A 70,286-nucleotide genomic window follows, 5' to 3' on the forward strand; every position below is an offset into this window, starting at 1 on the left:
CCGATAAAGCGCACCCAAAAAGGCAGAAATATGCACATGCGATATCCTATACTGCGAAAAAAGGTGCATCATTTTTTAACGTCGCCGACAAATTGTAATTACCCTAAGCTCAGGCAGATGTATGATAGAAAATCCCCCAAGTTAAATACACTACGGCGGAAATAAAATACCCTACGGCGGAGCTCGGTTGCAATTTGTAAATACGCAGCCGAGCCCCCGCTGACCTTGGACGGGATTGGCCGGACGACATACTAGAATCTTCGTCGTCCGAGAGACATCGAACGCGGGGTTCAGGGTATACAGGGTGCGGACAAAGTTCTGTCATATTTCCGCATTTCCACAAACAAGTGCAACCTGAGCAGCTATATTTTATAAAACCACCAAACACTGGTTTGCCACATCTTACCGAATGCTTTCACTCCCCCCTCACTCAATATAACCCCCTTCAGCGGCTATAACCTTCTCCACACGGGGGCGGAAAGACTGGCATGTTTTGAAGATGTAGGCGGGGTCCATCGCCTCCCACGTCTTCACGATGTGCGCCTTGAAAGCCTCTACATTGGGATGAGACACTCCCTGGACCTCCTCCTGCAATACGCTCCAGATGCCGTAGTCGAGTGAGTTCAGGTCGGGTGACTGAGGGGGCCACATCTCCTTGCGCCAGAGATGGGCCGCTCTCCGAGCTCTTCCGTCAGCTTCTGCTGGGTGGAATTTGCAGTGTGCACAGGCTGTTTTGCCAGCAGTGTGTCCTGCTGGGACACAAAATTGCCATCTGGATAGGTCTCCAGGATCCATGGGATGACGTCATTGTCCAGTTGACGTTCGTACACCGCCCTCTTCACCTTCTCATTGGCGTCAATGAGGCTCATTTGGCATTTCTTGCCGTCCGAACCCACCACGCCGAGCACCATCACCTTGTGTGGATGTTTATTCACCGGATTGAATCGAACCATCGGATCGACAGTCTCCCCTGCTCGTATTTGGGCTTTAATGCGCAATGTCCGTGAACTTAGCGACGTATACGTATACGTATTCAGCGACGAATTCCAAATCACTTCAGATTCATGGCATGGGTTAAGTTGACCATGCTGAACACGAATATGACATTTATTTTAACTTTTGAGCTGATCTTCATGGTTAAAATCCGGCTTAAATGACGGGGAACCGCATAACGTCGCGAAAATAAAAACCCACGAATTCCAAAGTATGTGCAAAATGTAGAGCTCACCCAGATCTAACGTCCGTGGAAGAATCCAAGCTCGTGGCTCAACGCCTTCATGGTTAAAATCCGGTTTAAATGACGGGGAACCGCATAACGTCGCGAAAATAAAAACCCACGAATTCCAAAATATGTGCAAAATGTAGAGCTCATCCAGATCTAACGTCCGTGGAAGAATCCAAGCTCGTGGCTCTTTAACTTCATGGTTAATATCTGGTTTAAATGACGGGGAACTGCATAACGTTGCGAAAATAAGAACCCACGAATTCCAAAGTATGTGCAAAATGTAGAGCTCATCCAGATCTAACGTCCGTGGAAGAATCCAAGCTCGTGGCTCAACGCCTTCATGGTTAAAATCCGGTTTAAATGACGGGGAACCGCATAACGTCGCGAAAATAAGAACCCACCAATTCCAAAGTATGTGCAAAATGTAGAGCTCATCCAGATCTAACGTCCGTGGCAAAATCCAAGCTCGTGGCTCTTTAACTTCATGGTTAATATCTGGTTTAAATGACGGGGAACCGCATAACATCGCGAAAATAAAAACCCACGAATTCCAAAGTATGTGCAAAATGTAGAGCTCATCCAGATCTAACGTCCGTGGCAGAATCCAAGCTCGTGGCTCTTTAACTTCATGGTTAATATCTGGTTTAAATGACGGGGAACCGCATAACATCGCGAAAATAAAAACCCACCAATTCCAAAGTATGTGCAAAATGTAAAGCTCATCCAGATCTAACGTCCGTGGAAGAATCCAAGTTCGTGGCTCTTTAACTTCATGGTTAATATCTGGTTTAAATGACGGGGAACCGCATAACGTCGCGAAAATAAGAACCCACGAATTCCAAAGTATGCGCAAAATGTAGAGCTCATCCAGATCTAACGACCGTGGAAGAGTTCAAGCTCGTGGCTTAACGCCGTCATGGTTCAAATCCGGTTTAAATGACGGGGAACCGCATAACGTCGCGAAAATAAAAACCCACAAATTCCAAAGTATGTGCAAAATGTAGAGCTCATCCAGATCTAACGTCCGTGGAAGAATCCAAGCTCGTGGCTTAACGCCTTCATGGTTAAAATCCGGTTTAAATGACGGGGAACCGCATAACGTCGCGAAAATAAAAACCCGCGAATTCCAAAGTATGTGCTAAATGTAGAGCTCATCCAGATCTAACGTCCGTGGAAGAATCCAAGCTCGTGGCTCAACGCCGTCATGGTTAAAATCCGGTTTAAATGACGGGGAACCGCATAACGTCGCGAAAATAAAAACCCACGAATTCCAAAGTATGTGCAAAATGTAGTGCTCATCCAGATCTAACGTCCGTGGAAGAATCCAAGTTCGTGGCTCTTTAACTTCATGGTTAATATCTGGTTTAAATGACGGGGAACCGCATAACGTCGCGAAAATAAAAACCCACGAATTCCAAAGTATGTGCAAAATGTAGAGCTCATCCAGATCTAACGTCCGTGGAAGAATCCAAGTTCGTGGCTCTTTAACTTCATAGTTAATATCTGGTTTAAATGACGGGGAACCACATAACGTCGCGAAAATAAGAACCCACGAATTCTAAAATATGTGCAAAATGTAGAACTCATCCAGATCTAACGTCCGTGGAAGAATCGAAGTTCGTGGCTCTTTAACTTCATGGTTAATATCTGGTTTAAATGACGGGGAACCGCATAACGTCGCGAAAATAAAAACCCACAAATTCCAAAGTATGTGCAAAATGTAGAGCTCATCCAGATCTAACGTCCGTGGAGGAATCCAAGCTCGTGGCTCAACGCCTTCATGGTTAAAATCCGGTTTAAATGACGGGGAACCGCATAACGTCGCGAAAATAAAAACCCGCGAATTCCAAAGTATGTGCAAAATGTAGAGCTCATCCAGATCTAACGTCCGTGGAAGAATCCAAGCTCGTGGCTCAACGCCGTCATGGTTAAAATCCGGTTTAAATGATGGGGAACCGCATAACGTCGCGAAAATAAAAACCCACGAATTCCAAAGTATGTGCACAATGTAGTGCTCATTCAAATCTAACGTCCGTGGAAGAATCCAAGTTCGTGGCTCTTTAAGTTCATGGTTAATATCTGGTTTAAATGACGGGGAACCGCATAACGTCGCGAAAATAAAAACCCACCAATTCCAAAGTGTGTGCAAAATGTAGAGCTCATCCAGATCTAACGTCCGTGGAAGAATCCAAGCTCATGGCTCAACGCCGTCATGGTTAAAATCCGGTTTAAATGACGGGGAACCGCATAACGTCGCGAAAATAAAAACCCACGAATTCCAAAGTATGTGCAAAATGTAGAGCTCATCCAGATCTAACGTCCGTGGAAGAATCCAAGTTCGTGGCTCTTTAACTTCATGGTTAATATCTGGTTTAAATGACGGGGAACCGCATAACTTCGCAAAAATAAGAACCCGCGAATTCCAAAGTATGTGCAAAATGTAGAGCTCATCCAGATCTAACGTCCGTGGAAGAATCCAAGCTCGTGGCTTAACGCCGTCATGGTTAAAATCCGGTTTAAATGACGGGGAACCGCATAACGTCGCGAAAATAAAAACCCACGAATTCCAAAGTATGTGCAAAATGTAGTGCTCATCCAGATCTAACGTCCGTGCAAGAATCCAAGTTCGTGGCTCTTTAACTTCATGGTTAATATCTGGTTTAAATGACGGGGAACCGCATAACGTCGCGAAAATAAAACCCACGAATTCCAAAGTATGTGCAAAATGTAGAGCTCATCCAGATCTAACGTCCGTGGAAGAATCCAAGTTCGTGGCTCTTAAACTTCATAGTTAATATCTGGTTTAAATGAAGGGGAACCGCATAACGTCGCGAAAATAAGAACCCACGAATTCCAAAATATGTGCAAAATGTAGAACTCATCCAGATCTAACGTCCGTGGAAGAATCCAAGTTCGTGGCTCTTTAACTTCATGGTTAATATCTGGTTTAAATGACGGGGAACCGCAAAACGTCGCTAAAATAAAAGCCCACGAATTCTAAAGTATGTGTAAAATGTAGAACTCATCCAGGTCTAACGTCCGTGGAAGAATCCAAGCTCGTGGCTCAACGCCTTCATGGTTAAAATCCGGTTTAAATGACGGAGAACGCATAACGTCGCGAAAATAAAAACTCACGAATTCCAAAGCATGTGCAAAATGTAGAGCTCATCCATGCACATACTTTGAAATTGGTGGGTTTTTATTTTCGCGACGTTTAGCGGTTCCCCGTCATTTAAACCGGATTTTAACCATGAAGGCATTGAGCCACGAGCTTGGATTCTTCCACGGACGTTAGATCTGGATGAGCTCTTTATTTTGCACATACTTTGGAACTCGTGGGTTTTTATTTTCGCGACGTTATGCGGTTCCCCGTCATTTAAACCAGATATTAACCATGAAGTTAAAGAGCCACGAACTTGGATTCTTCCACGGACGTTAGATCTGGATGAGCACTACATTTTGCACATACTTTGGAATTCGTGGGTTTTTATTTTCGCGACGTTTTGCGGTTCCCCGTCATTTAAACCGGATTTGAACCATGACGGCGTTAAGCCACGAGCTTGATTTCTTCCACGGACGTTAGATCTGGATGAGCTCTACATTTTGCACATACTTTGGAATTCGTGGGTTCTTATTTTCGCGACGTTATGCGGTTCCCCGTCATTTAAACCAGATATTAACCATGAAGTTAAAGAGCCACGAGCTTGGATTCTGCCACGGACGTTAGATCTGAATGAGCTCTACATTTTGCACATACTTTGGAATTCGTGGGTTTTTATTTTCGCGATGTTATGCGGTTCCCCGTCATTTAAACCAGATATTAACCATGAAGTTAAAGAGCCACGAGCTTGGATTCTGCCACGGACGTTAGATCTGGATGAGCTCTACATTTTGCACATGCTTTGGAATTCGTGGGTTCTTATTTTCGCGACGTTATGCGGTTCCCCGTCATTTAAACCGGATTTTAACCATGACGGCGTTGAGCCACGAGCTTGGATTCTTCCACGGACGTTAGATCTGGATGAGCTCTACATTTTGCACATACTTTGGAATTCGTGGGTTCTTATTTTCGCAACGTTATGCGGTTCCCCGTCATTTAAACCAGATATTAACCATGAAGTTAAAGAGCCAGGAGCTTGGATTCTTCCACGGACGTTAGATCTGGATGAGCTCTACATTTTGCACATATTTCGGAATTCGTGGGTTTTTATTTTCGCGACGTTATGCGGTTCCCCGTCATTTAAACCGGATTTTAACCATGAAGGCGTTGAGCCACGAGCTTGGATTCTTCCACGGACGTTAGATCTGGATGAGCTCTACATTTTGCACATACTTTGGAATTCGTGGGTTTTTATTTTCGCGACGTTATGCGGTTCCCCGTCATTTAAACCGGATTTTAACCATGACGGCGTTGAGCCACGAGCTTGGATTCTTCCACGGACGTTAGATCTGGATGTGCTCTACATTTTGCACATACTTTGGAATTCGTGGGTTCTTATTTTCGCGACGTTATGCGGTTCCCCGTCATTTAAACCAGATATTAACCATGAAGTTAAAGAGCCACGAACTTGGATTCTTCCACGGACGTTAGATCTGGATGAGCTCTACATTTTGCACGTACTTTGGAATTCGTGGGTTTTTATTTTCGCGACGTTATGCGGTTCCCCGTCATTTAAACCGGATTTTAACCATGACGGCGTTGAGCCACGAGCTTGGATTCTTCCACGAACGTTAGATCTGGATGAGCTCTACATATTGCACATACTTTGGAATTCGTGGGTTTTTATTTTCGCGACGTTATGCGGTTCCCCGTCATTTAAACCGGATTTTAACCATGACGGCGTTGAGCCACGAGCTTGGATTCTTCCACGGACGTTAGATCTGGATGAGATCTACATTTTGCACATACTTTGGAATTCGTGGGTTCTTAATTTCGTGACGTTATGCGGTTCCCCGTCATTTAAACCAGATATTAACCATGAAGTTAAAGAGCCACGAACTTGGATTCTTCCACGGACGTTAGATCTGCATGAGCTCTACATTTTGCACATATTTTGGAATTCGTGGGTTTTTATTTTCGCGACGTTATGCGGTTCCCCGTCATTTAAACCGGATTTTAACCATGACGGCGTTGAGCCACGAGCTTGGATTCTTCCACGGACGTTAGATCTGGATGAGCTCTACATTTTGCACATACTTTGGAATTCGTGGGTTTTTATTTTCGCGACGTTATGCGGTTCCCCGTCATTTAAACCGGATTTTAACCATGAAGATCAGCTCAAAAGTTAAAATAAATGTCATATTCGTGTTCAGCATGGTCAACTTAACTCATGCCATGAATCTGAAGTGATTTGGAATTCGTCGCTGAATACGTATACGTATACGTCGCTAAGTTCACGGACATTAATGCGCATGACTGTTCGCCAGGTGACTCCACATTTTGCCGCAACCCGCTTATCGGTCATGCCCGATCCGGCCGCCGCGCGCAGGCACCCAGCGACGAGGCAACGTTTAGCCTGCCTATTCATGACTGACCGTGAATGGCTGGTAGTTTCTGCCCTCCAGCCAGGTGGCTAGGTCACCGAAGGTTACGCCTGCGGCTATTCGCTGCCCAGAACTCAACCGCAGCGCGCGTAGGCGAGCTTACCATGCATATGACAGAACTTTTTCCGCACCCTGTATAGAACGGGGGACCATCAAAGCGTCCAAAACCGCAGCATCCAAAGTACGCAACATCCAAAACCGCAGCGTCCAAAGTACGCAACGTCCAAAATACGTCCAAAATCGGGTATATAGGGAGCATTCACAACGTCCAAAACCGATACATCCAAAACCGCAACATCCAAAACGTATCATCCAAAAACGCAACATCCAAGGACGCATCATCCAAAGTACGCAACATCCAAAGTACGCAACATCCAAAGTACGCAACATCCAAAACCGTTAGGTTAGGTTAGGTTAGGCTAGGTTAGGTTAGGTTAGGTTTCCTTATGCCCGGTAGGCATAAATCAGTAGGTTAGGTTAGGTTGGGTTGGGTTGGGTTAGGTTAGGTTAGGTTAGGTTAGGTTAGGTTAGGTTAGGTTAGGTTAGGTTAGGTTAGGTTAGGTTAGGTTAGGTTAGGTTAGGTTAGGTTAGGTTTCTTTATCCCCGGTAGGCAAAAATCAGTAGGTTAGGTTAGGTTAGGTTGGGTTAGGGATAGGCAAAAATCAGTAGGTTAGGTTAGGTTCGGTTAGGTTAGGTTAGGTTAGGTTAGGTTAGGTTAGGTTGGTTTTGGATGTTGCGTGCCTTGGATGTCGTGGTCTTGGACGTTGTGGTTTTGGAGGTTACGTACTTTGGATGTTGCGTCTTTGGATGTTGCGTTTTTTGGATGATACGTTTTTGGACGGTGCGGTTTTGGATGTTTCGGTTTTGGACTTTGTGCGGGGTTAGTCGTTCCCAAAATAACGTCACGGCAGTCCTATACTAGAAATTCATCCCTGTTAGAACTAATCACTTATTTTCAAATTCCGATTATTCAAAAAAAGAAAGTATAGACTAAGACAAATAATCTATGCTAAGACATCATAGAAATAATTGGTATAATCTGCAGAGTAAGGAATGGTCTTGGAAATGACTCATTTTCCTACTGAAATTTGAGAATGGGTATGGTAGAAAAGTTAGAAAAGATCCGTGTTCTGGATGTTTTTCGTGACCATCAGAAGCCCATCAATTTACCCCGTAAAGCTTTTCGGTACCTTTTTTCTTGTACCTTAATTTATTTTGTCACTGGTTTTTGATGCAAGGTCCTAAAGTTTGTTATCATTATCAGGATCTATATCAATATACCGGAAAAACAGGTTTTCATTTTTGATGAAATTTAAGGCCCTTTATGTACCGATGACATTTTTGTGTGTGGTGGGTAGATCAGTAGGGCTAGTTCAAGTTACTTACTTTGTTATAGGCCGTGGGTTTGTTGAAAACCAAACATACGCATTGGGTTTGGTTTTGTTCTTGGTTTTGGTTTTGTTGAAGAAGTAGATCTTATTTCACAGAAGGTACCTAACATTCGTGATTTCAGGTTGCGTTCAGAAGCATTCAACTGCAATGATAACCACAATTTATCTGCATTTATGTATATCTGTCATTTCCCTATCGGTCAATGGTACCTACCTTGATCTGTTTCATCAGCATCCAAAGAGTGGGCATTCAAAGTCCAATTCATCTTGCTATTGCTGGGGTCGTGAAATATGCCGGTAATTGTCAAGTTTAAGTCTTAAGCAGATTTCATTGATAAATTTTTCATATTTTTACATTATTTGACATCCTGAATCCAAAAATGATACTCATATGTCTAGCAAACAAGATATCTTGGCTCGCTCCGCGTCGCTTTGGCCATAAAGAGATTCGGGAGAAAATTTGGGATCGAATGGTGTTTTTCCGGTGACGATTGGACGTCTAGAAGCTTCGATATTGGCGAAAAACTTGCTGAACTTGCAAAAGTACTTGGTACTTGCTTGGTACTTGCCAAAGTACTCGGTACTTGCCAAAGTACTTGGTACTTGCTTGGTATTTGCATAAGTACTCGGTATTTGCCAAAGTACTTGGTACTTGCTTGGTATTTCCATAAGTACTTGGTACTTGCTTGGTACTGCGAAAGTACTTGGTACTTGCACTCGCCCCCCGTTCCCCCGACTCTACTCCCACACCTACCCCCTCGGGATAATTCCGGGTTCGTCGGGTAGGAAAACTTGCCACTCTACTCCCCCCCCCCCCCCACACACACACACAGAGCCATTTGGTATCGATCGGTGTTTATCCCGTGTCAATCGGTCGTCAATAAGCCGAGATATGCACGGCGAATTATTTCAATCGGCGTCGATCAGAATCTTCAGAACGGAGGGACCCACACTCATTTCTGGCCGTATCTCACTTTTCCGAGATTTACGTCAAACTACGTATTTAAAACTACATATTCTACAGCCGAATCTTCAAACTGGGGGTACCTCAGACCGTGGGAACGACTCGGCTCAGCACTGCCGCACGCGCATTCAGCGGCGGCTTGTCGATTTTTCGAGTGTCGGCTGCCGATCTCCCGAGAGCCGGCCACCTGTCAGCCGCCGCTCGGCTCTGTGTTAAGCATATGGGGACGGCGAATTTCTCCCGGAGGGAAGCACCTCGCTCACAAAAGCACGTGAATCAGCCGCATTCCTGTGAGGCGCGCAATGTTGAAGAGATATGTGTGCACGCAGCTATCTCGCAAGCCCTAAGAGAAAAAGCTCGCTGCAAAAACTCAACGTTTCAAAAAACCCGCAATCCTACTCAAATGAATAACTAAAAAATCCTACTCAAATGAATAACTAAATAAAAGAAAAAACAATCAAACCTGACCTAACCTTACCTACTTACCTATAACCTACCTACCAACCTACAACCTACAAACCTACAACCTAACAACCTAACAACCTAAAACCTACAAACCTACCTACAACCTAAAACCTACAAACCTACAACCTAACCTAACCTAAAACCTAAAATTTTTGCTGTTACATATTCGTATCAACAGCGTCACAATTGTAGTTAGGACCTAAACTTGACATATACCAATATGCCCAGAGGGTACCTCGACCTCTCATGAACGGCCACCAGTTTGTTGAGTTACTTTGCAATTCATGACTGTAGATTGTGTAGAATGTGGATGGGCTTGCCTACAGTTGACAGTTTGCATTTTTATGCAGCTTTTAAAAAGCAAGATCCTGTACCTATGGCATCTTACTGCCGGTTTCACAGGTCATTTGTACCATACATTCTGATTTTGCTGAGCTGAGCAACATTTAAGATGATAGTCTTGCCATCATTGGACCCTGGATGCCTTATAACATCGAATGTGATCACCATAGGAGCTAGGAACAATTAAGGTGGAATAAGCCATCCATATCAATTTGTTATGTCCCATTAAATCAGTCATCAATACAATACTTGTCCAACAATTGACATTATGGCAAGGTTGATATGTTAGATAAAGAATTGATATCATTGATGCATTTTGTATTGCAGATGTCACTTTGAGTCTTGCTGGTCTGTATGCACTAAGCAGCATGTTTGGATCACATCCTTTTCAATTAACTCATATTCATTTTTTTATTTTCAGGATTGCACTGTTTGTTAAACCATGTCTCACCAAACTGGAATAACAGCTAATGATGAATTGGTGACATTCTTTGGCAACTGCCGCAATGGAAGTGTACGAGCTGTCAAAATTTCCATTGAAAATGGTAAGTATGCGTTTACTTTCTTTAACCTTTCTGCCGTGACAACCAAGAAAAGCGTAACTCGCATTTTTTCGATTTTGAGATTTTGATACCATTAGATAGAGAATAGCAATCTCCATCTTTCTGCAAAACCGTTTTTCGAAATTCGTATTATTTTTCGAGTTATATCAAATTTTCTTTTTCGAGAAAAGCGTAAATTTTTTTCATCCTCCCTGACCGCAAGCAAAAAAAGCGTAACTACAAACGCAGCTATTAAAAAAGCGTATCTGCAGCGGTCAGGACGATGTGATAGGCAAGAAAAGCGCAACTACGTAGTTGCGCTTTTCTTGCTTATCACCGCGCTGACTTTTACGCACTTGCGCTTTTTTGCCTTTCAGGTGAATGCATAACACTTGGTAGAAGTTTAATTTTGCCAAGGAAATTTGCATTAAAAATGTATTAAGCCCTTCTTGCTTGCGTTTGCCGCCTTTCTATGTTTCACCAATATCTTCTAGTAGGTATCCGGGCGTTTGAATGGAGGAAAACTGTAAGATAAAAGCAACCAAAGTTCAAAACCACCAACTTGAAATAGTAGGTATAGGTATGGGGTGCCATGCCATACCCTGGACCAAGGCCACACGAGCGATATCAAATAGTTTACTTTATTTATTGTGGTGCATGCTCGCTGTGAACTCTTATCAGAAGCGTGTGCAAATTGCGGTTTAGGAGCAGACTTGGTCTCTGAAGAGGTTTAGAACTAAGCGATAAAAAAAACGGAACAAAGGTCCACGTGCAGCTAAAGGAAAATGTGAAATCAGGAGTAGAGTCGAGCGAGTTCTGGTGAAATAGGACGATCAGGGGCGGGATCTTCCCACCTGCATTTCGACATCCCAGCATTAAGAGAGGCGACCCAACCCCACATGGCCGCCCGGCCAGCCAGCACCGGCAGAGCTGACCATATGGCCGCCCGGCTTGCCCGGTCTGCCAGCCCCGACAGGGCCCCCCCCCAGGCCTGACCTGCCAGCACCGACAGGGGCGACCCCAAGGCCGCCCGACCTGCCAGCACCGGCATAGGCGACCCAACGGCCCCACGCCCGCCCGGCCTGCCAGCACCGGCAAAGACGACCCCACGGCCGCCTGACCCGCCAGCATCGGCAGAGGTGACCCCACGGCCGCCCGGCTTGCCCGACCTGCCAGCACCAGAAGAGGCGATACAAAGGCCGCCAGGCTTCCCGACCTCCCAGCACCAACGGGGGCGACAGCCGACAACGTGGCCGCCCGGCCTGCCCGACCTCCCAGCACCGACAGGGGCGACCCCAAGGGAGCCTGACCTGCCAGCACCGAAGGAGGCGACCCCACGGCCGCTTGGCCTTGCAGCACCGGCAGAGGTGACCCCACGGCCGCCCGGCTTGCCCGACCCGCCAGCACCGACAGAGGCGAGCCCACGGCTGCCCGGCCTGCCAGCAACGGCAGAGGCTACCCCAAGGCCGCCAGGCCTGCCAGCACCGGCAGAGGCGACAACGTGGCCGCCCGGCCTGCCCGACCTGCCAGCACCGGCAGAGGCGACAACGTGGCCGCCCGGCCTGCCAGCACCGGCAGAGGCGACCCCACGGCTGCCCCCTTTCCAGCACCGGCAGAGGCGACCCCACGGCTGCCCCCCTTCCAGCACCGGCAGAGGCGACAACGTGGCCGCCCGGCCTGCCCCGCCTGCCAGCACCGGCAGAGGCGAGACCCCACGGCTGCCCGGCCTGCCAGCAACAGCAGAGGCTGCCCAAAGGCCGTCTGGCCTGTTCGGCCTGCCAGCACAGACAGATGAAACCCCGCGACTGCGCGGACTGTCAGAACTGACAGGGACGAAAACATGGCCGCCCGGTCTGCCAGCACGAAACAAAGCGACCCCACGGCCGCTTGGTCTTGCAGCACCGGCAGAGGTGACCCCACGGCCGCCCGGCTTGCCCGACCCGCCAGCACCGACAGAGGTGACCCCACGGCCGCCCGGCTTACCCGACCTGCCAGCACCGGCAGAGGCGACCCCACGGCTGCCCGGCCTGCCAGCAACGGCAGAGGCGACAACGTGGCCGCCCGGCCTGCCAGCACCGGTGGAGGCGACCCGACGGCCGCCCGACCCGCCAGCACCGGCAGAGCTGACCATACGGCCGCCCGGCTTGCCCGACCTCCCAGCACCAACAAGGGCGACCCCAAGGCCGCCCGACCTGCCAGCACCGGCATAGGCGACCCAACGGCACCACGGCCGCCCGGCCTGCCAGCCAGCACCGGCATAGGCGACCCAACGGCACCACGGCCGCCCGGCCTGCCAGCACAGACAGATGAAACCCCGCGGCCGCTCGGACTGTCAGAACTGACAGAGGGGAAAACGTGGCCACCCGGCCTGCCAGCACGAAATGAGGCGACCCCACGGCCGCCCGACCTGCCAGCACCGGCAGAGTTGAGCCCACGCCCTCCCGGCCTGCCAGCACCGGCAAAGACGACCCCACGGCCGCCTGACCCGCCAGCATCGGCAGAGGTGACCCCACGGCCGCCCGACCTGCCAGCACCAGAAGAGGCGACCCAAAGGCCGCCAGGCTTCCCAACCTCCCAGCACCGACAGGGGCAACCCCAAGGAAGCCCGACCTGCCAGCACCCAAGGAGGCGACCCCACGGCCACTTGGCCTTGCAGCACCGGCGGAGGCGACCCCACGGCTGCCCGGCCTGCCAGCAACGGCAGAGGCTACCACAAGGCCGCCAGGCCTGCCAGCACCGGCAGAGGCGACAACGTGGCCGCCCAGCCTGCCCGACCTGCCAGCACCGGCAGAGGCGACCCCACGGCTGCCCGGCCTGCCAGCACCGGCAGAGGCGACCCCACGGCTGTCCGGCCTGCCAGCAACAGCAGAGGCTACCCCAAGGCCGTCCGGCCTGTTCGGCCTGCCAGCACAGACAGATGAAACCCCGCGACTGCGCGGACTGTCAGAACTGACAGGGACGAAAACATGGCCGCCCGGTCTGCCAGCACGAAACAAAGCGACCCCACGGCCACCCGACCCGCCAGCACCGGCAGAGGTGACCCCCACGACCGCCCGGCTTGCCCGACCTGCCAGAACCAGAAGAGGCGACCCAAAGGCCGCTAGGCTTCTCGACCTCCCAGCACCAACATGGGCGACAGCCGACAACGTGGCCGCCCGGCCTGCCCGACCTCCCAGCACCGACAGGGGCAACCCCAAGGAAGCCTGACCTGCCAGCACCGAAGGAGGCGACCCCACGGCCACCCGGCCTGCCAGCACGAAATGAGGCGACCCCACGGCCGCCCGACTTGCCAGCACCGGCAGAGTTGAGCCCACGCCCTCCCGGCCTGCCAGAACCGGCAAAGACGACCCCACGGCCGCCTGACCCGCCAGCATCGGCAGAGGTGACCCCACGGCCGCCCGACCTGCCAGCACCAGAAGAGGCGACCCAAAGGCCGCCAGGCTTCCCGACCTCCCAGCACCAACATGGGCGACAGCCGACAACGTGGCCGCCCGGCCTGCCCGACCTCCCAGCACCGACAGGGGCAACCCCAAGGAAGCCTGACCTGCCAGCACCCAAGGAGGCGACCCCACGGCCACTTGGCCTTGTGGCACCGGCGGAGGCGACCCCACGGCCGCCCGAATTGCCCGACCTGCCAGCACCGGCAGAGGCGACCCCACGGCTGCCCGGCCTGCCAGCAACGGCAGAGGCTACCCCAAGGCCGCCAGGCCTGCCAGCACCGGCAGAGACGACAACGTGGCCGCCCGGCCTGCCCGACCTGCCAGTACCGGCAGAGACGACCCCACGGCTGCTCGGCCTGCCAGCACCGGCAGAGGCGACCCCACGGCTGCCCGGCCTGCCAGCAACAGCAGAGGCTACCCCAAGACCGTCCGGCCTGTTCGGCCTGCCAGCACAGACAGATGAAACCCCGCGACTGCGCGGACTGTCAGAACTGACAGTGACGAAAACATGGCCGCCCGGCCTGCCAGCACAAAACAAAGCGACCCCACGGCCACCCGACCCGCCAGCACCGGCAGAGGTGACCCCCACGACCGCCCGGCTTGCCCGACCTGCCAGAACCAGAAGAGGCGACCCAAAGGCCGCTAGGCTTCCCGACCTCCCAGCACCAACGGGGGCGACAGCCGACAACGTGGCCGCCCGGCCTGCCCGACCTCCCAGCACCGAAGGAGGCGACCCCACGGCCACTTGGCCTTGCAGCACCGGCGGAGGCGACCCCACGGCCGCCCGACCCGCCAGCACCGGCAGAGCTGACCATACGGCCGCCCAGCTTGCCCGATCTGCCAGCACCGAAGGAGGAGGCCGCTCGACCTGCCCTACTTGCCAGCACCGACAGGGGCGACCCCACGGCCGTCCGGCCTGCTAGCACCGGTATAGGCGACCCCACGGCCGTCCAGCCTGTCCGACCTGCCAGCACCGAAGGGTGCGACCTGACGGCCGCGATTGCTAAGCATGAAGCATGAAGTCTTAGCATGAAAAGTCGTGAGCTATTTCGAAAGGCATCTAGGCATCCGAAATGGAGAAAAGACGTTTTCGTCCTGGCGTATTTGAAACACCGCATATTCGCCGATACCATAAGATCTCGCAAGCAAAAGAAGCGTAACTACGTAGTTACGCTTCTTTTGCATTTCGCTATGGAGCCGCGCGCTGCACATACTGGACCGGCCGGACTGGAGTGAATGTAGTTACGCTTTTCTTCCCTACATGCCTCGCTGCAATTTGAGCATCGAGTGAAAAGCAAAAACACCTTACACCATTTTCTAGCAATATCTTATATGCCACGTAAAAAATATTTACACTGTTAGGTTCAGTGCAGTATTGCGAACAGTTTGACACCAAGTTTTCTTTGATTGTTTAAGAACCGACGATAATACAAGGTAAAACAGAAAAATCGCTCTCCTGAAAAATCGTCAAAAGCGAGTTACGCTTGTTTTCCTTTTCACGGCAGCTTTGCTGTACCAAATTTTCTGCATTTGTTTAAATCGTTGGGGATAGGTAGTAGGGTGGCACTTAAAAATCAATTTTTGATTTTTAATGCGTGCGGGTGGTTTTCCGGTTCCATTCCCGTAAAAAATAAGGGAGGCAAATTTTTATGGGAAAATATTGATGTTTAGAGGTCGCGAATCAAGGTAAAAATTGAGATTTTGGTAGCATATTTCAATATCATTAAAATCGCTTCTGAGTTTCCTATTACGCTATAATCGGATGATAATAAGGCATTTCTTAGTCATTTTCATATTGTTTATTGATATTCCATGCAGCTTCGGCCACGCCAGAACGCTGGTATATGTACTCCACTACTCCAGTTCCTCCTCTTTAGTAGATTATTGGCGCCTCATTGGAGGGAGGGGTATCATGGGCAACGGGCACCCAGACTACAGGTGACTTTGTGTGTAGCCTGGTTAGCAATTGCAGTCGATCTTCGGGTGTCAGGTTAGCGTTTTCTGTGATCTTTTCAACGACATGGAGGAAGAACTGGCGCTAATCTTTGTCTTCCATGAGTGCCAGTCCTACATCAGCGCCATACCGCGCCTGGTGAAGTCATTCACCACCCGCAGCTCCCGGACTACACGAGCTGCGGTTTGGTAGCCGCTGTCCTCCCAGTGGCCTTGGTCATTGATGATGAGCCCCGCGTCCAGGTCGTGTATCCTTGAGAGCTTTTTGAACGATGGTGTGAGGAAGCTCGCCAACGTCTCGGTCGCGAGAGCGGCGTTCATAGTGTCCACTAAGGACTTACGGGGCGGGTCCCCTCTCCTACAACTCTATTGCCCGCACCATGTCTTGATTGAGCCCGAGGGTCGGGGTCTAAAAGCTCCAGAGTCACCAGCCGATCACTCAATTACTACAGGTGACGGCCGAAGACCGGGACTGTCGCCTTCGACAGCTCCTTGTCGGGGTAGGTGCAGAACGAGTTCACGAAGGTCAGGTCCAGAGCCGGCGCAGTGGCAGTAGAGTCCCAGACCAGGCGGCGGCGGCGGCGGCGAACTTGCAGGCAACGAACAGCGCACAGCGTCTGATGACCTGGGCCTCGGCCGCCGTCAGCCGGAGCCGCTCCCTGCCGAGGAAGGCATCCACGGTACGGATGGTCTTTGCCATCCACCTAACTCAGTGGAGTACTCTGAGGCGGAGAAACGGGTGCCGTGCTTGGAACTCCACCGAGAGCAGTTACGCAGAGCTCCAGAAGTTTTCGGTAGTCTTCCCGGAGCTAGGCATAGTCCAGCGATGGAAGCGATGGAAGCTTACCAGCAGCTTGTCCCACTCCGGAACGTCGTCGACGGCGAACGCCACCGGTGTGATCCTGTCAATGATGCATGAACTCCCATCCGCCTTTGAACCTCTTAAACAGCCGGATGTAGAGGCCGCTCGAGATTCTACGGCAGGTGGAGAAGGCCTTCTCTAGGACCAGCTCTTACACGTGGTGCCGGCAGGCCAGCTGGAGGACGGGCCGATCCAGCTTCTGCTCGATAAGGGCAAGGCCCTAAATGATAAGGGCTAAAGTACCGTTCACCAGCATGCTGTTCGCCGTCGTGGCGTCGAAGCAAAAGGCCGCAGTTCCGCTTCTCCAGTTCCTAGCCTCCCAGCGCTGTGAGCATGGCCTCCTGTGCTTGGATGGAGGGGAGTTTGGGAACGGCGAGGAGCTTGGCCACCCTAATCCCCCCCCCCATCACCAGGACCTAGAATCGGTCGACGCTCCTTCTCTCGCGGTTCAGGATTCGCGGTTCAGCCGGAGTCGTATCAGAAGTTCCGTGCCGCAGTTCATAACAGGCTCACGTGTTCTTCACACATTACGGTTGGGCAGTTTGGCCCGGTCGAGGCCAGTTCACTGTTGGGGACGTCCGCTCGCCCGCATGCGCTTGGGAGTGTGAGTCGACGTTTCTCTCTCATGGTCGCCATCGTCAAAGACGTTCCCTCCGTGTGCGCGCCGCAACGGCCGGGTAAGTCTGTTGCTGGCACTGGCACTATGTAGAGTCGGAAGAAGCGCCCACGGAAGAACATCCCGAAAGCACAATAAACCAGCGCAGCTCAATGCCCACTCTCGCCTCTGCTTTCCCCCGCCGGCGATAGGCTGGCTCCAACTTCTTCACATTCTCTTTGACAGAAAAGGAGCATGTCTCAAGAACCGATAGAACTGTGGGGCTCGTCCTCCCTTTGGAACAGGAGAGACCGTTCACTCCTCACACTCATAAGAGGATATGACCTCCACTGTGAGAGAGAAGGCACCGGTCGCAGGCCAAAAACAGGCCTGACATGGGTAAAACAGCCCAGATCAGACCTGTCTTGGCGTGACCTGGACTGGCTACGATCGACCGGAAGTGATGGGATAAGCAATTGTTATACAAATAAAGGTCAAAATACGTCGGATATGACGCTTAATGACCACATATGTCATTCCAAATAGGTTTAAAGTAGTTTCCAAAAAGTTGATTTTTTCCCCAAAACTGCCAACTTTGACCTCAATTCGCGACCCCTAAATATCAATATTTTTTCAAAATTATTTTGCACACATTATTTTTTACGGGAATGGAACCAGAAAACTACCCGCACGCCTAAAAATCGGATAACATAAAATTCACCCTATTGCTAAGTGCCACCCTAATAGGTAGGTATTGAATTGTTAGCACCCTAAATGAAGTTAGGGTACTAAAAGCAACCTTGCTTGGCTAGCTGCTTATATTGCATCCATATTTAGAAACTTATATGTGCCTTTGCAACCATCCAGCTGTTGGTAGTTATGTTTGTTGTGTGGCCCCTATCCCATCTGATCAAAATTTGATTTCTCCTGTCCTTATGTAGCTGGTGGCCATCACATTATGTGTCACATGCCAAGTCAGGTTTGACCAAATGTTTCTCACTCACAAAGTCTCAATAGCTGGTGATTCACTGACCTTTTATGCCAACACTGCTGATTCTGTCATAAATGGAAGTTACTAGTAGTGCCTCTTGACCTTTCACTGGTGAACAGGGCAGCCCTCAGACTATTGGTAAGTGAGAAGCCAAGAAATACCATCAAATTGGCACTGTGCTCTGACAAATGAGCACAATACCCACAGTGACTATAAATACAACCAGTATAACGCCTTTTGGGGCGACTAACGGAGCGAGCGAGAGGGTGAGCCTTGCACGTGCGAAATTTCGAGGGGGTACCTCCAGCTGACTTGTGCACGGCACCCTACTAACCGGTCTCTAGCGATGTGCCAAATTTGAGCACAATCGGCCCAGCCGTTCTCGAGATCTGGAAGCGGCACTCTGCACGTGCGCACGTGCAAAATGGGTCCCAACTGACTTGTGCACGGCACCCTACTAACTGGTCCCTAACCGTGTACCAAATTTGAGCGCCATCGGTCCAGCCGTTCTCGAGATCTGGAAACGACCCCTGCACGTGCGCACGTGCAGCAGCACCCCAACTCTGGCACATGGATATGTAGTGCCTAGTGGGTGCCTACCTACATGCCAACTTTCAGCGCAATCGGCCAAGTAATTACCAAGATATTGCAACAATTACAAAACTGACACCTCTTCGTTTTGCACGTGGCGCGTGCATTAGGGGTCACCCACATGCATCGGGAATAGTGCAATACTTGGTAGAAGGAATGAAGCTACCCTACAAAAATTACCGCATGTAAATCGGTCAAGTGGTTGCTGAGATATAAGCCTCGCAAAAGCGTGACCACGGCCGGCCGGCCGCTCATACTCAGAAATTTCCGTTAATCTAAGGAAAGACTACGCTCGCTTCGCTCGCTCCGTAATCAGACAATACCAACAGCTTTGGGGCCAGTGCACCTTGGGCTGATTATACTGAAAATTGGCCTGATTTTTTACAATGAAGCCTCAAACACAGATCTGCATTTGTGCTCTGTCTGATGTATTTATAATTTATATTCTTGAATCCACATAACGGGTGTCTAGTAATTTTTGGCACAAAACTAAATGTCTCATAAATCACATATATTTTGCTCAAACGTCACCAAACTTCACACATGGTTGGAAGCACTCATACTTAACGCTATCTGATCAGTGCAGGCTGCTGTTGACTCCTCGTCGCTCGGCACGGCGCACGTGCTCCGGGACCCTCTCCATCATGGTGCGCGGCACCTCCTCTCGGATCGAACGAAGAACCCTCTGAATACGGTTCTTCAGCTGGACTTCTGATGCCGTTCTCCATCCGCCCTTGTAAACTTCCTGCTTGACGATGCCCCAGAAGTCCTCGATGGGGCGCAGCTGAGGCACGCAGGGCGGGTTTTCATCACGCGCAACAAACGGCACCCCAGCCTCCTCCAGAAGGGTGACCGTTTTCTTGGCATAGTGGGCCGCTGCCAGGTCTGGCCAAAAGATAAACCCACCATGAGGGTACTGTTCTCTCAAAAATGGGAAAAGTTTCTTCTGGAGACACTCTTGGCGGTAGAAGTCGCCCCCTACGTTGGTGCGGCTCGGGCAGATGACAGGGCTTGACACCCCCCTGGGAGAGATCGCCACCCAGACGAGAAGCTTTCTCGGGAACTTTCCCACAGGCCGGAATCTGACGTCATCCGGTACGTCTCTTCCAGGGCCAGCGTAGAAGCCGGAGTTTGCGGGCATATCACTTCCTGAGAACGTAAAATAGCTCTCATCATCCATGACCATCTCCAGTTCGGCGTTCCTCGAGAACGACCCACGGGCCAGCCGTCTTATCCGGGTCTTCTGCCGCTTTTCTTGCTCAGGAGTGACCTCGGGCACCTTGATCCTTTTCTTATACTTTATGTTGTTATCATGAAGGATTTTCGCCACATACTGATGAGATTCGCCAAAACGCCGGGTCAGCACGCGCAGGGATGTTCCAACGCGTCCCTTGGCGGCATTCAAAAGAAGGAGCTTCTTCTGGGGCCCAAGTTTGGAGGGTTTTGCGCCAGCTTTCCCTTTACCGGCGTGCTTACTGCTACCCCTAGTCTCAGTGCCCTTTAATATACGGTAGGCAGTTTTTCTCGACACTCCTGCTACCTCCAGCCGTGACACAACCTCGCTTTTTGGTAGGAAATGGTGTTCTTTGGCAAAATCGGCCACAAATTCACGAACCTCCGTTTTATTCAAAGTCTCCATGATAAGTGAATATTGCACGAAAATAAAATAAAAATGTTGTGGCGCCTGCACAATTGTTAGGTCTTCATATGCAAAGAATTTCAGTGACATTGGGTGACATTATTGTAAATAAAAATAAATCAAACTTTTGTGCCAAAAATTAGTAGACACCCGTTAGAGTGGGGTGCAGCATGACCCCAGCATTATTAAAGGATACAATGGCCAACCATACCTACTTAAGTGAGATCAGTCTATGATTATCTGCACAAATCGCTGGACCTATTATCTGCACAAAATGCTGGACCTCATGCAAATACTGCACTCAGCTTTCTTCATAACCTGATGTTGATTACAACATATGCTAAGTTGTTCTTTGCATATTCCTCCTGCAATTTAAGCTCTTTGTTGGTCTTTTTGAAGTCTTGCTATTTTATATCTGACGACCAATAAACGATAGCGGTGCTACATTGCCGTTGGCTCCTTATTCGCCGTGGTGCGTCGCCCGATGTTCCATCCAATGGTGTAGTATGTTTGTCTGGTCGGTCAGAGCGACAGCTGAGTTTTCGCGACGGCGGGGCCTCAGAGCGGGGCCACGCCGCAGGGCTTGAGTAGAACGGCACTTACCGGCTGACCTACCGCAGGTACTGGCAAGGGCGGTGACATACGCTGCTATCAATCGCTTTGATTGCGATAGAGTGAGGTGACATATTTCACAGCTTTTGTGCTACCTGTTGAAACAGAAAGATAAAAATGCGTACAAACTATTGGCAACGACGGCCGCCTTGGCTGCTGCTACCCTTGCTTCTCTCACAGCTAATGCTACCGCTGCTGCTGTCTCTGACTGGTATCGAGCCTGTCCACTCATCACACACAATGTACATGTCCATGCGGCGGGCGCTCTGGACGGCCCCATCAGTCGCCGTGACTGAAACTACAACCACCCGAACGACTACGACCACAACGAAAAGGCAGGGGCGACCAGCGGGACGGCAACTACCTCTCCGAGCAAACCAGAGCCGACTGGCACTTCGACCATCATTCCGGGGCCGGGAGAGGTGGCCGACGGCGAACCGTCCTCTGTGAACGGATAGCTGGCTACCGGCCTGTCTGGAGGCTTTGTCAGGAGTGGCGAGTGGCAACAGGCCCGGTTTTCTGTAAGGAATGCACGAGTACGACAATAGCGCATGTGTGCACCTTCAACTGATCACGGTACCCGCGTCAGCTTTCGTCGAAATGCTTAGCTTGCCCGGAGTTGGCTCATCTGTGTCTCTTCTGATTACTTCAAAGGGACGATTATCAAAATGCGCATCTGCTGTTGCATTCAGCGATAAATCGTTGCTTGGTCCATGGTGTTGCCCGTGCATCTCGATGGAGTGGTGCGCTTAGGCCAGTTTATCTGGACAAAGGACAAAGATGGATGTCGGATGAGATCACACTGCTTCCTAACGATTCAGTGCACGCTGATAACTGAGAGGAGGTGCGGTGCAATATTTGATTTTGAATATTTGATTTTTTGAAAATTTTGATTTTTTTTTTGCCGAAGCTGATGCTCTGCCAGCGAAATTGCAATTCTAAGCGGATCCAAACAGATTTCAAACCGCGACCCCGAGGCCCGTTCAGTAATGGGGGATCGTGAGCTGACCCGGAGTCCTGACGGCGTGTTTCAGAGCAGCTGAGCCTGCACACACACGTGCCGGCCGACTCGACCTGGGAGCGGGACTGGGACAGCGTGGTTCCCGACCTGGTCGATGACAAACAGCCCACCTATGTGCTCTACAGGTACGGGACGCTGCGGTATACTTACTTGCTTTACTGCGGAGTCCTTTACAGTTTACTTCTGATGACCACTCGTTAACTTCGGAGCGCATCCTTATTGCTTATTCAGCCGTCTTTTTCTATGTATTTATTTACAGTTCATTCCCGTTGTTGTGTTCCTTAAAAGAAGCACGTATTTTTATCGTGAACTTTGTCTAACTTCTTTTTTATTAGCGTGTCTTAGTTTCGGTAACGTTCCAGGCTGGACTCGAAGAACTCGATGGGTTTCGAGTGGCTGATGATCACCTGGTCGCCGGACGACTCGCCAGTCCGACAGAAAATGCTCTACGCCTCCACAAAGGCCACGCTCAAGAAGGAGTTTGGCGGAGCTCAGATCAAAGATGAAGTGTTCGCGACCGTAAAGGTATGATGCATTTTAACTTACTTGCAATGATCAGTGACCACAGTTCGCATATTCTTACTACTTGGTCAGCAATATCGATAGTCGCTGTTTATTTTTTGGGGACTGAATACGAGTACGCGATAGCAAAAGTTTGCATCAATGGTTCGCATAAAAGCTTGCTGTTTGTGTTTGCTTTTCCTGTGTTTGTGTCGGGAACATCGGCCTCCGGTGTCTATCTGCTATGGTCAGCGATATCACCATGGTGCCGCCTCTCTCCGCAGGAGGACGTCACGTTCAGCGGCTACCAGCGCCACCTGCGGGCGCAGAAGGCGCCGGCGCCGCGCTCCATGGCAGAGGAGGAGAAGGCAGAGATCCGCCGGGCGGAGGTACGACGACCGCAGTTTCACACTGTTGAAATTTGAGTGGAATCTCACACCAACACACAGACCTTTAGGCGTTCTTCTTCAAAATATGCTTGGGCTTAGTAATTGCCAGGCGGATGTGCATTTGACAGATTAAATTCAGCCTCTGTCCTTTCATGGTGCCCGAGGAGCGATGTTTGACGGCAACATTGATCGTCGTTTGTGCTACCTGTTGTCATGATACTTATGATTGCGAGTAACGCTGCACGAACCACAATAAATTGTTTCAAATGTTAATTTGCTCCCTTATCAGCCATTCCGTCACAATATTACGCTGTTGCAGAGCTGTAGATTACTTTCCTGTGTATTTGTGTAGCTAATGCTGGCAGCTGTGTGTATGTGTGTGTGTGTGTGGGGGGGGGGGCAGGATATGACCCCGTGTGACCTGTGATGTGACCTTTCCATTCAGGTGAGTGTCGACGTGGCGGTCGACACCAAGCAGCAGACGATGGGCAGCGTGGCCTTCCCCATCAGCCGAGACGCGCTGGATGAGATCAGCAGGCTGTCCGAGGGCCGGATCAACTATGTGCAGCTCAGCATAGGTAGGTTAACTCGCTGATTGGACCTGGGACGTCCCGATGATGGGGTTCGGGATACTGGGTGTATTTTTAGCCCGGGTGGTGGTGTCTTTTAATATTAGACTGCCATGGATTACGACAGCGTTATTGGCAACATTCACTGTTTAGTGGAGCTCATAAGAGCTTCTACTATGGGGAAATGGTGTACTAGAATTATTCGCTATCAAAACATTTCGTAGCGACGCTACTCGAGATTTAAAGGCCAGGGGCGGTGTTTTAAGTACTTATTTTTGCTTAAATATCACTTCCTGCGTTTGAGAAAAATGACCATGACGCCTATGCGAGGGATCCAGAATCACCCTGGTAGGTATTGTTCTTACTGGTTTCCTTTTTCCCTCCTCCTCTCTCTCTCTCCCTCCCATAAGTTTTTTTATCATTTTCCGTTTCCGTTCGGCAGACCTGGACCGGGAGACCATCAACCTGGCGGGTTCGGACAGCACGCCCGTGTCGGCGCTGGCGTCTCGCGTGCCCACTGACCAGGCGCGCTATCACCTATACGTGTTCACGCACCAGTACGAGGGCGACGTCTTCCACAGTCTCGGTGAGTCGGCGTGTAGTGGGTGTGACCAGGGTGTGGCGCAGAGTGGGCAGTGTGAGCGCCGCGCTATATCATTCGGTCCGGGATGGTGCGGCTTGGTGAGTGTTCAAAGACGACTTATAAACCACATGCGCAATGTATTATGAGCATACCTAACAAGAAACTCAAGTATCCACTATCCCGTCTGTGTATTTCTCATACATGATATAGGTAGGTTGTATTCATGTTAGATATCTTTTTATCTTGCCTGGGACGACCCTCGCGGGTTCCAAGCCTATAGGTTTCAAATGTATTTTATGCAAAAAAAAAAAACTATGAAATACAAAACTAAAATAGGCTCTGGCGCGGGCTCGTACGTCATATGCAGCGGACCGCAGGGCGCCCGTTTTACATCGGTCGATCGTCCGATCGAAACTAGATTATACGTGCTTTGTAACAATTTGTATAGGTACGACTCTGCTAGCGAATCCATTAAGAAGGCTCTTGTTTCCTTGCACCATGCAGCGCTCCGTTTTAGGTCGTCAAGCTGGCAGACAGAGTGGCACCTCCATGGATCTGATAAACTGAGGAGGGTAAAACCTACCTTGGAGCCCTGACAGTCTTGTTTTCAAAGCAACAGACACAAGAAAGTGGTCCTTTGCAGATTGTGCATAGGCCATACGTATGCAACGCATGGTCATCTCCTCCGTGGAGATGAACATTGAACAACCCACATGCAATCAGTGTGCCGTGCCTATTGCAGTCGCTCACAATCTCTTATCTTGTCCATATCTCGAACCGAACCGGACACGCTATTTCGGCTACATCGCTCCGGGTACCACTATCCGCCACCTGCTGGGTTACGGACACCGTGGCTTTTATCAGGCAACATCTTTTCCTTCATCCGTGCGATCAAACTCCAAGTAATTTACTCAGCTCGACCCCAGCCCATCTAGTCCTTCGTCTTTACATCTATTTAGTACGACAGTTATCTAGTACGACACGTTTGCGTTGTTCTATCCTACCTTGCCCCTTTTTATCTAGTCTTTGGCTCTCTAGTCCTTGTATCTAGTCGGTTCTCTTTTGACACATTTGTTTCACTAGCATGATGTTCTGGGCGCAAAATGACCCCAGTAGTCGGCGAGCCCTAAAGCCCCAATAAACAAACAAGCAAGCGGCCACTGTCTTTTGCTGTTTTCGCTAAAAACGCTCATCCAAGACAGAAGTATGGTTTAAGCTTCGGTAAATTATGTTTCGGAAAGGTTATCGACCGTAGTATTGTCAAGCAAACAACTGTAGGGCATGACTTGAGTCATGCAATGTTGCCCCCGACTGCGGGCACAACTGTCGACTCCGACCGACTTGGACTCCGCAACACTGCTATAGTTCGTTTTTTTTTTTCCAAAAGGACGCTGGCTTCAAGTATGTTTTTCGAACAAGCACGTGTTTTAGCGAGCAAAACGAGCAAAAACTGAACCTGAGAAAATCGAACGTCGACTAATTTTAACCCTCGCCCATGTAGGGGGGGGGGGTTGGTGCAACCCCCCCCCCCTGAGGTTTTTCGGAAATAGTGCAAAAACGGCGGCGCGCAGCGCCGCCAAATTTTGGGTACCTTATGGGGCAAACCTTGCGCATCTTTTGATAAAAAAAAAATTGACCGGGTCATGTCAGGTCACGGAGTTATGACGTCACAAAGGGAACAGCCTCCGGCCGGATTTTCACAAACTGAGTGCCAACGCCCGAGGTTTCCTGCCGGTGGTACGGTCATCGGTTGATGGATCGTGATGAAACCCCATGCATGTTAGGGCAAGTATTGGCTATCATATGGTATAAGAAACTTGACCGGGTCAGGTCAGGTCACGGAGCTATGACGTCACAAGAGGAACAGCGTCCGGTACTATTTTTGAAAAGCGCCCGAACCACTATTTTGCTAATTCTTGTCACCTCAATGGGAATATGCAGCAATATTAGCTTCTATAGGGAGCAAATGGACATCCCAAATCCAAAAATACAATCAGATTTCAAAAATTTAAATTTTGATTTTTCGAATTTCTGCCGCCGACTGTGACCTTGCCGACTTCCGGCGCTCCCAACGCGCCATTTTTAGAGCTAGGGAAACGAAATACATACCAAACGATAGCGAATTGATCAAGGAACACGATAGTGAAGGTTTCAAGTCGATATCTCCCACCGTTTTGCCGCAATCGCCGCGGAAAATTTGAAAAAGTCTATTTTTCCGAAAATTTGACCTTTGACCGGTCAAAAGTAGGTCAAATGTTGACCTAGGACCAAAAAATATACCACCAATCGCGAGATCTCGGCGAGAGCAATCCGTTGGTCTTTTCCGCTAAGCTCTACGACGCTCCGTTTTCAAACGCCAAGGGGGGGGGTCGCACCAACCCCCCCCTGCATGGGCGAAGGTGGCAGATCGCCGTTTACGGGCGAGGGTTAACATGTGATTTCTTCCCGATAATTTCCATATGTGCGTTTTGGGACCAGATATGAGAACAGTGGTGACGTCATGCTGTCGAACATGTATTGCAATGTAACATATAACTATCATGGACGGAACCGCTCACTCGATTATAAGCTCGGCAACGGTGAAAAACTAAGTTTCACCCAAATTCGTTGACACTTGTCCCATTGCACGGACATTTGGGTGCTTGCTGCCACCAGTAGCGTCATCATAGTATGCTCATTTTTAAGAAACAATTTTCAGCTACTTACCGTGCACAATTTGAAATCGATTATTTTTTTCGGTAAGAAATTATTGGCCAGACACTGAAGCTGCCAAAACTCACGTGAGAGCTTCGATATTGAACTTTGAGCCAGCGTCCTTTTGAAAAAAAAAACGAACTATAGTTAGTCAGGCCAGCACACTTTCGGATATCTACCATCCCCCCCGTCCTAACTACCCCGTGTCGAAGTTGCTCACCTTTTACATGCATCATCGCCTCTCCGCAGTGTTCATCTATTCGATGCCGGGGTACTGCTGCTCGATCCGCGAGCGGATGCTCTACTCCAGCTGCAAGTCTTCCGTGATTGATTTTATTGAGAATCAGTGTCAGCTGAACATCACGAAAAAGGTGAGCTGCGCGGCTGTTACACGGTGTTAATTCTTAGCAAAGCCGTGTACAGAACCGGGGTAGTGCAGTGCATCAGAGCATGTTAGATGACGTATTCACAGACGATGTTTTGTTTATTGGAGTGGTGTAAGTTATACCTTGGCCACTCACTGGTAGTTAACCCGCGCGGGGCTGGGGTCTCCAGCCGAACGCGCGGGGCTGGGGGGGGGGGTAAATTTTACCCCCCCTGTTATCTCCCGAACTAATGGTCCGATTTGGAAAATTCAAACGCCAATCGAAAGCTCTCATCACGAACTACTAAAAACATGTACTTAATTTAAAGTTTGAGGTCAAGGTCAAGGTCAGGTCAAGGGTACAAATTGCAAGTTTCTACAGTATCGGCCTTGCACCGTAGTTGCCGAAGAATGGAGTCATGGACTGAGACTGATCGCCCAAAACGTGTTCTTAGGCTACCAAGACAATATTCGTTGCATACAATATCATTCAGAGGTCAAGGTCAAGGTCAGGTCAGGTCAGGTCAGGTCACCAAAAAACAAAATATAGAAAAGGGCATGTGCGACACATGTTTTATGGGTCATTTTACTCATAGAATTCAATAGGCACACTCAATAAGTGATATGGACCACCTCTGGATGAATTTCAGGTCGAGGTCAGGTCAAGGTCAGGTCAAGTGAGGTCAAATTTTGAAGTTGGTTTTTAAGGCCTAAAAAGGTGTCTATCTGATGCAGTTTTTCACGGCGAATCGAATGGTGCTATTTTTGTTTCCGTACGAGGTCTAGAACTTCCAAAAAAGTCATTTTTTCAAAAAAATTGTGTGTCGTGACGTCATAAAATTTTGAATAACTCCCACATTTTTGAACCGATTCTTCTAAAATTTGGTATGTAGGTGCACATAGACCATTTTTCTGACATATATTCCGGTTTTTCGATAGACTCAAAATTTTGGATTTTATAATGATTTTCCCAAAAAAGTCAGTTTTTTTGAAAAAATTTAGGCCAAAACCCAAAATTTTCAAAAAACCGAGATAGCCATTTGATAGACAAAGTAAAACCACGTATAACCTTTTTTGTTACGTCTTGATTCCTTTAAAACTGAAGATGTTAGCGGCGTTTGAACTTTTGCCGTTTTTGAGGCGAAAATGGCGAACATGACGTCACTAAAACGTCAATTTCTCAAAAAATTTCCGACGGATTTCGCTCAAATTTTCAGGGAACGTGTCAAATTGATGTAAGAAAAGGTACTGAAAGTTTGGCGGCGCTGAGCGCCGCCGTTTTTGAGATATCGCAAAAATTCGCGAGGGGGGGGGGGGGTAAAATTTACCCCCCAGCCCCGCGCGGGTTAAATATCTTACGATGGCTGTCGTAAGAAAAACATTCGTGCTGTTTACATGCGTGTAACACGCTTCTGTTCATGCCCGCCTGTCGCTCACTAACTAATTGAAGTGTAGATCTGTGTATTGATGTGGTCTCTCTTTCCCCAACAGATCGAAATAGACGACCCCTTGGAGCTGACGGAGCAGTTCCTACTGGACGAGATCCACCCTAAGAAGATGCTGCACCGGCCAAAGTTCGCCAAGCCCAAGGGCCCGGCCAACCGTGGCGCTAAGCGGCTCACCAAAACCTCGCCGGACTCGTAGCCGAGAGGTGGCCCTCCGTTTGCGCGTGCTGTGCCGGTAAGCGGGCGGGGCGCCGGGCACGACCGGCAACTGTCGTCTGCCACATGACTGCGGAGTGTTCTAGTAATCGCTGCGATTTTGCCGTGATCTATTTACCAGTGCCGTCACATGATTGGCATGTCAATCAGTCTCAGTCCGCTAGAGGTTGGCTGGCAGACGTGCGAACGGCGCCAAAAAGTCGGCGACAATTTCTGTGATGTGTATTCGTAAACTGTACATCAAAGTCCTTTTATAGCAGAGTTTCGAAAGGTTTTGTATTCCGAGGAATTTGGCGTATCTATTAGGCCTGCTTGCGATAGCAGCCAAGGTTGTGATAAAAGGGCGAGGCCACCAATGCAGCCTCGCTTTCTCCATATATTGAAGCACCGGAGCGCCAATCGATTCTTGTGGGTCAGCTGAGAGCGACACCGCGTTCTGTCGGCGATCAGGGGCTTCTGTATCTGTCCGGTACCGAACATCCCGAGCCATCCTTGTGTACCTCTGGTGCGGTTCTCAACTTCCTCGTGTCGTGTCACTTCTTCAGACCCAGGATCGTTGGGTTTACCAAAGACTGTCGGAGGTTATGTATCGATGTCTTGAAAGTCGCCTGTCGGCACCGTCTTTATTCATGCTTGGTATCGATTTGTTGTTAATCACCGCTTTGAGATATAAAACGTAGCTGCACCCTGCGTTGATCAGATACAGGTGTGGACGAAATGTCATTTCGAGCTGTTTGCGGATAAGATACAGCAATAGTTGCGCGTATAAGCGCCAATTGGACGCTAATTGGATATTCGATCGTCATGTGCTGATAATTGATACCGCCCTTTAAATCACAGGCCAACTGAAATGCGAATTTAATTACCCATTTCCATCTGGCCCAGGCAGTGAATGGTGGGCGATGAACAACGCTGACGTATCCGCGACTCGTTTTATATGCGCTAATATACTGTGTTAGCTTATGCCGCTTTTTATTCATTTTTCCTCTCAGATCCAGTTTTTTTTTACATGATTATTTTGTTCCATGAACTGTCCACAGAACATACGCCGTTCACTTAGAAAACATTTATATTCATACAGCAAGGCACATCATTGTTTCAACTTTCACGTAGCATGCGATCCCACAAGCATGATGGGCAGCGATCGGCCGCACCACCAAACGGCAGCTGCGTTCATCTTATGGCCCAGAGATCTACCCACCTATACGTGGCGCCCGGACAAAGAATCCAGCTTCAGGCTCATTCCGCCACGCAGATTGATTGGCAAGCGCAATTATATGTCCGAGCTAAAACTAGATTCATACCATGAGGCAATGTCAAATGGAGTGTCATCGCGGATAAAAATGGCATCGCTTGACTAACAACCAGCACAAGTGCTAAAACAGTATAGTTCGGTAGTCCAGTGCCCCATGCACAAAGAAGGCGATAAATATGTGCAAAAAAATTACTCCAAGGATGATATTCATCAAGTCACTGCAATAATCATGGCATACAAAACCGATTCATCGTCAATGCGTGGGCAAGCCTCCCATAACATCGCCCTTGTCATCAACCCCGTCAGTGCAAGCCTCCCTAGCGAAGCGGCGACGGTCCACTTTCCACTGCAATGATCACGAAAACCACGTAACAACTCAATCAACAAAATTATGGGCACTTTATGTACACTTTATGCACATGACCAGACACTTGTGGTATGAGGATGAAACAAAAGACGACAACTCGAAAAGCCCTCGGACTTCACAGGGCAGCACTCGTGATGTGTACATGAGTCCGCGGATGCTGCTCCTTCAGTCGAAGCTAGGAATGTCGTCGAACGAGAACCCATCGTAGCCGAAGTAGGCCATGTAGGCCACACGCACGTGGTAGGCTCCCGGTATGAACATGATGAGACCGAGCAGAATCAGCGGCCACGTCCGGTCGGCGTACTGCAAAAAAAAAAAAATGTGACAGCACACCTACTGAAACGGACGCGGCATTTTGCACAGGATTGCTAGATTGTTCTGGTTTCATCGCATTGTATGAGTAAGTGAAACTGGGAGCCATGCCATGCATCAAATCTGAACAGGTAGAATATGACATTGATTTCACGCATGAAACGAAATCGTGAGATGAAACTAATGATTCTGAAACAGTCTTTAAACACATTTTTAACGCAATTTTAATGAAGATTCGCTCATGTGTCGCATCTCATATGTCAAAATTAGTGTCAACGACAGCAAATCACCAAGCTAGTCAGCCCTGCTATACAGGCTAGCAGGAGCAGACAACTCACCCGTTCATCGATCAGGAAACCGGACACAAGGAGGCTGCCCATGACGAGCAGGGTGGTGCCGATCGCAAACAGAAATGACGCCAAAAAGATGCTCTTCCATGGAATCGGCTTCCTTACCACCATGTACTATAGACAACAGGAAAAAAAAGCAGTCAAATACATTTCAGAAATAAATGGTGACCAAGTCACTTCGTTACAATTTTCAAGCAACCACCTTAGTTCAGGTGGTTGTATGTAAGATGTCACCAATTTTCAAGGCCTTGCAAGGCATGATTGAAACCTAGGCTTGCTCTAATGACCAAAGGTACTGACTACTGCCAGTATTTTATAATCAAAACTACCAGTGACTGTGGCTGCTTTGAGTTCCACTCATGAGTCACTTGGCTTTGAGTCTGTGAGGCCTAGACAATAAGGCATCCATATCTAACACTTGGTGGCAGGGTGACCAAGGCAAGCTAGCCTAGCAGTGTCATCCTGGATATCAGATTACCCTGCTTATTCACCACAAGCAATATTTGAGGTACCAGTGCTACAGCCATCAGTCATCACTTACTGATTGATCAGACATAAAAACCCAAGGATCAGAACTGATGGCCTGCTGCAAAGCCCTGCGTCCTCTCAATAGTGGGGAGCTCGGCAGCAAAACATGGTAATCTCAAAATTTTGTTTGGTACTGGGATACTTTAACAGCATGCAGTACAGTGTTGATTTACTGTGATGTTATACAGAATTTCCATAGAAGGGTACCTACACACCCTTGGTGGTACCTACTCTACTGGTGCATATCATTGACTGAGTTGCCATGTTTTGCAGTTTGGGTGGTGAGCACAACCACTGACCTGTTGATCACTGAACTCTCCATCACCAATCTGTGTCAGTCTGTGGTACTCTGCAGCTGAGCCACTGCCTGTACGACGACGCATGTTTGACCAAAAGCCGTGAACTGAACACTGAACAGTGGATCTAACACCACGAACAGGCAACCGCAGCAACAGTCTGCAAAAACATCACAAGAGCATCATAATGTACCGTGTCAGAAATTGTGATATTTATTCACATTCAATGACAACACAACACAACACACACATGATGACAACACAAAATATATAGAATATTTGCTTTTGTGTTGTCATCGAATGTGAATAAATATCACAAGAGCATAAATATTTGCTGATGACCTGTCAAGTGCTAAATCAAATTTGCGAGTACAATCAAGATGCAGACCTTAATTTCAACTTTCATCACTTCGATCATGTATCAGTATTTTATATTGATATCAAAATCTAGTATCAACGGAAGCAAAACTATAATCTAAATGAAGAACCATACCTGAAGAAGAGTGATAAATCCCGTTCCTTGAATAGAAATAAATGCAATAAAAACAAAGTATATTTTCGGAAAAAGATGCCCGCGATGACCTCACAACCTCACAACGACGTACTATAAAAGTGTATTTTGTAATAAGCTGAAAAAATAGCGAACTACGATAAGAAATATAGGTAAATAACCCCAGGTATTCGATTAGTTGACAACATCGCGCTGATTCAAGGCAATTTTCTTCATTGGTTTGTTCCCGTCGCTCCTCCCAAAAAATCTGGACATGCCTAAGAGCTGGACTTTTTGCACGCGTTCCCCGCCAGGGGGCGCCACTGAGGAAGCACCCTCTGACGTCACGATAAAACTGCGCGCACTGTGCGCACGGTTCTGTAAGCAAGTAGTATAGTGGTGGTTTCATGGTGGAAATTGGAATAAGTATTTTGACGTTGTAAAATTTCAAGCCGTTTTTGTGAAATTAATAAGTAAATGCATTTCAAAAGTATTTATTTAAAGTGTGAAAGGAGAATAATTAGAAAAACATGGATATTTTTGTTCCAATAGCTTATTATGTGAGACATGATCGGTACTAACGGGTACTTCTAAGAAGTAGTGAAGAAGTACCAAACAGCCACTATCAAACAGCCTGCTCGGCTACGATCGTCAGCTGTCCTTTGGAGCTGGACTTCAACGCTGTAAAAAAAAATATGTGCTGAATTAATTTTTAGTTTCACCAAAATATAAGCAATTTATCATTTCTTTTTCACTTTTGTAATTATTGTTGAGTGAAGAGACATGTTGCTAGTTCTGACAATATAAATTATTAATTAAAAAAACGAGATGCGACGGTAAGTATCTGCTACTAAATTATCACTTTAACCAAATACATGGAGTATCTTGCTACCATTGCTTATAAAACGTGCTTATCAATACACAAATGTTTTATTTCAGACAAGAAGGATTTATTTGCCTGAAGTCTTGCGTCATGTGCTACTGCTTTGATTCCAAAGACGCTATCCGGGTCGGGGTAATTTAGTCTTTCATCGATCGATAAGAGATTTTGATTCCATTGATATCCAAATTGATAAGCTCGGCACCATGGAGTAAGGGCGTCCCCACAGGGGTGACGCAGGAAATATGAATGGCGTTTACACCGACAGTAGTTTCCCACAGCCGGCAATGGGAATCTCCTGTCGGTGTAAACGCCACTATAGTCCCATCCAACTCAAACACTGGGGAATATCCCCGCACTTTTGAGGACGGAAATCTATGGACCTGCTCGAAAAAATAGTGGATAAAATACGGCGAGCTTTCAGTTTTATGGTTGGGTCTCCCTTCCGAGGCACATATTTACGAGGGATATTGGGTCATATTCCCCCGGCGTCCTGATGATCGGCGCCCAGCTCAACGTCGAAGGCGCCCTGATACGCGGCACTGCTATCTGTGAAGGTGCCCAGGTTGCTGCCGCTCGAATTTTGGTCGCCTACTTAACAAAACCTCCGTTGGTGCCATCTCAGTTTCCTCGAGGTCAGGCAACCTTCACACGCCGTTGGCTACCTTGGCTGGCCGGCGACTCGTTCCCCTCGTGGCGACGCTCTTGACATCCAGTCAAAAGTTGGAGTGGCTGGCGCCCCCAGTGGGGGCCGGGGAAGGGGCAATGGGCCTCCACGTTGCTCTCTTCCCGAGCCTATGGTGACTTGGCTCAACTCTCCTCAATAGAATCTGGATTCTGCACGCTGTATTAACATGGGCGTAGACACCACTACGGACAATACGGACAGTGGGTGTGACAATCAGTAGTGCCATTCATATAGAGGGTGTCATATATGAGCGGAGAGGCAACAGTACAGCTGAGCGGAGAGACAACATTAAAACAACAGTACAGCAGCTGGCGTTGCATGGAGCTGCAGGCAACCGGACAGCGGAGGCTTGCGAAAAATAAACAATTCGTCACTTCAACGTATAAACAATAGTATAAAAAGCAACATAAACACATATTCTCATGGTCGAACCCATGCACTAGCGGCTCACGGCGGGCACAGGCACGCAGTGCGGTAGCGGTACCGGATCACACGTCATGGGCGTTGTCTCAGCATAGGTTGTTATGAGCGGAGAGGTAACAGTACAGCTGAGCGGAGAGACAACATTAAAACAACAGTACAGCCGGCGTTGCATGGAGCTGCAGGCAACCGGACAGCGGAGGCTTGCGAAAAATAAACAATTCGTCACTTCAACGTATAAACAATAGTAAAAGCAACATAAACACATATTCTCATGGTCGAACCCATGCACTAGCGGCTCACGGCGGGCACAGGCACGCAGTGCGGTAGCGGTACCGGATCACACGTCATGGGCGTTGTCTCAGCATAGGTTGTTCGCAATCTAGTTGAAGCCTAAGAAGACGGCCAGTGGGGTCTCACTGCTGCTGAGGCGACCTCGGAGACGATGCGTCGCCCCTCCTGTCGGCGACCTGCGGTGAGCAGGACTCCAGATAGCTGGCTGGCACGTTGCCGACACTGCCAGACGCTGTCAGCAGGCCTCACTGCTGCAAGTGATGTGCAGATGGACGCCAGGTGACTTCGTCTGCAGGCGATTCCGGAGACCGCGGCCTCACCAGGCAGTACCACCTGCATCGCCATGTCGGTGTTTCTAGAAATGGAAAAATAACAGTATCGGTGAAGGACAAGCAATACAATGTATTCTGTTTTCCTCTTTTGCAGGTATACATAATCTACAATTATCATTGTTCCTATTTCATTCAACTGAACCTGAAAATTCCATATTGGCACATTGTTTGACTAAATTTGTGCAGTTGGGAACAGGGGCGACGCCACGGTGCGACGACTGGAGGGGACATTGACCATTTTGGAGGGGACGAGGACCATTTCAAGTCGATTCTTTCCATGCAACGCCATAGGCGTAATGTTAAAATTTTAAAAAGTGGAGGGGACGAGATCCCCTCCGTCCCCCCCCCCTGTGGCGACGCCCTTGGTTGGGAAGCAGATTGTTTTAAATACATGTTTGGCTGAACAGTGCGGAAAATATTTCATTGATCACTATAGCTGCAACAAAAATACTGAGACAGAAAACATTTGCGCTTACCTGGCTCCTTAGTCAGTCCCGCACAACGGAAGTGGTACCATTTATCGCAGCCGTCGCATCCGACCATCAGTGCTGCACTGATGCTGCTGCACTCCCCACATTCCCAGTAGGTACCTTAGGAGCGTCTTGGCTGTGAAAAGATTACATGAGTCATGGCGCATACATGAATAGTAAGATGTTTTATATGTTTAACATCACATAGCAAAGACACAACAGCTGGGAGTCAAGTGTAAGCCAAAGTGTAAGCCCTGCCATGTTTTGCAGACTGGATTTTAAGCAAGAAAAGCTTTGCTAAAAATGACGCTTGACAAAGCCTCATCCTACTGGGCTGTCTGACATGTCCCCTGTAAAAAGCATGTGGCCCTTATATTGTATATATGATGAATATGTTAATAATGCAGAGAAAACACAGTATAAATTATACCCAACGTTTCATCTTAATCGACTTTGTCAAGGGTGTTTGAACAGCTTAAGATGAGTGAAGTGTAAGGGTACCTAGGTACATCTGAAAATAAACTGAATCTGCGTTCAATAAACATTGATTTTGATAATACATTTCACAAATCAACTGCTAATAACAATCATACTAAAATAGCACGACAGATAACTAACAATCGCATGAAGAACTTCTTGATTCGCCTTGACATTGTCGTCCGAACGAATGTTGTCTGAAGTTACACATTTGTCTTTTCTGCGCAGCATTTGTGTTTGCCATTTACCGCACCAATGTTCGCCAGCGGTGGTGGCTTTTCCTTACCTGCTCACGTAACGTCACACACGACATGACGTCACCCGAAGACGTCATCAAAAAGTCCAGCTCTTAGGCGTGTCCAAAAATCTCGGATGAGGTTGGATGAGCTTGGAGGAGCGCCGTTTCAGAGGAGCCACGGGAACATTTTCGCGAGGAAATCAGCTGTTTGCGGGCTGTAACGGTCGGCGATTTATGGCGCGCAAACATAAATCAAGAGATAATAATCGCTTTCTAATAAAATAACCTTAGATTAATATCAAACATTACTGTCTAAAGATATCTAATCATCATCAATCACTAAAATCATTTCCACTTCCCTCAAATCTCATTTATAAACAATTCACATTTGTATTACGTGCGCCAAATATGTCTACGCAAGAGCCTCCTCCAAAAAACCAACTTTCGTTTGGGATGAGGGAGGAGGCAAATAGTGCAAGAGGTACTACAGAGAATAGAAGCTGATAACATATGCCTAATGGAAGATCTCAATGTGATAATGAAGGATGTGGCAGAGAAATTGCTTACAAGAAGGTACAGAAGAAAAACTGACAGAAAGAATGAAAAAATCAAAGAAAAACCATGGATGACCGAAGAAATACGGAAACAAATCAAGCAAAGGAAAGCCTTCAACAGACTCAGGAGAAATGCAAAGTCAGAAGAAGAAAAGAGCAGATTATATGAAAAATATTATGAGCAGAAACGACTGACAAAGCTACTCATCAAGGAAGAAATAGCAAAGCATGAAAAGAAAGTGACTGACAAAATACGTTATAGTAGCTACAAAAGCAAGGCACTTTGGGAGAATATCAACAAACTTAAAGGAAAGCAAAAGGATAACAGTCCAGTTCGCCTATTCACAGAAGCTGGACAAATGCTGCAAGGAGAAGAAGAAAAGGAAAACTTAGCAAGTGTCTGGAAGAAAATCTATCAAAGACATGAAAACAAGTTAGAAGAAGTGTGGAACGATAGGGCGAAGCTAACCTATACTGCAGATCTGGAGAAAGAGAAACAGGACCAGATACAAATAAAAGGATATAGTTTCCCAATCACACTGAGAGAACATATGGATATGGCCATGAACAGTAGGAAGAGGATGAAGAAGATGGAAGATATACAAATAACTGAGGAAGAAGTCACCAAATGTATAGGCAGGCTTAAGAACAAGTCAGCGGCAGGACCAGATGAACTCAAGCCAGAACTATACAAAGCTTTGATAAAAAATGACAAATGCTTGAAGATACTGACAGGCTGCTACCAAGAAGTCCTCGAGAGAAGTGACACGCCATCAGAATGGAAGATATCAAGGACGAAAATGATACCAAAGACGTCTAAGCCAACTGCCAAAGACTTGAGACCAATTGCTTTAACGAATGTGTCATATAAGATCTACATGTCAATTCTAAAACAGCGACTAGAAGATCATCTAGAAAGCGCAGAGCAAAAGTTAGAGACACAAGCAGGGTTTACGAGAGGAGGAAGGATAGAGGACAACCTTTTCCTATTACAGTACTGTGTGGAAGAAAGCTTTAAAATGAAGGCACCTCTGATTGTTACTTCAATTGATTACAGCAAGGCGTTTGATTCCATCGATAGAGCTAGGATGGTAGAGGTGCTCATGAAATACAAGATTCACCCCAAAATGATTGATGCTGTGGCAGCCACATACCAAGGAGACAGAACCTGGATTGAACTAAATGAGAACATTAAGTTAGAGATTTTAGTAACAAGTGGTATACGGCAAGGGTGTACAGGATCAACTGCCTTCTTCAAGCTCATGACTTATATCATCACAAAAGTAATGGAGGCAACAGAAGCAGGGTTCAGAAGCTGCAAATTTACGCTGCCAATCCTATTCTTTGCTGACGACGGGCTCCTACTGAACCATTCTATTGAAGAAACAGAGACTAGCATCAGAAGACTGACAGCAATTAGCAAGGAGTGTGGACTAGACATAAACAAGAATAAGAGCAACATTATCACATTTAATCTGAAAGAACAGCACAGAAGCATAGAAGATATTGAAGTAAAAGAAAACATAAAATACTTAGGTCTGAAAGTAACAAATACAAGGGATGTGTTCAGAGGGCAGAAAAGAATCATGATTGAAAAGGCACAAAGAATGGCAAACATGACCTATTCAGTAATTTCAAAATCATGCAACAGACTGCTGATTGGTAAGACCTACTGGAAATCCCTAGCACTGCCATCAATACTGTACGGCTCCAGTGTCATGACAGTCACAGAGGAAGAGACCAAGAAGCTGCAAGTAATCGAAAATGGTGTCTACAGACAGATCTTGGGGGCTCCAAAATATGCACCAAATGCTGCATTGAGAGGAGAAATTGGAGCATCTCTGATGACAACAAGGATTAAAACTGGAAGACTTCAGTACATGAGAAGCATATTGCAAGGAAAAAATCAACTACTCAAAGAGGTGTTAACAGAAATGATGGACGAGGGCAAGAACAAATGGATAAAGGTAACCTATTCCATTATTAAGGAAGTCGGACTCAAAGTAAAGGATTTGTACCAGATAAGCAAACAAGACCTTAAAACACACATGCAAAAATGGGATGGAAAGAAATGGAAGGAGGAATTGTTAACTAAAACTACTCTGTCCCTGTATATTGTCTGAGGGCTGTTCACGGACCCTGTGTGCGGTCGGACCGCACACAGCCTCCAAGCTCCGCCCACTGCGTCCCTACGTCAGCCTTGCGTCACCGCACACAGCGACCGCTGTGGCCGGTCGGGACTGGCCACAGCGGACCGTCCACCGCACGCAGCCGTGACGTCAGAGCCGCCTACCCATCCCCTACCCCCACGCCTGCTGGACGTACCGCACACACCGCACGCAGCAGTGTGCGGTGCCCGTGAACACCCCTCTGGAAAAAGGAGATGAAGGAAGTAACGTTTATTGACAACCAGCAAGCATCAACAATATTTTTCCAGGCAAGAGCTAACTGTCTTCCTCTAAATGAGCGCAAGAGATACAAGAAAGAGGACACAAGATGTATGATGTGCAATGCAGAAAATGAAGACCTCGCCCACTTTATATTGAATTGCCCAGCCTACGAAGAAGAAAGAAAAGAATCAATACATCTTCAGAAACCCTATGCAAAGGATATTTTAGGGATATTTCTGTTTGAGGAGGAAGATATCGAAGAAAAGAAAGAAGTATTGCTTAAGCTGTGGAAGAAAAGAAGACTGCTGGAAATAAAACAAAGTTCTCCATCCTAGTTGACCTTCATCCTCCCAACACCCAATCCTGTCCCCTAGTGAGAATCCTAGCCACACAAACCAACCATAACAATGCAACCCATCGATCAAAGTAAAAGTTAAAGTTTAAGAAATCAAGGAGGTGCCGATACAAAGGCTAAACCTCCGAAAACCATCGCATCGCATCGCATAGTGGTGGTGAGATGTGAAATCAAGATGAGCTTGGAGGAGCTTGGAGGAGCGACGGGAACGATTTTTTGAAACGAGAGGAGGTTAGAGGAGCTTGGAGGAGGTTAGAGGAGCGACGGGAACAAACCCATTGATTCGTGTAAAGGTACGATTAGCTGCTTACGTTAGCAGAACGAGTTCGGTCCGTTCACGGCGCTTCCTGTATTTGCTGCGCCAATTTCGCTGTAGCTACCATATTTCCACGAATAAAAAACTTCAAGCCCGAGTATTTTTTTTACTTCGATCCTCGCTAGCCGATAGCCAAGTATGCAATCTTGCGATAGCCTGTTTATTTTATCTATAGATGGCCTTGGAGATAAATCTATAGCCGTTCATTCCTTCACGTTTCGCGCAAAGAACAACTCAGTGTTACCTTTTTATTAGATATAATAAAAACCTATATAATGTAAGTTCGTAAAAAAGTGCATCATAATCTAATTCGCGTGGAAGCACCATATCACACATGTGCAATTGCATGTCGAGAATACAAATCCCAAATACGCAGTGCAATGTCAAGGCATGGTGCACGGACACCATCCAGTGTGGAGATCTAATATCTATTCTCGATGTTGCAAACGTAGACACAATGTTATCACCCCAGGTTCGATGTCATCAGAGCGTCCCTCACGGGACTTCGGCACAAGGCGGAGCACACGTGCATCGTCTAACTAGCGAGCCGGCCACGGCGGCCACACACGCAGTCTTTGCGCCGCGGCCGGACATACTCTACTCGTTGTGCAGTGCATCCAATCACAGTGCGGGGCGGGCTACCGGGCCCGCCCCCGGTCCCCGAGGAGCTTCCAGCGTGGCCTCACCCCGCGGTACCACGCCGGTCCAACCACACGGGCCACCTCAGTCCAAAGGCAGATAAATTCACATCATTAGATCACAACAGGGCGGCTCCACAAGACAGCCGCAATTCCGCGACCCACGGCGGCGAGACACGGCGTCAGGGGAGGGAAGACGGCTATCAGACCGCCAGGGGCCACACCAGACCAGGCCCGCACGGCATCAGACCATCACAAGCCACCACACGACCCACAGACCGAGACAGGGTTCCACCCTCCCCGGTCGACGGCAGGCCGTGGTCAGTAGGTCCACAGATCACCTCTATTGCACCACATACTGCTTATATCCGCGGATGGCCTTCAGCTGTCGCTTCAGCAGCTTGACGAGATCCGCCGGCTGGACGACCAGCGAGATGTCGCGCCCGACGGCCGCCAGCCGGCTGCCCAGCTCGTCGCCCTTGCTGAACAGGCTGACCGCACGGCTGTTGACCTCGGTGATGTACCAGTTGCAGAGGGAGAGGCCGTCAGCAGAGCCAGAGCGCGCCGGAAGGCCGTGGCTGGCGGCCAGGCCGTCGGGCAACACCTGCCGGGAGACACGCGAGTCAGAGCGAGACACGGCGCAAGAAACACCAGGTTAAGCGTCAAGAGCCAGGGTATCTTACTTGGCTCCTAGCTGGAATAACACACGAATTTCATAAACATACGCGGCTAGAAACAATCTAAATCGTCCGTCCGATCACATATTCGAGAAACGAACGTGACAAGTTTCGGCAGCTCAGGATTAAATGTCATTTACGCTCTTTATGTAATCGATCGCTGAATGCGCGCGGTTCTAGCACAGCGCCAGCGTCATAGTCCACTGTGTGTAACTGACCTGCAGCAGTTCTCCGGTGGCTCCGTCCCGGACCAGGCCCAGCGGCTGGCCCTCGTGCTCCCGTTTCATGGCCACCACGATGGCGTGCGGCATCCGCTGTACCACCAGCTCCACCTGGAGGCAAATGGACCACGCTCGTGCTTAGAAAACCAGGCAGATGACAACTAGGGGTCGGGCGGCGAACTAGCCGCTCGAAAGAAACCGAAAGTACAAACGATCTGCAGCTGTGAGGCTTTGCTTACCATCACAGGTTCAAGAAAATACATTTAACATTGTTTGGTGAAAATTAGGAGTGTTTGACAATTCGTAGTTTACTAAGGATCAACATTCAATTACAAACACTGTCTTTTACGATGCCATTTTGTGAAGCAACACTAAATCCTTAAAACGTTTAACGAATACAATACTCCGCTTCAGCTTCACAAATGTTTTAGCAATGAATAATTGAGTATGAATGGACAATAGTCCATGGTGTGAGGTCCTTCTGAACGACCCAATCATCCCTCTCTCCCCTCTGGAGTCCTCACCACGGGCGCCTGCTGCTGTTTGACGAGTCTGCCGAACTCTGCTGCCGAGGTGACGGCCACGCCGGCCACGGAGGCGATCCGGTCACCGACGTGCAGCGCGCAGGCTAGCGCCGGCTGCTCCTTCCACCGCCAGCCGGCAAGCCTGATGGACAGGGGAGGGGGGTCAGCCACTACAGTCGGCCAGCCTGCGGACGGGAAGTGAGGTAACAGCAGGTCTGCCCAGCGGACAGGGGAGGGGGGTCACAGCCGTCCGGACTGATAAGGCAGGGGGAGGGGAGGTCATACACTACAGTCAGCCTGCCTGAATATAAGACAGGGGAGGCGAGGTTAGGCACTCTGAGCGCCCGCTGCTGCTACTTCTACCGCGAGCCGGCCAGCCTGGCGGATGCGGGCGGGGTGGGGCCATACACTGACATACACAAATAGGGCAGGAGAAGCACAGCCGGCCAGCCTGACGGATATAGAAGGATGCCAAATCACGCACAGACAGGAAGGTTTACACTTAACAGGCTCGTGAAAGTTTGCAAAGTTTCGTTCCGTGTTCCTAGCAGCACAGAAAGGCATCATATTGCAATGGTTTACTAATCATCGCAGATAATTTACACTTAAGCCTCGCTAAAAAGCTAAAAAGTTTGCACTCATTGGTAGATAGATAGATAGAATAAATTTATTTCATTAATCAGGACACGTACAAAACAGTGATCGCCAATTGGTGCAAAAGCAATTTTGCTTAAGTTGCAGCACCTCTCGGCTCTTACGTGCTATCGCCCGAGTCGGATCAGCCTACCACCGCACGCACGCACGCGCCACACCCGCAGCGACCGCCACCACGCCGCCACCACCGCACCGCCGACCCGCCCGACCGCTCCGGCCCCGGCCGGCCCGAGGGGCCAGCCCGCCAACCCGATAGGCTACTTGAAACGTCCTGTATCGGATAAGAATTTTTGAAAGAGCTGGGCCACCACCCGGTCGCTGCCTCTCGCAGGACTGGGTCCATTTAATAACAAAGTTAGCAAATCAGAGGAGCGGAGAACAGAAACGTTAATTTCTAAATGGATGCTCAAGGCTCTAAGCAGGCGATCACGAACATTACGGTAAATAGGACAGTATAAAAGAAAGTGACGAACAGTTTCACTGGGTGACCCGCATTGACATTGAGGGGAATCAGAAAGCTGTAAGGGGAAAAGGTGAGCATTGAGCTGAGACATCCCGACCCTTAGCCTAGTGTGAACCCTGTTTCCAAATTTGGTACCGTAGGAGAAATAGTGAGGAGGGGGAGGGGTTCCCAAATGCTTAAGAAGGGCCTTTTTGAAAAGTTTAATGGATGTTTCACTGCGGATGTTGTTAGGAAGTGTGTTCCATAGCTTAGTGGTTGATGGTACGAATGAGTTTTGAAATAATGTAGTCCTATTCTTGGGCAGTGTCTGTATGTTGGAATTTCTTAGGAGTCTGCCGGTGTCTTGCGATCGAGTGTTAGGAATGATGGAAGTGATGTACGTAGGAAGTTGTGATTGTGGTTGCCTGAGTGCGTAGTACATTGTGAGTTTGTGAATGTTCCGTCTCATTTTGAGGGTAGTCCATCCTAATTCCTGTCTCAGTTTATCAGTCGATGTCCTACGTAGAGTTCCTGTCACAAGTCTAGCTACCCTGTTTTGAAGTCTTTCCAGTCGTAAGGAGTCAGTCAGTGTGATACTTCCATCATAAATAATGTCACAATAGTCAAAGTAGGGTCGGATGTAAATGCGGTAAATGAGATCCAGTACGTGTCTTGGTAAAAGTGATGCTATAGGGTAGATAGGACTTAAGGATCTATTGACTTTTAAAATGATGTCATTTACATGTTGATGAAAGCGCAAATCTTGAGAAAGGGTAATACCGAGATGCTTGTGGGAGTGAGATATTGGAATTGGTTTTCCGCTAAAGATAAGATGTGGTGATGTTGCCGGATTTGAAGAGTTTGAGAGTGTAATTTTGATAGTCTTTTCAGGATTAAATGCTATTATCCATTTCTGGCCGTATTGCTGTATTTTGTTTAGATCGTTCTGGAGTGATTTTTGAACGTTAACTATGTTAGTGGATGTATGAGATGCGTGCAAAGAAGTGTCGTCGGCAAAAAATTGGGTGTTGTTCTCTGTTATTTTTGATAGTTCATTGAGATAAAGAATTGCAAGAAGAGGCCCGAGGACTGAACCTTGGGGGCAGCCAGCATTTATTGTTCGAAAGTTAGAAAATGACGAGGATATTTTGACGCGATGCTTACGATTTTGGAGGTAAGATTTGATCCAAGCCAAAAGCAGTCCTGTAATTCCGAATTCGTTTTCGCATTTGTAGATTAGTCCTTGGTGCCAAATTTTATCAAAATACTTTGAGATATCGAGAAATATAGCTGTGAAGTCGTTACCTGAATCGAGAGACTTGTACAGATTGTGACAGAGATAGGTAAGTTGAAGTTGTGTGCTATGTTTCGGTCGGTACCCACTCTGTTTTTCTGATAATAGATTATGCTCCGAAAGATGACTGTATATATTTTTGAATACAATTTTTTCCATCACCTTGGATAAAGTTGGAAGAATAGAGATCGGTCGGTAGTTTGTTGGATCTGATTGAGAGCCTTTCTTTTTGAAAGTAGGGTGTATATTTGCTTCTTTCCACATGTCTGGGAAGATTCCACAGCGAAATGATTTGTTAAATAGCATTGAAAGAGGTTCGGCGATTATTATGGCAGAAAGTTTGATTATTTTGGCTGGAAGCTGGTCTGGGCCACATGATTTGTTGGGGTCTAGTGAGTTAATAATTTTGAGTACTTCGTTTGGGGTAGTGACAATTGTATTGAGAGTGGGTACCTGGCCTCTGTTGTATGACGCAGGAGGCATGTGGTTAGGTGGGATAGTGAGAAGTGATTGGGCTGCGAAATGGTCGTTAAATAAAGTCGCTTTGTCATCGTCGTTGGTCAGTGTCCGCCCGTTCGTTGTCATCAGAGGTGGTATGACTTCGTGTCGATTGCGTCCTGTTATGTTCCGTAAAGTCTGATGATATTTGTATGGGTCGTGTTTCTGTTCTAAAAGCTTATGAATCTGATTGTTGAGATGGTTCTGTTTGAGTCGCCTATTTAGGTCAGTGACTAAATTCCGTTGAGCTCGCCATCTGCCCCATGCCTGATCGTCTATCCCCTTATGTTTGGCAGTCCTAAAAAGTCTATCACGTTTCCTTATGTGTCTTTTGAGCTCGCTGGTTACCCAAGGTTTATCGTTTTGTCGAATACGTATTATTTTCGTTGGTATCGCTTGTTCAGCTGCAGATAGAAGTGCCAAAGTAAAATTTGAAGTAGCGGTGTTGATGTCTGTTTCGAGTATTTGTTGCCAGTCAATGTTCATAAGAAGCCTAGTAAATTTATCAGCATCTAGCCCGTTGTAGTTCCATATCTTTTTGAAGCGAGGTGGAGTGGTTTTAGTATTAAGGTCAAGAGTGGCGTATATAGGAAAATGATCTAATGTGGAAAAGGAAGACAATGTTCCGCTGTCGATCAGAATCTTCATTACACACTTCCATTTGGCTACATCGTTGCAACACTCGGATCAATCGTTACAGTCTTTTTTTTTTAAATCGCTTGAGACTCTCACTGAGCTCTCGTTACTCTCACATCTTTTTCAAATAGGTCCGTGAGAGTCTCAAGCGATTTTAAAAAAGACTGTAACGATTGATCCGAGTGTTGCAACGATGTAGCGACTTCCATTTGGTTGTCATAGTTCCAGACGACACGTCAGCGTGACTCACCAGACGGCGCCGAATCCATCGACGAGCGCCAGTGCGCCGCTGACAGTGCGTCGCGGCAGCATCATACGCACGCCGGGCCGGTGCGCGATCTCCCGGCGAAGCACCATCACCTGGTGTTCGCGCAGACTGAGCTGACGCGCCGCGCCGTCCTGGGGGTAGGAGCGGTGAGGCATGCGGTCAGGGTGGGCACTGGGCACAGAATGAGCACGGAGGCTCGAGTGCTGGTGGTGGTTCTGAAAAGCTAAAATACAGTTTGAGACTAGTCTGTGGTGACATCGACCATTCTTAACAAGAAAAGTTTGCAAACAGTTCGAGGGTGCAGCATAGATGCTTGTAGAATGCACACTCGAAAGGAAATTTCGACCCATATTATTTCAGGCACTATAAATGATTCGAATGTGCGCAGTGCCATCTCCCCCTTCCGCACTTTGGAACTGGGCGCGGTTTCACTCACCCTGCGCGAAGGGTCGACGGCGGGCCGGGGCCGGCCGGCGGTCGCGCCGCGGCTGTCCAGGCTGGTATCACTAGTCTGACGCTGCAGCGGTGGCCGCATCGACGGCCGCTGCTGCGGAACCGAGCTGTGTGAGCGCTGTACCGTGGAGTGCCCCCGGCCGGCCTCCCCCGCCCCCGCCGTGGCTCCTGTCGTCCCCGCCGCGGCTGCGGGCGGTGTCGGCGGCAGGACCGGATGTGATCTGCTGGAATCTATCGGCGGCGATACTGTCGACGTCCGGGCGGACTCGGCCGCGGTTGTCACCACCGCGGCTGCAGCTGATACCGAAGGCACCGCTCTGCTGGCCGCCGCCGCGCTGCTGGCCTCACTGAGTCGCTCGTAGAGCAGAATATCCTCCGCGGCCGGCTGTGCCGGTGGGGACGCTGCGAGCGGCGAGCGGTCCGCTCTCCTCTCCGCCACACTCTGCGCCGCCGGCGGAGGGACAGCCGCCGGCCGCGCCGGGGCCGTCATCCGCCTCTGACGGGGCGGAGAGGCCTCACCACCTCCAGCTGAGTCGGGTACGGTCAGTCGCAGCGCCTCCCCGACACTGATGACGGTCACATGCTCGTCGGCGGCGGCTCGTCCGCCGGCCGCCGGAGGGGTCGGAGGGGTGAGCGGGGCCGTCGAGCTCGGCACGCCAGGCGGAGGCGGCGGCGAGGGCAGCGGTGAGCTCGGCTCGTCGTCGAACCGGGTCCAGTGCGCTGGCGGGGAGGCCGGGGGCGTGACGGGTGCGGCTCGCACGGTGACGGGTACGGTGGGGGCGACCCGGCGCGGCGCCGCCGGTACGGACGGCTCCGGAGCTGCGCCTCCGCAGCTGGTGGGGACGGTAGGAGCGGCGCCAGCGGCGGTCGCGCTGGGCGACACGGAGTACGTGTTCTCGGCTCTCGATGTGGCCACAGACGAGGTGACTGTGACGTCGGCTGATGAGGTGGACGGAGCGGGGGCAGCCGCCAGCCGCGGCCGCGGCGCCGCTGCGCACAGGGAAAGTTATGTTAGTGTGGACACTGGACAATGGACATGCCAAGACAATGCATTATAACAATGGCAATGCACACGACCTCACAAACTAGGCAAGGTAGGGATAACTATTGTCCCTCTCCAGAGCCAAACAGGGGTAATAGTCCGATTCGAGCCGTTTCGGTGCTCTCCATTTTCTTTTCAAGAAGAGCCAGCAATACGCGGCCGCGGTAATCGCTAAAGAGCAATGATGTGGGCAAGCGAAAGGGGCCTTTTACAAAATAAAGTTTTGGACCGATCCGAGTCCGGTTATGGAAATGCGTTCAACGTTCGAATCATCGACTGATCGATTTAAAATTGCACGCTCGCTATAACTTCACTAGCGCATATCTCTGTTCCACAGCAGCCATGGCGCAATATCACGTTGATGATATGGACGGACTACCGGCTCAACGCCGTGACGGGAACAATAGATATTCGCACGGAAAGGTCGGAGGCGTACTACTTTCCTTAACTTCCGTCATGCAGCTTGGTGAGTTCTAGACATCGCTTATTTAATCATGCCATGCATCTCCGGCGGCTAGACAAAGGATTTCACGAGGATTGGATTTCCGGCGGCTTTCAAAGGATTGTTCTCACTTAGAAAATGCTGCTTAAAACGCAAGTTTATCGATTGGATAGTCTATGTGTGAAATCGCAACGCTGCACAATCATAGCGACGCTGTTAACAGGGGACCTGCTAGTGGTATTTTCGCGCCTTAACTACACATATCGACAAAAACGTCACAAATGAAGCAACATATCGACGCAAACGACAAAACGAACTGCATCAAACTGCGGAGGGTGGCCGTCGGACGCCCGTCCTACCTCACTGATCCGCGGGACCCAAAAGCGACCGCCAGCTGGTGTCCAACCCTAATACCTGCGGGAGCCAACACTGTGACCGCCAGGTGTCCTACCTCACTGACCTGCGGGACCCAACAGTGACCACCAGGCGTCCTATCTCACTGACCTGCGGGAGCCAACAGTGACCACCAGGTGTCCTACCTCACTGACCTGCAGACCCGGCAGTGACCGCCGCCGGGCGCCTGTCCAACGGCCCTGAGGAGCCCAGCGACTGCCGGGCGCCCGTACAACTGACCTGCGGGAACCAACAGTGACCGCCAGGTAGCCTACCCAACTGACCTGCGGAGCCCAACGACTACCGAACGCCCGTCCAACCGACCTGAGGAACCCAGCGAATGCCGGGCGCCTGTCCATCTGACCTGCGGAGCCGAGCAGCGGCGCGCTGAGCACCGGCGGCTGGGGCGGAGCCGGCAGCGGAGAGTTCGGGTCACGCTGCAGCCCGAACTGCATGGGCAACCGCGGCGCCTTCGAGTACAGGTTCGATTTGGACTCGAGGACCTTCAGTTCGTGCAGCTGGTTACGGAGGATCGATATCCAGTCGTTTATTACCTCACTGAAACGAGGAGAGCGTTGTTCAGTGTTGTGCTTTGGGTTTCGACAATGCAAAAGGTGTTCCCACACGACGGGCAATTTTAGGAAACGAAAACTTTCATTCCTGGTAAACATTCCACTATCACATAAAAACGACATTTAACATTGCCAAACGCATAGGTATTAACAGAAATCTAGGAGCATGATAAATATTAAATTGAACCCGCAGGCCGCAAACTGCTTTCATTTCAAGCGTAACAACTGAATTCCGCCATTCGCCCCACTTTTACCGCACCACCGAGCCACAAACCACCCCGATACTGTCCCTGTCCACTCTCCCGCACCAGTGACGCGGTTCCCGTCCCGAACCCTCCTCACCTGCGCGAGGACGAGAACTTGACGACATCCTGTCGGAGTGTGATGACGAACTCGTGCTCGGAGGCCAGCGTGGGTCGGATGCTGGCCGACACGTGGTAGCACTCGGCCAGCGGGTAGCCAAACTCGGGCTGGTGGCCGGCGGCCGCCTGCCGCGACCCGTACTGCTCCAGGAACGGCGTCTGCTCGTCGTGCACGCAGAACACCATCCATACCTTCTCGACCCGCGGGTTCTGGAGATGGAGCCATGTTATGAAAAATGTTTTACTTTTGAATATGTTTCTTAGAGTTAGAGAAAATGATAAGCCATTTAATATCTTAGCAAAACAATTTTCCTTCACAGACAAAAATTGCATGGTTACAGCAGGCTTGTCATTTACACACAGCATCAGAACAAGCAAAAATAAATATTCAAAAATCACACACCAATAACTAACCTTGAATGACTTTTTCTTGTCATCTGATGTGATTTTCTTCAGCCAGCCAGCCCTGTACACCTCCCTCATCCCAGACATTTTTGCATAGTTTTGGGAGCTGAAAAAAAGAAACTGTTGTCATAATGCATTTCAAAGAACAGAAAAAATTAGGTGCAAAACAAGAATCAAAGTGGACAAGATCTATATATGGTCATCTTCATCTTTTTTTAGTGGTCTATAAAAAGATGAAGCATAAAAGCAAATAACATTTCAATGGTAAAACTGCTATACAGCGTACTGGTTAGAGGACATGGTTCTTATAACATCAGAAGAAAATGCCTCTACTACAGGCTTGACTTGTTGGACACCAATCTGGAGAAATATATAAGTGCCTTTGAATTTTTCTGTAATGATTCATTCCATGAGACAAGTGCTGAAATAAATTTTCAGCATGTTTTATAGATTGTGCACCAATATAAATAGCCCTGAGATTAAACTGCATCTGATAGACAAAATTAAACTGCATCTGATAGACATCTTTTTGTTGTAAAAATTCAACTTGAAAACTTGACATTTTTACCTGAACTCAGCTATATTCAGCTGAAAATGACATCAAATGACACAAATGACAATCATTTAAAAATTTATGGCCTAAATGGACCATAAAACATGTGTCATGTGGCCAATGCAAGATATAAGATGCAACCTAGGATGACCTGACCTTGACCTGAAAATCAAAGTACAACTTTGGTACGTACTGCAGGGTATCTTAAGCACCTATTCAAGAGTGTGTAAATGAAAAATGAGCCTGATCTGACTTGTAAACTGGTGGCCAGAGCCCAGAATTGGAATGTGAACAACCCAAACCATGATAATTTTTAATTTGACCTGACCTAGGTGACAACATTGGTGACCGCAAAGTCAATGAAATTAAATTTTGCTCAACAGTTTTTCCAGTTTTTTTTGCCAGTTTTCCCAACAGATTCCCTTTGAATTTGGACAATCTGCCAAAAGTTCTAGAATTAGGAGGGGGCTATGAATAGCCTCAAAGATTAGCCTATGAATAGCCCCCCCCCCCGGCCCCAAGTAGAGCACATAACACAGACTCCAGTCCCCAGCGGGGCACGGGCTGAATTATGAACATTGACAAGGTGAGATAAAAATAGTATACCATTACCACATTAGGTACGGACCAAAATATTAATTACAACAGCATATTGAGGAAAATGATGAAGAATGCAGACTGCATTTCAAATAGCAAAGTATGACTCACTACAAAGGCTTTAGGCTATGACTCATAACAATCCATCCGTTCTGAGCAAAATCAAGATTAGGCAGTCTTGACAGGATTGAGCTGAGGGGGAGAGTTCAATGATGAAGAAGAAAGCTGATGCCTCAATAAAACTAGTAGGACCTTGACAGGGGCGACACCGTTGACGTCATCATGTTTGACTTCTCCAAGGCCTTCGACGTAGTATCTCACCCTATTCTGCTCACCAAATTACATTTGCTAGGGATCAATACCCCCCTCATCCGCTGGATCGAGGACTTTCTTGTTGGTCGCCGCATGTCAGTCCAGGTAAAGGGAAAGACAAGCAGCCAGCGCAACGTCTCGAGTGGCGTACCCCAGGGTTCTGTCCTCGGACCAATTCTTTTTCTTATTTTCGTCAACCATGTCGCAAGTAACCTCCTCTGTCAGTATAAAATATTTGCAGATGACCTGAAGATCTACATGACAATACGCCACGACAGTCCAGCTAACTACTGTCGTGATTCACAGGCTTGTCAGAAGGACATAACGATGCTACAACGCACGGCAGAGTCCTGGTGTCTCTACTTAAATCTGAAAAAATGTGTGGTCATCCGCTTTCAAAGAAGGTCCCATGTCCTACCTCCCCCGTCCTATCACTTAGACCAAACATCGATTCAGGTCGTGAAATCCCACACTGATCTCGGGGTTCTTATTGATTCTGACCTGAAGTTTCACCAGCATGTGGCTTTGACAGTGCAAAAGGCTGCTGGCCTTACCCAAAACTTGTTAAGGTCAACTGTCTGCAGATCCCCTGATTTCATGCTCACTTTATTCAACACTCATGTAAGACCCATCATGGAATACTGCTCATGTGTATGGCACACTGCGTATATAGGGGACGTGCGCCTCCTCGAATCTGTTCAACGCCGTTGGACTAAAAAGATCTTAGGCATGGGAGAGCTTGATTATAAATCCCGGCTTAGGGCTCTGAACCAGTACTCGGTCCAGGGCAGACTTCTACGTGCCGATCTGATTCAATATTGGAAGATTTTCCACGCAAAGTGTTGTATAGATGCCACTACCATGTTCGAACTTGATCCCTCGTCTAGTACCAGAGGCCACAGGTTCAAAATCCGCCACACTCGAGCACAAACTGATGTCAGGACCAGGTCCTTCAGCAAGCGTTGTATCACCGCTTGGAACGCACTCCCTGACCAGGTCGTAGGTGAACCCGACCTGAGCAGGTTCAAGGCCATGTTGGCTGACTCGATGGGTGATGCCTTGTTCTCTTATCATATGTGATGGCTATTGCGTTGACCTGTTTCCCCTAATTTGTGTTTGCATTATTGTATACGATCTCTTATTGTATGTATCATGAAACTATAGCAAAATTCGTGTTTGTCACTATGCAGGCTCTTGTTCCCGGCTTGGCAGCACCCCTTGTGGTGTCTCCGCCGGGCGAGCCCTACGTTCGCGGGTTCCTTCCTCACGTATCCTATGCACATCCTCTATGCTGTACTCTGGAAGGCAGGGAACCCCCAACAGGTGAGTTGAACAGGTGAGGAACTGAGACTAAAAACACTTAAATAATTGCATTGCTAATAAATAAAACATCCAACTACCAATCTCTGAAATACGCAACTCACCTCACCCTCCTCAAGTTTCTTTTCCTCCCCAAGGATGCGGAAGTTGATGATCAACGAGCAAAGGAAGAAAAGGAGCTAACGAAGCACAAAAGAAATAGCTGTTCAGCGTCTCTAAAAGGAATGTGCCTGAACCCAGTCGACCAATAAAAACGCAGCTTTGATAAGCCAACATAAATCTTACAAAGTGATTCGCGGTGACGACTGCTCATTCTGGTTTCGAACAGCTGCTTCAAATGTTACATATATTGCGCGTATGAGCCATTCTTGTACGTAAACAACGCCCTCCCTTCAAAAAATTCCAGACCGAACCCACTGCTCAAGGTGAGGTTTTCGGCCACACAGCTGCCTGAACACCTTTATGCAGTGTACATGCGCTATGAAGTCAGGCCATCTCACCAGCTGCCTCGGCGCTGTGGCAAGTGCCAGCGTTATGGACACGGACAAGGCACATGTAGGTCTCGTGCTGAAATATGCAAACGTTGCTCAGAGGAGCATCCGTCTACAGGGTGTGTCGCCCCTCCCCACTGTGCTGCATGCAATGGACCGCACCCAATGACTGACAAGAACTGTCCCGTGTGGGTTGCAAAGGTGCAGGAGCTCCGCGAGGCCACACAACGCAGATCTGGACACGTGGCTGGCACCCACGGTGGGTCACCCCCCATGACCCAGCCCAGCACCTCCCACCACGAGGGAGTCCCGCGCCATGTGGGACAAACACAGGCTCAGATATCCCAGGCTGCAAACCGCCCACAGGACTGGCCAGAGCTCCCACCCCCTCGGGATCTGCCCCATTTCGCACGTCACGCAAAGCTGACGCCACCTGCCCGCAAAGACACGAGCCCGCCAGACCACCCAAGCACCCATGCTCGGAAGCGCGCGGCCGCGACGCCGGAACTCGCTCGGTCTATCGATGTAGGCTGCGCCCGGTCGACACCGACACCCAAGACAGTCCACCCTGACTCTCCCACCGTGGTTGATCAGCGAGAAACAGGCCCGCACAAAAGTGGTGGGACACGACACCAGGCCCAAACACCAGTCACCTGTGAAATGTCCCCCAGCAACCCAACTGGCGTCTCCGTAGTTACACCACTCCACCGGACCAGGGCTACAGATTCCGACGACGACACATGCTATGATGCCAATACGACGAGCGAGGACGAGGAGACCCCCAAAATGGTCGCCGTGTCTTCCGTCCTGCGATCGCCATCAGTCATTGATGACAGCGATTCCGACACTCAGCTCACCCTCCATGCAGAAGGCCCCAAAACTCGTCTCCGAGCACGCTCAACAAAGGAGAGGGAAAATGTGGGCCTTCGTACCCAGGTCGTGACCAGACGATCCTTCATCCCAGAATAGCGCGCCAAACAAACTAGATAGCTGCTGCAATGGATTTTTTGCTTCAATGGAATGTAGGAGGACTTCTATCCCATTTGTCTGAATTTAAACAGTATATACAAAAGGAAGCTCCCCTTCTAGCCGCGATTCAGGAAACTCATTTTAAAAGCACAGATCATTACAATTACAATGTGGCTGGATATACTTTGTACAGACAGGACATAAATCTAGCAAATAGACAGGGTGGCGTAGCTCTTTATGTAGCAAACTCAGTGTCACAACGGAAAACAAACATAGCTTCCCCGCTAAATGTTGTAGCAGCTACTGTTTCACTACTAAACCGCGAGTTGTTGGTTGTTTCAGTGTATTTGCCGCCAAATGCAACTGTTGTAAACCGGCAAAATCTGAATGACCTTCTAGAGCAAATGCCAGAAAATTGCCTTCTGCTCGGCGATTTCAATGGTCATAGTCCACTATGGGGCAGCCGACACTTATCGCCGAGAGGCAGGATAATTGAAGCTGCACTAAACCGCCAGTCCCTTGTAGCTATGAACGACGGCAACCCAACGTTTGTCAGTAGTAGCTACCACACAACCTCTGCAATTGATTTGTCAATTTCTTCCCCGAGGATCGCACCGCTCTTTAGATGGACCGTAACATCGGATCCGCTGTTTTCAGACCATTATCCAATTCACATCATACTTACCAGTGCAACCACGCTGTCACCAGCACCGACACTGAAGGTATGGCAAACAAATAACGCGGATTGGTCGGGCTTTAACGCAAAGGTCAACAGACATGCTCCCTACGGCCTGTCTCAGACCATTTCCAATTTTATGGGGGCTATGAAGAAATCGGCTAGTGAAACGCTAAAAGAAAAAACTATTAAGATTGGAACTGCAAATGAATCTAAAAATCTTGTCTGGTGGAACTGGAAATGCCAAAGAGCCAAAGCAATAAGAAAAAGAGCTTTCAGAAACTTCCAGAGATGCATATGTCCCAGACATGCCCAACTGTATACCGCTGCCCGTAAGGAATGTGCGGAAACTATATACAAAGAAAAGAAGGCGGCATGGCAAAACTATGCCGCTAAATGTAATCGTTTTACCCCGCTCAGCGAACTTTGGAGTCATGTTCGTGCTTTCGCCTCACGACGAACTAATTCAGGTGCTTTTCCGCAATTGCTTTCAAACAATATATTCGTAACTGACCCAGTTACCGTCACAAATATATTTGCCCAACACTTTGCCAACACATCATCTACAGATATTTACTCCTTGAGCGTGCATCGAGCTCTCGTTAAATAGAACAGTAAATCTTGATTTTTCTTCTGCAAACTCTGAACCATACAATGCTCCTTTTACCCTAAGAGAACTTAAACTATCCCTAGCAAAGGCAAGCACTAAAACTTCGGTAGGACCAGACTCCATTCCATATTCTTTTTTCACAAAATTGAACGAACTTAACCTTTCCACACTACTGATAGCATTCAACAAACTATGGACTGAGGACAACTTCCCGGATGAATGGCTTAAAAGTATAATCATACCTATCCGCAAACCCGGCAAAGACCAGCACGACGCAAATTCGTATCGCCCAATCTCACTAACCAATTGTGTTGCCAAGATTTTCGAAAGAATGGTTAACAGGCGCCTGCGATTTTACCTTGAGAGCAACCATTGCATTGATATATGTCAAAGCGGTTTTCAGAAAAATCGTAGTACGGCAGACAATATCATTCGCCTTATCTCGGACATCCAGGTAAACTGGGAACATAGGCGACCGACTGTTGCTATTTTCCTAGATCTAATGTCAGCCTTCAACAAGGTACACAGTTCGACGATAATTTATAAGCTGCACTCAATCGGAATCAGAGGCCATTTGGCTGCGTTTCTTCAAAATTTCCTAAAACCCCGAACTTTCAAAGTTCGTTGCCAAGCGACACTTTCTGACGACTTTGTAATGGAACATGGCGTCCCTCAAGGCAGCGTGCTGTCACCTACGCTGTTCTTGATTGCCCTGAACGATATGCTCCTACTCCTGCCACGTGTTCTAACATTTTCTGTCCGCTATTCGCTTTTTGCTGATGATATAGCAATATGGGTATCCCACAAAAACTACAAACAGGCTTATTCTATATTGCAAACAGTGGTTGATCACTGCGTTAAATGGTGCACAAAATGGGGATTCTTTTTGTCAGCACCAAAATCAGTCATGATGGTCTTCAAACGTGGACCTCGACCATCGCTTGAAAGATCCCCACACATCGATGGGATTAAAATACCTTTTTCCACGTCACACAAATTTCTAGGGATCATTTTGGATACTAATCTAACCTTCCGTCAACACGTTGAGCACCTAAGAGCACGTTGTATTAAACGAATCAATGTCCTAAGATGCATATGTGGGTTTTCTTGGGGTGCGGACAGGAAAACATTGCAAATGTTGTATATTGGGCTAATCAGATCTACGATTGAGTATAATTGTTATCTGTTTAGCACACTGTCGCCCAGTTTATGCAAACGGCTAGAAGCCGTCCAATCAACGTGCTTGAGACTTCTAACTGGGGCTTTTCGCACATCGCCAGTTCTTGCGCTTCGTGCAGATACCGGCATTCCAGCACTTGATGACCGACGCGTCTTTCTTTTCCTCCGCTATTACTACAGAGCAAAAAGTGTTCGAAATCACATTGCGGTACCAGCAATGGAGGCGAGGAAACCAAGAACCCGACGCCCACTGCGTAGATCGTGCTTTCTACCCGGGTGCCTTGAGCAAGCTCATCAACTGCTAAACATTAGGCGCACTGAAGTTACTCTAAATCCTCCTATGATTCCATTTTGGCTCCTCAAAGACCTATCCATTGAATTTCTTTTTGATTATAAGAAGACCAGTATACCTCCGGTGGAAGCTCAAATGCTCTTCCAGGAGTATGTAGAGCTCAACTGCGACTCTGCTTTTTTCTTCACAGATGGCTCATGTCACGAAAATCAGATAGGTTCAGCAGCCGTCGGCCCTGGGCTTAGGTTTGGGACCCGGCTTCAAGAATTTACGACAGTCTTTAGTGCCGAAGTTCACGCAATCGAAAAAGTTATGGAGCACATCAAGGCAGAAAAGATTGATCGAGCAACCATCTGTACTGATTCGAAATCCGCTCTTCAAGCACTGGAAAGGACCGATAATGTTACCCACCACGGTATCTACAATATTCTCAGGATCACATCAGATCTCAATGAGGGCCAGCATGTGACCCTTCTTTGGGTTCCAGGTCATTACGGTATTGCAGGAAATGAACGTGCGGATGTCCTCGCAAAGGAGGCTGCAATGCGACCTGATCCAGTTGTGGAACCTATGGCCCAAGGGGACGCTATTCATATGATAAAAATGAAATTCGCCGAGTACCTTCAACGCAAATGGGACCAACATCATGCTGCACATATGTATGCGATCAAACGAGAACTTAGAACATGGGTCACATGTAACCAACCAGACAGGATACGCGAGGTGACCCTGGCCAGATTGAGGTGTGGTCATACTCGCCTCACCCATGGCCACCTTTTTGATAGGACGGGCCCTCCGATTTGCCACACCTGTGACACACGCATCTCCGTAGAGCACATTTTGATCGCATGCACGGCATTGCATCACGAACGAAGACACATCACTAACTATCTTGCGGTACAACACCTTAAAAACGACCTCCCGACGCTTCTCGGGGACGACACAACATTGACAAACCTGGTACTTGATTTCGTCCTAACATCACCCTACTCAGAGCTTCTTTAACGGCCTTGACTGTTAGCAGGCGCCCGTTTCGCTACCACCAGGCTGACTTGTGATACGGGATGGGTCGGGTTTTTCGCTGGTGCCGAAACACAGAGCTTCGGTGGCAGACGGGTTTTCTCCTGCCGCTGGAGCAGGCTTAGAGGCTCAGCGGCCCAGCGAGCTACACCAGCGGACCCCGGCCGCTGAACAGCGGCGGCGGCCGGGTTGAACGACCACAGACAACCGTCGGCCGCCAACTGCAGCAGCGACAGATTCCCCATCCTCCAAACCATTCCTATTTCCTTTCATCGTGACGCTTAAACATTCACAAACCCCATCCCTCCCAGCGACATATCCCCCACTCTTCAAACCATTCCTGTCATCCAACTCTCGTAACCTTACCATTCACAAACTTCCTCCTTCCCTCCCTTCACAAACATCAATTTACCGGTAAGTTTCACTGCCATTTATGTGTCTTAACGTAAATTCATGGGTTTTTTCCCATATTCATGGCATAGTACATGGATATGGGTTTTCCCATGTTGTCTTGCTGTAAAAGTGGCCACCGGTCTTAGTTAGGACGGCCGGTTTGTTTTGCGCGGCGTAGTTAGGTCGCCGCCCTCCTCGCGAGGCCGGTAACGTAAGTTAGGGCCACTAAAAAAAAAAAAAAAAAAAAAAAAAAAAAACGCCGCCATCACGCACCTTGTCACGCACCACGCGTGAAAACGTGGAGTTCTATAGCCTTGGTGAAAACAAAAACCATCCACATCTACCGTGGGGGAGTCGTATCTCAGTAGGCGGAACTATGGTCAAGCGTACCCATTTTCGGGAACGCATTTTCGTTCCCATGTTTGGGAACGATAAACCCAAATATGGGAACGCCATGTAGGCATTATTTAAAACAAGAAAAAGAACCGTTAAATGACGTCCAAAAAATATAAAACGATCGTGAACCGCCTGATAGTTGTCTCAATATTGTTGGGAAAGAGTTTGATATTGTAAGGCCCATCGTAGTTTCAAATCGTTCCCCTATTTCTAAAGCAGTCCATCACCCGGGCCGGGAGCCCAAATTTGGGAACGCTCTCGTACACTGGCGCTGCAAGCGTTCCTTATTATGGGAACGGCGTACCCAAAATTGGGAACGATTTCACCGACGCCTTTCAGGGGCTCTTTTCATTAACAAGCATCACGTCCAACGCCGCAAATTATTGTTAACGCAACAATCATCAGATGACCTTTCCGGCAAGACCGTTGCACGTTTCGCCCGGTCTTCTGCGCTTTTATTCCCGTCGATCTCGCAGCGGGCACGCCCCCCTCTGCAGGATTACGTAATCCACAACGCTCAGCGATGTTCAACAAGGTCTTCCATACCTATATCCACCGTCCGCGCCGAGGGTGGAGACATGTCAAGCACCTGTCTGCTAATCACCGAGAGTTGACGAGCACAAGAAGTATCCAAAAATGGGAACGCTGAATATGTTACACCCTCAAAACACCTAGTCCCAATGAAAATCTAGTTTTTTCCTTTCTTAATGAGTGTAAGTGGCAAAAGACCTGGTAGGATGGACACGAGGAATGATCGAAATCAGCATAAAAATTATAAATAAGCCACACAGAGCGACCTATATCAGAGAAATTCCCCCCAAACGATCATGCTTAGAAACGCCGAAGACAAAAACCACGCTCATGACGCTGCTTATAAAACAACGCTAAACAGCTAGCATCCAAATAAAATATGTCTTTCAGGGCTGATAAAATACAGCTGAATGATTTTAAACCACTGAAACTGAGTTTACAACAGTAGTTCGGTAAAATCACTGACGTTCCACGCGGTCGATCGCCCCGACACCAAAAGTCAACAACATTACCTCGGGACTGTCCGCGTGTTCGCTTGCATATGTCAGCATCTGGTGTCGCTAGAATGAAACTTCATTACCAGGCGAAAATTATTATACTTGACCTCAAAATGTAAAAAATGCTTCATTTTCCTTAAAATTGCATGTTAAATGTCATATAACCCATATTTCCACCATTCTGTCATTTTTTAAAAATCATTAAAAATATCATTCCACGGTCAATTTCCTTGTTCCACGGTCAGATTAAAGATAACTTTATGGAGATTTAGTAGATACTTAAATCAGCGTGCACTTTTTTGAGACGTGATGCACTTTTGAGTTTTAGTGGGCGAACGGCCGAAAAATTGCCTTCCGTTCTCATAAATGGGAACGCCCGTTCCCATATTTGGGAACTCCGTTCCCAAAAATGGGAACGTTCCTATATTTGGGTACTCATGACCATAGTTCCGCCTACTGATCTGAAGTTGCTGCAGCGCTTGCGTGAGTTGTAAAATAATTAAAAATTATTTTGAAGCGTAAGATTTCAGAATAAATGCTCGATCCTTTTGTCCAATAGCTGACAAGTGGATGAGGGCTTAGTGTCAGTGTTCTGTGTGGTGTCCAGTGTCGGTGTCCGCCGTTTCTTGTGTCTTTTTGGTCTTGTCCCAGTTGGGGGAGGTTTGGTCAATGGTTGTCATTTTTAGCACATGCCATTTTTGGCAACCATGTGCTAAAAATGACAACGCTATCAGCTATTTTTAGCAACGATGAAGCCGATTTCACTCCTCAGCGAGGAAATCACGATTTTGGAAATACAAGCACTGATTTTGGAAAAGAAGTGCTGCCACCTGGTGCAAGAAGAAGAAACCAGCTTTAATATGGCCGTTGTTTGTATGGTAGTCCAACGTTGAAGTATACCCTTTTTTGTGGCCCGAAGTTGGAACTTTAAATTGAAGCATCCGAAAATGATCGATATTGATCGAAATCATGATGTTGATGAAAAAAATAATATGTTAAGTTGAGAGAGGAGGCCATTTTATCCAGATGCGGTGGTTTACTTCTTGAAATTATTTTTGCTTACGACGACTGCCATGTAATGAGGGATAATTAGCAGCCGTCATTAGCAAAAATAATTTCAAGAAGTAAACTACTGCATCTGGATAAAATGGCCTCCTCTCTCAACTTAAAATATTATTTTTTTCATCAACATCATGTTTTCGATCAATATCGATCATTTTCGGATGCTTCAATTTTAAGTTCCAACTTCAGGCCACAAAACAAACTACCTACCATACAAATAACAGGCATATTAAAGCTGGATTCTTCGTCTTGCACCAGGTGGCAGCACTTCTTTTCCAAAATCAGTGTTTATCTTTCCAAAATCTTCAGTTCCTCGCTGAGGAGTGAAATCGGCCTCATCGTTGTCAAAAATAGCAGAATCGTTGTCATTTTTAGCACGTGTGACAAAAATAGCACGTGCTAAAAATGACAACGATTGACCAAACCTCCCCCGACTGGTCCATTCATTCATTACACAATTACGATCAGTTATGCTGTCAGAAAATTGGGTAATATTTTCCAGTGAGAAAGCATTGGAGACTGAGGGGGGCATGAAGGGACCTGGAGGCTGGACTCTATCGATCCTTGGTAGCTGGTGCTGCTAATTAAGCTAAAAGTCTGGTCACACTTTGGGTCACGATCCAGGAAATTACATGCATGATCTGCAGATCCATGATTGTGGGACTTCCTTGAGATATCAGTTTCTGCATTTTCACCAGAATTACCATTAATTATTGTATGTTGAATTGATGAAATACTAGGACTTACTCCACAAGGAGATCGAATGGGTCGGAGCGCTTTCAATATGTATTATACATATCGTCGTCAGCGAATCAATAACGGGTCGAATCGAGTCGGGTATCGAAGAGTTTGTTTTTTGTGTTTTTTATTCTCTTTAATGCATAATTCGAATAGTATGTGATCGCTCTGCCGCGCAGCTCCCGAACCTCTTCGATACCCGACTCGATTCGACCCGTTATTGATTCGCTGACGACGATATGTATAATACATATTGAAAGCGCTCCGACCCATTCGATCTCCTTGTGGAGTAAGTCCTAGTATTTCATCAATATAATTAAATATCTATTGTACGTCGCCAGCTGGCCAGCCAGCTGACGCAATCCAGTTTTTACCGAAGCCCTAAGAAACTATATATATAAGGGATGGGGTCGGTCAGTTAGGTCCAGGTCAGTTAGGTCAGGTCTTGAGTTAGGTGGTCTTTTTCACATAGTTGTATGGTTATTTTAAAGATGTTTATCATTATGTTTTTGTAAAAGATCACCCATACTAAGGTACATTTTTTCTTTTTAGGTACCTACCTTTCATTTAGCTCAGCTGTTGTAGGTTGTATGAGATTCTATAAGTTTGGAATAATTTAAAACCCATTGGCCATTCTTATCCTGATTCCAAAAAAAAACTTGAACAAAGCAGTCGGAAATAAAGGTAAGCTATTTATTGATACTATTTCTTCAAATAAGTGTTATCTTCCTTGCCATCTCTGTAAGGCTGCCAAATTTTTGGCAAATTTCCCTGGACAGTCAACACGGCTGATGTTTGCATGGTCGAGGCATGCCTAGACCTGCAGTCATATCAATGTGAATCAGGGGTTGTCACTCTTGGTCACTACTTCGCTTCACCATAGGTCCAGTACTGATGTCATTGGTTTCTATCTAGGTGATGTCAGTGCTGTCTTCATCTGGGAACTTCTTACACTTGTTTCTCAGTGGTGGCCATATTGTTTTCTCCCATGACAACACATTTGTGTCATATTTCCCATTCGGCTAGAAACTGGCTGCAAACAAATCACTCAGTACCGCTACCTTCTATAAATGACCTTGTGAATGCATGTTTGTGTTATATTGTTTTTGTGGGTCAGTGATTTGATGAATGATTGATAGCATGCTTCTCTTATTAAGCATTTGGCTGAGATTTAAGTGGAGGACTGTGCCAATTAGTGCTCTTCCTTCATTTGCTCTATAATTGAATCAAGCTACTGCATGGTCTGAAGAGCATGGAGTAGCTTAACTGTTACCTATACTCTATAGTTGCCAACCATTTGTGTATAGGTAGGTACTGATATACTACAGTACTGTATGTACTGTGGTACAAAGTACATGCATGGCAACTTAACCCGCGCACCGACGGGGGGGGGGGCGGATATCCGCTCCCCGAGGTTTTTCGCGGATACGCGAAATTTGGTATGACTATTCTCTCATCAATTTTACACATGGTGTGCAAGTTTGAACCTCCTAACTTTTAAGGTCAGGTCACCAGGTCACTTTGAATGACCCAACCTCAAGTCACTTTTTTGCAACTTTGTCACCGTGCCAGAGCTACAGTAGATGTCGGAGGCCTTTGAAAGTCGCAGGATGTTATTAGGTCATTAGTAGCTACAATTTGTATATCTCGGAATTTTGATGTCGGTGACCTAAGGTCAGGTCAATTTCGCGACCTCCCCATTATAAGTCAATGGGGGAAAAATCAACTCCCTGTTTTTACCACTAAAACGGGTCGGAATGGCCCCATATACCATACATGACTTCACATACGATCAACCTTCACTACCTTGAGGTCTGTTTTGCTGTTGGGCAGCTGTAAGGTCATGTGACGTCATCAAAGGTCACCAAAGGTTTTTTGCCAATAACTCCTTACAGGAACAAGATACAGCCGCGCGGATGGTCTCATTGTGTTCAGCTCGTCAAGACGCATCGAATGATATACATGATGACCTCGAGGTCACGTGACCTGAGGTCAACCTTTGACCTTGACCTTTCGAGGTCAACATATATATCATTCGATGCGGATTGACGAGAGGATCACGATGATGCCCTTATTTTGTTCCTATCTTGACTACTTCGAAAGTTATTCGAGAAAAAATCCTCTCCATATCTAGCGCCGCCATTTTGACTTTTTCGACCCCTGTGACGTCATCTTTGACCTGACCTGAAAATGACCTTAGTAAAAATTGTAGACCTTGTCCGTGCGTATCCGATGCCGTTTACCGCTTGTCGCTATCTTGCTTCGTTCTCGAGATCTCAGGGGGGGGGCGGTCATCCGCCCCCCCCCCCCCGTCGGTACTAAGTTGGCGCAGACCCCCGTCGGTGCGCGGGTTAAGTACAGTACATACAACCAAGTACCTATGTGCTGTAGAGAAGCATGGCTTTGAGCCACCTTCATATGAAACCCCTGCAGCAAATCATGAACTTTTCAATGCTTGCTGATATATGAAAGTATATACTACCTTAACCTATGCACCATCAATACTATGTTGCAAAAACTGTCAGTGCTAATTTCTATGTTTTTCTTGATTGGTTTTCATTTGTTTTCTATAGAAAAACCCAACTTTAACATGTAACCATTACCCTCAACTATGAAACTATGGTAGAGCCAATTCCCTTGCGTTCACAAGCACCAATGCTCTGTAAAATTATGGTTAGATATCTTTTATCACTAGTGTCTTATTTCCCTTCTCACAATAGAAGCTGTGTATGCAGTTTGAATTCCATCAGTGAGGATTGGTTAGGAGTGTGGATTGATTGAGGATGTGCTGACACTTCATGTGAAACTGACACTTCTCTGTGGTGCAGGTATGATGAATGGAAATCCAAATATATCAGGAACAAGACAACCACCGCAGCCTTTCAAGCAGCCAGATGTGAGTTTATTTATTTATTTATGCATCCTAATCTCATATGATGAGTGATCCTGTTCTGCATAGTAATAATGATTGCAAGATACTGTTGAGTAAGTACAAGTAGGAAGGAGCATTGGTGATATTTTTTAAAGTAATTCAAGAGTTATACATTTTGTAGAGCATGCTTTTCCATATATCAAAGAAAACCCACTCTTATTTTCTATGTCCATTTTAAGTAAAAATGTGTTACGAAAAAATTTGTTGTTGATCATTGCAACACGTTTCAGATCAACGAGTATCGGCGTGAAGTGCCCGATGTTTCTCTCGTCTTCAACCCAGAGGAGCGAAGTCTGGTGCTGCCCCTGTTGCCAGCTGACCGTCAGCAGGAGCAGAATATCCTCCATCGCAGCCGCTCTGTGCCTGGCCGCATCAGCGACCCCGCCCGACTGCCACAACAGCCCGTTCACTATCGCACGCCGCCCCCACGGCCGGCCAGTGACCACTACGCGCCGTCATGGCCCAGCCCAGGGTCCTCCGTCCCTCCCCGGCCCAGCTCGGCATCATCCGCTCCTCACCGCCCCAGTCCGACGTCCTCCGTCGCCTCACGGCCCAGCCCAGGGTCCTTCGTCCCTCCGCGCCCCAGCCCGGCGTCATCCGCCCCTCCCCAGCCCAGCCCGCTGACTCGGCCAGCCGCCGTGGCGCCAGCGGACGTCAGCATTTGCTACGATGACGGCAGAGAGGTGCCTCGTCCGACCGTGGCCGCTCGTATGACGCCGCCCGCCGAGTCGGCGGCAGTCTCGCCGCGCTCCGCCGGCTCGCCCGTCTCCAGCGGCGGCGGTGCGGGGGTACAGGTGCCGGCCGAGCCGTCCTGCTGCGGTGCTGAGCTGCGCGCCGTGCTCCGACTGGTGGCCGACAACGGCCGGCAGCTGGCGCAGCTCCGAGCCCAGTTCCGGCAGCTGCTGAGCCGCGAGACGCCGCCGACACCCCCAGCGCGGTGCGTGCTGATGCGCGAGGCTCACACCCAGACAGAGGACGACACTCCGCGCCGGCCGACCACTGCGGCGGCGGCAGTCAACACCAGCTTCAGTCTAACGCCGCGCCGCGATGTGGGCACCGACCCTGCGGCTCCGTGTCCGCCGGCCCGCGCCGATCGGACGGCCGCTCCCCCTCCTCCGGCCGAGCGGGCGGCCGCTGTCCCTCCTCCCGCCGCCGAGGTGACCGGCAGCGGCGGCCGAGAGAACACCGCCCAGCTGCAGCGGCGGCGCGTGCAGGAGTGGGTGGCCGGCGAGGGCTGGGCCGAGGAGGCCGAGCCGGAGCTGACCCTGCGCGGACTGGTGCTGCCGCCCGTGCCCGAGCAGCAGCCCAGTCCCGAGGCCAGTGTGCACGTGGACATGCCGGTGTACCAGCAGTCGCCGGGAGGGTGAGTGTACAGCCGCTGATAGTGGCGGGGTGGGTGTTATTCTTGGATTGGACCGTTCGATATTATTGCTGGGGTGAATTATGGGCATTGTAGCCGAGAAGAAGTTAAGGTTGCTGGTCGTCAATGGCTGTGAATGGAATGTTTTTTTTTTTTTTGCCATTTCCGCTGGGAGAACTATGGGTAGGTCCATAGACCTCTGTACACCTGGACTGAGCGCAGACATTTCGGCCATGACCATAGTGGCCCTAACTTTCAGATGTTATATCTCGAGATCAGTAACACCCAGATAGGTCCGGTCTTCACTGTTTGATGGCCTCGTGCATTAAAAATTGAATGCAGTGTCTGCGGGAGATATCGGCTGGCACAGAGGAGGGTCTGCGCGTGGCGCGTGAGGGGTGTTTACAAAGTTGGTCTAATGATATCTCCAGAACCGCGTCACTGATTGAGCTCAAATTTGGTATGTGACCAGATACAATACATCGAACACTATCACATTTCTCAAATAGGGGGTGCTGGTGCACGTGCGCACGTGTACACCCCTTCTTTATATCTCAGTAACCACTGGCCCGATTGAGCTCAAATTTGGTATGTGCCCAGATGACATACATTAGCCACTATTGCATTTCTGAAACAGGGGGTGCTGGTGCACGTGCGCACGTGCGCACCCCTTCTTTATATCTCAGTAGCCACTGGCCCGACTGAGCTCAAATTTGGTGTGTGGCTAGATGACATACATTAGCCACTTTTGCATTTCTGAAACAGATGGTGCTGCTGTGGGTGCTGCCGCACGTGTGCACGTGCACACACTTTCTTATGTGTCCGGAACTGCTAACCCGATTCTTGGGCCCGATTGAGCTCAAATGTGGGGCCAAACATCAAGCAACTGCCGCTAACGCATTTCTGAAACTGTATGGGCGCATTCTGGAACCGCTGACAGTGCACTTCCCTTTTTATGCAAACTAATCGGCGCGTGCCATTGCTCTCAAGTTCGGAGTGCAGTATCATATCATGCATCTCCGTCAGAGGCAACCCTCGAACAGGGGATTCTGTTCTAAGTTTACAAGAGAACAGTAGCTGCGGAACACCTTCAATTAAGGAGGGAGGGGGGGGGGGGCACTGCCGACTTTTGGTCCCATTCTTTCCATGCAACGCCCATAGGGCTAATGTTAAAATGCCAAAATCAAAGGGGGCACGGTGCCCAGGTGCCCTCCCCGTTCCGCCGCCTATGCAAAAGAATGTCTCTTTCGAATGGTTTTATTTGACTTTTTCCACTTTGAACAGTAGATCTGTAAACGATTTATAAAAAACTCATTGCAAAACGATTTTATTTTACTGAACTTTCTTATTCTTCATACCTACACGAATGAATAACCAACTCCACAGAAGTCATAACGTATCACACGAATGCGAAACGGCCCCCGCTAAACCAACGCCACGGCCTCATTATTGACTCTCAGGCATTCGCACTCGATATTCCACACGGACCAGCGTTCAACCACCAGCCACCAAAACCGTTATGTCACTCGGTGACCTGTCAAGGACAGCGACGACAAAGTGGCCGTGTAGGAGATATTGTCCCTGTATACCATCGAAGTACATAATTCTACAGCTACGTAATTTTAGTACGTAATTACATTTCTTTCACGCCAACGTTTAGGCTGCTGATATTATCACGGTTTTGTGTGTTGTCCGTGGGCTGGTCGCGTTGCCGCATGCATGCACATTGCACACTACTGACGTTTATCTCACTACTGCCGGCTACCATGGCCGGCTACCACGTCTTCAATATGTCCTTATTCAGTCTGGGGCCTGATCTATGATGCATGCCCCACTGACGCATGACAACACTTAGGCACTTGAGCAGTGCTACGGGTTGTCCTCCACGTGGCACATAAGGAGATAGCACACGGGTAGCTCCGTCTGAACAGTCGATATTCTCACAGCCCAGGCAGTCCTCCGTCGCGTGACGGTCGATGCTGTTTGCCTACTGAGGCACGAGCAGCACTACCTATATAGGCTTAGGTAGTGCTGCGTGGGTGTTACTGATCTCGAGATATAACATCTGAATTCTGAAAGTTAGGGCCACTATGGTCATGGCCGAAATGTCTGCGCTCAGTCCAGGTGTACAGAGGTCTATGGTAGGTCCAAGTTCAAAGAGTCTGAGTTCAAGCTACCGACCCGTTCATAGGTAGTCCGATCAAACGTGATAAGACGGACAGACGCATGAATATGGATTGCGTATGAATTCGTGGTTCCATTTTCCGAATGACTGTCGCCTAATTGCAGACCTGCAGTGTATTCTGTATGTTGTTCGGCTTTATATTATTTTTGTAATTTTCCTTAACTACAACGGATTAACGAAGTGTGCTGTTGTTTTTCAGGTCTTGCGACGGCTCTGTGGCCGATGACGCCGAAGCAGACCGACCCAGACGGCCGGACACGACCTTCTTCCAGAACGTTATGGTAAAGAACGAGGACCCCATTTACCTTGGCACTGCCGCCGTGTTTGCGCTACACACGATGACTTGGTGTATCCGTGGTGCTACAAAAACACTGCCTCTTGTCCAGGACAAGACTGCCTCTTGTCCAGAGTCCCAAAATTTGTAGATGTGTCATGTGGGTGGGAAACGACATCCAAATGCAAATCATTTTCCACTCTCACCTCCAGTTTTCAAGCCCAATTTTCCACTCCCCATTCCACCGAGAAGGAGCAATTGCGGGAATGGTTGTTTTACATCTGTCACAATTGTAGATAGATTAATGTTTTTGATCATTTTCCCACTCTTTTTGGGCCTTACCTGACCGACAATTTTTCACTCTCATCCTTTTTTTGGTCAGCAATTTTCCCCTCTGACACCCAAGCAAAAATATGATTTTGGTACACTGCTTCTCCTCCCCCGTCGCAGGGTCAGGTGAACCAGATTCTGGACGGCGCGGCGGCGCGGGCCGAGTCCGGCGGCTCGGCCGAGGCCAGCGACAAGTCGCAGAGTCTGTCGGCGTCGCCGGTACCGCGTCACCGGGACGAAGAGGTGATCGAGGCCGAGACGGACCCGGTGCGGCGCGCCACCCTGCAGCAGCTGCGCGCGGCCGGCGTCAGTCTGGTCACCAGCCAGGCCAACGACGAGTGAGTCAGGCTCCGAGCCGAGGGCCACGGCCACTCGGATGGGCTGGTAGACGCTTAATGGGAAGGGGGTTAATTAGGCTTTGCGACGGATGCTACTTTCTCTTGCAGAAAAACAATAACACTTTAAGAATGGGCTCTGGCACGATGAGTATGGTTAGGTTCAATGTTTTCTTTCCGTGTAGTAGGTTGAAAATGGCCGTATGGAATTGAGGTGAATTAAAGCGTGTTGGATCCAATGTTCTATCTATCTCATCACAAATAGCTTTTGATCAGCGTGCCGTTTAGATCGTTCAAAAAAAGGCCGCAGTTCGGTGTCCCTGCCTTTTCTCTCGCCCCCACCCCCCGTTGTCCTGTTTCCTCATTCCCTGGTGGGGGACCCCTTAAGCCTCACACGTTTGACGGTCGCCATTTCTCAGGTCAGTGCTGGACTACTCGTGTCCCCCACGGGCCGTGCGGACCACGGCAGCCGTGCCGTGCAGCACGGACCTCAGTCTCGAGATGAACACACTGGCCATGAAGTACGTGGACAGCCGGCAGCTGATGCAGCGCGCCGCCGCAGGTACGTGACTAGATGGGCACACAGTCGAAAGGGGTGATTTAACGGATGAGATTCGACAGCCGCTGATCTTAAGCCGATTGTGGGCACCGCAGTGCAACCGGGAATAGATGTGTCAGCACATTCCGACGGAATGTGCTGTGTGCTACGGAATGATTCCGTATCACACTGCAGCAAAGGATTGAATTCAGTGTTGTCGTCTGCTAGCCACACTGAGGTTGGTCATGGTATAAAAACATATTGTTCTACATAACTTATCCCTCACGCATGTCTCACCGCAGAACTAAAAACGAACCCGGAATGAATTGACTGAACCATCATGAACTAATTCCAACTACCGTATTTATCGAGGCCTGGCCCTGACATCTTCCTGTTCGGTTTCAGTGGGCGGCCGGCCGTCGCCGCACCCAGTCGAGGCGCGTCTCCTGGGCAAGGAGAACCTGGCGCCGCCCTCGCGCGGCCGACCCACCGACATGACCATGTACGGCATCTCCGACTCCAACATGTCCTTCTCCACCAGGAAGTACATGGAGAAGTTCAACCTGCAGTCATGACGCGACACCAGCCGTCGTAGCGGTAGGACACCGGTCTGCCCCGAATAGCTGAGATTTATTCAATGGTTTATATGTTTAACAGGGGCCAACGCTGCGCCGCATGTTGTTACGCACCGCTAATTCTGTACAATACATTAAAACGTGCTTCAATCCGCTAGTGTCCACCGTCACCAGTTCGACAACTCTGTGACGGTAACAGTCAAACGGCTCGGCCTTCTGAGACATCTTACACACATCAACATTCGTGAACAACCCAAGAGCGATTCAGCAAAGACGCTGCTAATACGATTAACATCACAGAACCGTCGGCGCTGCCAGGCGACGACACGCCAGCTCTACGCGTGAATATCACACACTACAGACTCTGCACTATCATAAGGAGAAACTCTCACCGCAACCGCACGTGCCCTTGATGTTTGGGTTGTTGAACACAAATTCACTGGCCAGCTTTGTTTCCGAGTAGTCCATCTCTGTGCCGAGCAGAGAGAGCTGCGCCTTCCGATCGATTAACACGGTAACGCCTGCAGTAGAAACATGTCCGTGAATGTCATGGCATTAGCAGAAACGTGTAACGTAATTTCAAACTGGATGTTGGACTGGATGCATAAAAATCGTGTGTGATTATTTAATTTTAGTCGACAAAGGACTCT

At 48.6% G+C, this 70,286-nt stretch overlaps 5 protein-coding genes across 16 annotated transcripts in view; 2 read left to right on the top strand and 3 right to left on the bottom strand.

The window, feature by feature from the left end:
* Positions 1–271: 271 nt before the first annotated feature.
* Positions 272–29,003, top strand: LOC122368245 (twinfilin-1-like). Of its 11 annotated transcripts, none has more exons than XM_043341992.1 (9): positions 272–295; positions 10,353–10,476; positions 22,191–22,302; positions 22,540–22,702; positions 22,963–23,067; positions 23,513–23,645; positions 24,079–24,222; positions 27,163–27,284; positions 28,769–29,003. In XM_043341992.1, the coding sequence occupies exons 2-9, from the start codon at positions 10,374–10,376 to the stop codon at positions 28,919–28,921; spliced, it is 1,035 nt and encodes a 344-aa protein (XP_043197927.1). In that variant the 5' UTR covers positions 272–295; positions 10,353–10,373; the 3' UTR covers positions 28,922–29,003. The 11 variants fall into 11 exon arrangements, with proteins under 11 accessions (XP_043197927.1, XP_043197921.1, XP_043197926.1 ...); XM_043341986.1 differs by having other exon boundaries at positions 278–304; XM_043341991.1 differs by lacking the exon at positions 272–295 and adding an exon at positions 7,636–7,649.
* A 986-nt stretch (positions 29,004–29,989) lies between these two features.
* LOC122368244 (transmembrane protein 230-like) lies at positions 29,990–32,803 on the bottom strand. 2 transcript variants are annotated; one of them, XM_043341979.1, is made up of 4 exons: positions 32,540–32,803; positions 32,050–32,206; positions 31,211–31,336; positions 29,990–30,863 (listed from the first exon to the last, which is right to left on the bottom strand). In XM_043341979.1, the coding sequence occupies exons 2-4, from the start codon at positions 32,131–32,133 to the stop codon at positions 30,726–30,728; spliced, it is 348 nt and encodes a 115-aa protein (XP_043197914.1). In that variant the 5' UTR covers positions 32,134–32,206; positions 32,540–32,803; the 3' UTR covers positions 29,990–30,725. The 2 variants fall into 2 exon arrangements, with proteins under 2 accessions (XP_043197914.1, XP_043197915.1); XM_043341980.1 differs by lacking the exon at positions 32,540–32,803 and adding an exon at positions 32,435–32,440.
* A 7,381-nt stretch (positions 32,804–40,184) lies between these two features.
* On the bottom strand, positions 40,185–52,404 carry LOC122368246 (uncharacterized protein KIAA0754-like). Its single transcript, XM_043341994.1, has 9 exons — positions 52,358–52,404; positions 49,481–49,577; positions 49,047–49,276; positions 48,497–48,690; positions 46,239–47,245; positions 45,785–45,933; positions 42,011–42,152; positions 41,484–41,597; positions 40,185–41,192 (listed from the first exon to the last, which is right to left on the bottom strand). Exons 2-9 carry the CDS (start codon positions 49,556–49,558, stop codon positions 40,932–40,934), a joined length of 2,175 nt encoding a protein of 724 aa, XP_043197929.1. The 5' UTR covers positions 49,559–49,577; positions 52,358–52,404; the 3' UTR covers positions 40,185–40,931.
* A 6,266-nt stretch (positions 52,405–58,670) lies between these two features.
* Positions 58,671–69,786, top strand: LOC122368241 (skin secretory protein xP2-like). The gene is made up of 7 exons (XM_043341977.1): positions 58,671–58,696; positions 63,936–64,003; positions 64,270–65,402; positions 67,784–67,865; positions 68,309–68,526; positions 68,943–69,085; positions 69,467–69,786. The coding sequence occupies exons 2-7, from the start codon at positions 63,938–63,940 to the stop codon at positions 69,634–69,636; spliced, it is 1,812 nt and encodes a 603-aa protein (XP_043197912.1). The 5' UTR covers positions 58,671–58,696; positions 63,936–63,937; the 3' UTR covers positions 69,637–69,786.
* The window catches only part of LOC122368242 (iron-sulfur cluster assembly 1 homolog, mitochondrial-like), a 2,937-nt gene continuing 2,324 nt past the window's right edge, over positions 69,674–70,286 (bottom strand). The window contains exon 5 of the mRNA XM_043341978.1: positions 69,674–70,157. Coding sequence (XP_043197913.1) covers positions 70,009–70,157 — 149 coding nt within the window. The 3' untranslated portion in view covers positions 69,674–70,008. The remainder of the gene's footprint in view (positions 70,158–70,286) is intronic.

The sequence above is a fragment of the Amphibalanus amphitrite genome, unplaced genomic scaffold (genome assembly GCF_019059575.1).
Source record: "Amphibalanus amphitrite isolate SeventyFive unplaced genomic scaffold, NRLGWU_Aamphi_draft 000933F_arrow, whole genome shotgun sequence".
NCBI classification, from domain to species: domain Eukaryota; kingdom Metazoa; phylum Arthropoda; class Thecostraca; order Balanomorpha; family Balanidae; genus Amphibalanus; species Amphibalanus amphitrite.

What these genes read in the sequence shown, in the direction of transcription:
- LOC122368244 (XM_043341979.1), bottom strand. Translation starts at nt 32,133, where the DNA reads ATGCGTCGTCGTACAGGCAGTGGCTCAGCTGCAGAGTACCACAGACTG. An exon ending in GAGAGTTCAGTGATCAACAG is followed by an intron (nt 31,337 to 32,049) that starts GTCAGTGGTTGT and finishes TGTTGTCTATAG; the next exon opens with TACATGGTGGTAAGGAAGCC. An exon ending in GTTTCCTGATCGATGAACGG is followed by an intron (nt 30,864 to 31,210) that starts GTGAGTTGTCTG and finishes TTTTTTTTGCAG; the next exon opens with TACGCCGACCGGACGTGGCC.
- LOC122368245 (XM_043341992.1), top strand. Translation starts at nt 10,374, where the DNA reads ATGTCTCACCAAACTGGAATAACAGCTAATGATGAATTGGTGACATTC. An exon ending in CAAAATTTCCATTGAAAATG is followed by an intron (nt 10,477 to 22,190) that starts GTAAGTATGCGT and finishes GGCGTGTTTCAG; the next exon opens with AGCAGCTGAGCCTGCACACA. An exon ending in CCCACCTATGTGCTCTACAG is followed by an intron (nt 22,303 to 22,539) that starts GTACGGGACGCT and finishes GTAACGTTCCAG; the next exon opens with GCTGGACTCGAAGAACTCGA.
- LOC122368246 (XM_043341994.1), bottom strand. Translation starts at nt 49,558, where the DNA reads ATGTCTGGGATGAGGGAGGTGTACAGGGCTGGCTGGCTGAAGAAAATC. An exon ending in CCGTCGACCCTTCGCGCAGG is followed by an intron (nt 45,934 to 46,238) that starts GTGAGTGAAACC and finishes TCCTACCCCCAG; the next exon opens with GACGGCGCGGCGCGTCAGCT. An exon ending in AACAGCAGCAGGCGCCCGTG is followed by an intron (nt 41,598 to 42,010) that starts GTGAGGACTCCA and finishes ATTTGCCTCCAG; the next exon opens with GTGGAGCTGGTGGTACAGCG.
- LOC122368241 (XM_043341977.1), top strand. Translation starts at nt 63,938, where the DNA reads ATGATGAATGGAAATCCAAATATATCAGGAACAAGACAACCACCGCAG. An exon ending in AGCCTTTCAAGCAGCCAGAT is followed by an intron (nt 64,004 to 64,269) that starts GTGAGTTTATTT and finishes AACACGTTTCAG; the next exon opens with ATCAACGAGTATCGGCGTGA. An exon ending in CCTTCTTCCAGAACGTTATG is followed by an intron (nt 67,866 to 68,308) that starts GTAAAGAACGAG and finishes CCCCCGTCGCAG; the next exon opens with GGTCAGGTGAACCAGATTCT.